The 72,089-nt window shown below is 36.2% G+C and overlaps 1 long non-coding RNA gene across 1 annotated transcript; it reads left to right on the top strand.

The window, feature by feature from the left end:
* The first annotated feature begins 38,006 nt into the window (after positions 1–38,006).
* On the top strand, positions 38,007–63,382 carry LOC121477288. The gene is made up of 7 exons (XR_005984198.1): positions 38,007–38,153; positions 40,283–40,485; positions 48,005–48,139; positions 51,446–51,577; positions 52,764–52,876; positions 57,521–57,762; positions 63,247–63,382. It is a non-coding gene; the product is annotated as an uncharacterized LOC121477288 (long non-coding RNA).
* Positions 63,383–72,089: the final 8,707 nt, after the last annotated feature.

Here is a 72,089-nt window from a genome sequence, read left to right as displayed (position 1 = left end):
ATAAATGGAAACGTCGATTAATGTCCTGGCACATAATCTCTGGATATTTATATCATTTCTTTAGGATACATTTCTAAATGTGAAACAGAGTGTAAAATATGTACAGTTTTTTTAGGCTTTTGAAACAATTTACTCATCTGCCTTCAAGAAAACGAACCAGTTTACATTTCTATAAGTATAAAAGACACTCAGTTCTTCATACCCACCAACACAGGATATTGTCAGTCGTATTTATTTTGCATATGAATTAACAAAAATAATTCTATCAAATTATCATTGTAAATGTAAAGTTTTGATAGGGAGAGTGGAGGAACCAAATTCTAGGAAGTCTTGGAAGTCAGGTTGAGTTTAGCATTGATGTAGAAAAAAAAGTAGAGTCTATATCTGTTGTTAGTTTGGAAATATATAATAAAGTTGATACGTTGGGAAAATCACTTTGATGATTAAGAAATCTGTTGTAATAATTCAGATATGATTAGATAAGTTTCAGCAATGAAACAACAGGAGTTATAGCTGAGTTGAGGAAGGTACTAGAGAATGTGATGAGATTAAACATAAAGAGAAGGTATTTTCAGGGTTTTCTTTTTTAAGGCAGGAATTATAGAAATACTATGACAACAGGCAAGTTAATAAGGAGGTTATTGGACTGCTGAGTAAGATGATGGGGCACGAGGGGGGGGGGGGTGAGGGGACTATCTGTATGGTAGATCCATTGCAGGTTAAACAGGGAGAGAGCTCAAAGAACACCTCATCTCCATGATGTACCTGAGAGATCTTCAAAAAATACACTTGCATTTCTGGTGTTGTAAACCAAAGTGTACCAGAAATGGGCTAATGGGCTGAGTTTTCCAAAAGTTAGAACATAAGTTTGTGCTAATTTGTTGAAAGGTTGGAGAGTAAAAACAATAGCTGAACTGTCTTTATTGAAAGATCTAGACTCAGTAGCTTCCAAATTAAATGTTCCCAGAAACTTACCTGAGTTTCAGATGTTGATGAGTTTGAAGAATGCAGTTCAAGGAAGATACTGTGTGCGCATGCACACACGCGCACATGTGTGTGCATATGTGTGTGAAGAGGAGGAGACAGGTGTGGAACTCTTCCAGGATTTTCATCTGCTATTACAGAGAAACTCCTCTTTGAAGCATTGAGTATATCAGGATTTTATGTAAGATTTTGCTTAAAATGGGCTATGGTGCCCTTAAAAGATTTGAGACTAGTAATCCTAAATGTACTAATGGAAAAAGACTGAGTCTCAGAGAGACTAAATAACTTTGTTTAAACTCATCCATTTGTTCCTTCATTCAGTGACTATTTAGTGAATGCCTGCTTTGGGCCAGGAACTGACAGAGACACTGGAAGTACAGCAGTGAAGCAGACCAAAGAGTCAAGGGACAGAGACAGACAATGATCGTAACCACCACACAAACTAGTACAGAAACGCTAACGAATATGGCTCATGAAGCAACAGGTTCTGGATTGGCAGTGCCTTCACTAAGACATTCTTCCAGTATTGTGTCCCCTGCCTTTCACCGTGGTAGCGGACCTGCCCAGACCCTGAAATGACATCTAAAATTGAATTGAAAATAAAAATAATTCCAAAGAAAGCACAAAGAAGTTAGTAAATTGAATCGGGGCCTTAGGTATTTAACTCCATGTAATATCACTCTATTCCAGATCATTAGAAACAATTATTTTGTATTTCAGTGGTAGTGATCTTAATGTTGAAATTGCACCTTTTGTGTTTTCCAGCAGACATTGACTTTCTGGTCCTCCTGTCATCAGCCTCAAATGCTCTTACCTTATATTGGATACACTGAGTCCCCCTCCACACTTCTACTCTCCCTGTGGTCTTTTTGGTGTCATTAGTATCTCTTGCCTCAGGAACTATTGACAGACTGATAGCAGCAACTTCTGCTGAGGTCCTTTTAACTTTGTCATAGATCAATATATGCCATGCAATTTATTTTATTGTTATGGCTTTACACTTTCTCTTATAAAAGCAGTGTATGTTCATCAAAGGAAATTTGGGAATGGGTAATAAAATAAGAAGAAAAACAGTCGAAACCCATCCATACCACCACAGAGAAGTAACAATTCTTAACATATTGTTGTAGATCTTTTCAAGTATTTTATTCACATAAACACACTTTCATAAAATAGGATTACAGATACCTTTTATTATACAATTTACTTTGTTAAAATATTTAAAAAACATTTAATGCCATCATCTAATTTTCTACTGTATGATTTTTAAGGACTGCACTATGATGATAGCTTATATTTATTTAGAATAACCTTTGTGTTAGTTACCTGTGGAAAGTAATTCATGTGCATCATCTCATTTAAGTTCGCAGCAATCATATAAAGTAGACACTGTTACCATCCTTATTTTACAAAGGAGGAAAAGGAGCACAGTACAGGCTGAGTAATTGACCCAAGATCTGTAGTATGGAAGTAGCAGAAACAGGATTTGACCATAGGGACTGGAACTCTGGGACCCAGGATTTTTTGAGCTGACCATGTAATGCATAGCATACCATTGTTTCTTTATAATTACATTATTCCAATTTGTTGTATAATTAGATTTGTGCTTTTTAACTATCTTGAAGAAAATTATGATGAATATTCTTGCAGGAGAATATTTATATGTTTGCTCCCATACATGATAATTTCCTTAAGATAAATTTCACTGATTAAAATGGTGAGGGCCCAAAGGTTATTTGCACAATTTATGGCATCAAATTGTTATGCAAGTTTAAACTAAAAACTAGAAACAATAGAACACTAAATTCAAATCCTTTTGATTTCTAGCAAATCATATCACCACTGTGTATCTTGTGGGAAATGAGCCTAACTATCCTGTTTTTAACTCAGTGATATGAAATATTTTAGAAGTCCAAAATATTTAGAAGTCTAATACATATGAATTCATATTTGACAAAATCTTTAAGATGCAAGTACCTTGCATATGTCATGGTCATTCAGTAATGACTTGAAGACTGATTAGACCAGACATGAAAATTGTCCTGTGTTTCCTATTTTTGTGATATTTGATTTAACGAACTATTTGCTTGAATCTTTGAATATTACAGAGATCATCTAGAAGCTGAATAAATGACATATTGGGAGATGAAGGTCATATGGTCTTTGTTGACCTATTTACCTTTTGCAGATACTTTAAGGGGTTATATCTACCATCACTTTAATAGAATTTCCAAGTGTGCCTGTTCTCAATATTGGTATGTCTGGAAATGCCTTTATACATGGAGATAATTGATGGCAGATATTAAGCTACAGTAGCACTTTGGAAACAATTTGAGCTTTTTGTATTTTAACATTTTCCAAACCAAAAACTAGAATAAAAGTCCTGGCATCTGTATATATACTTGAAAATTTGACTTCCCTTGAAAAATTCAGTATCCTTAGTTGTAAACTAGAATGCCAACATTCCTCCTGCACCATTAAAAGGAAAACTCTTGTGAAATAATTTCCACGTTTAGGAAGGGCCAGGCAGTGAAGATCCTTTTTCATTGCTTTTCTCACTTGAAATGATCCAATGTTATTTGAATTCTCTCCAAATTATTCCTTTACACCCCTCACCTCCACCACCCACCCAACAAGTTGCCCTTGTTTAAAAAGTTGCTCGCTACACTGGGAATGAGTTTTCCCCAGCAAGCACTGCACTGGGTCATTGGGGTTGGTGCTACACACATATTTAGTTTCAAATAACTGATCCTCAACTGTTACCGCTGCCATGGTCCTTAATCTCCTGCCTTTCTATATCTCTGCACCATCATTGTGGATTGAGTTCAAAATTCTCAAACCTGTTTTTTCTCATAGGTAATGCCAGGTTATTACAGAAGCAATACAACCCAGTAGTATAAAGGACTCTGGGTTCAGATCGATTTGGGTTAGAGTTCCAGCTTCCCCATTTACTGTGATGATGAGCAGTCGTTAAACTCACTGCTGTTCCTCATCTGTGATTTGGACATAATACTCATACATATGTCATAAGGTTGTGAATAAAGATTAAATAAATAATGCATGTAAAGAGCCGAGTAAGTTACCTGACTCGCAAAATATTGCTAGAACCCTAAAGCACAGACAGATGCATTTTCAATTGCAGGGTTCCGAAGCTACTTCTTGACATCATCAGGACTGGAATTCAGAATTATCAATGGCACCATATCCTGCACCCAAACTGCAAATCTTCCATCCAGGGCAACCTTCTTGGACCTCACCTTGCTGCCTAACCACTGAGTGCTTGCTTACTGAGTTTTAGAGATCAATTTCTGTACACTCTCAAAATTTTCCTCACCTTCCCCCACGTTCCAAGAACAAAAATCCCCTTAGCCCTTCTGTTCTGTGTATTCATAATTGTTGTCTAATTCCAATTGTCTCTTTATCTGGGTACATCACCCTTTATAATCCACCTTTGTAAGCATCCCATCACTATAGCTATCGTCAAAGAGGTATAGTATAAGAGTTAAGAAACAGGTTCTGAATCCAACTCCCTGGGTTTGAAGCCCTCTTTTTCCACAAATCCAAGTTCTGTCACTTTTTAGCTCTGGGTCTTTATATACCCTGCCTCAGTTTCCTTATCTATAATACGAATATTTATTTATTTATTTATTTATTTATTTATTTATTTATTTATTTATTTATTTTTTATAAGACGAATATTTAAATTGTACCTACCTGATTGAATTGTTGTGAAGATTAAGTGCATGGATGTGTATGAAGCACTTACAACAGTGCCTGGAACATACTAAGCACTATATAAACACTATTTATAATTTTAATAATTGTTTATCCATAATAAATTATTATTATTTGTTAAATATTTCCAAATGTAGCTCAGAGTCATCTCTTCCAAATTTATCTCCTTGTTCCTTGCTACCATTTAACACTTCTTATCTTACTTGAATGATGTATTGAACATATAAGAGAGAAATGCCTGAAACTATGCTTAGCACAAAGGAAGCACTCAAAAAAAAGAAAAGAAAAGAAAAAGCAGCCAGCCCTTTGTGTTGACTCTCAAACTCTTCAGATATTGACCCAATTTGCCCTTGACCTTGAATTTCTTCTGGGAAGTCTTTCTTGGATTTTGAGACCCTATTCTTTCCTGGTTCTGATTCTTTTTCTAATATGTGATCCTTTCCCTCTATATCTTTTCCCATATGTACATACTTGTTCATCTCCCCCCATGGAGTAAGTCCCTTAAGGGCACTGGGTATATCTTATTTAATTTTGTCCCAGTATCTTACACATAGTAGGAATGTAGTAAATCTTTGCTGACTTTAGTTTTCGTCTTGATTATTTTAAATCCCTACATTAAAGTTTTCTTATTTTTCCAATTCCAATCAGGTTTAGCTATACATAAGCCTGAGTGTACTCTGGCTTTTCATACCACTCACAATTGTTTTACTTCAAATATCTTAAATTCTAAAATATCTCTTTCTGATTTTTAGCTTATTAGTCTTCCATCCATTTTAATTTCTCTTTTTACTATATTCACACTAGTAATGCCTAACATTTACTGAGTGCCTATGATATTCGATACTATATTAGTTGCTTTGCACACATTACTTAGTTTCATATTTACAACAGTCCCATGAAATTGTTGTTATTATGCTTGTTTTACAGATAAGGGACTTAAGGCTCCTAGAAGTCAAGTGATTGTTCCAAGATCACAGAGCTCCTGGCCTTGGCAGCGTCAGGTTACAAATTCCTGTCTTTTTGATCTTTTCTCTATGCCATTTTTTAAAGTTTACCATATTAAATGTCAACATGAATATTCTAGACAATAATTATTATAGCAATTCAGAGGAATAGAATTTTTAAATAATATACTTAACTTAAAAAATGTTTAGTTTCTCATTCCATGGGTATTCTTGTGGCATCTATTAATACTTCACAAAGCAGATAGCCTCCAAGTACCTCAGAGAATGTGGCATTTGACTACCAGACCTCTTGTCAGAGCTGGCTGCAATTGTGCAGGAAATTGGGTCTCCAGCTGGGCTGGACTGCAGTTAGGAAACATGATTGTAGATGGTGAACTGCCACTGCTGGGATGTGAACCAGACATGAATGTTAAGCAATAGCATCCACAATTTGCAACCCAGGAACTGCCAAATTGACAGCTAGACTAAACTATAGCAGCGTAGGAAGATGTGGCTAGTTTCTTCATTCAGTCAATACAAAGTCTTATATTGTACTTTGATGAATACAATCTTACTGTCCCATAAACCGAGATGCTGTCAATTATGAATCTCAGTTAGATTCGTAGTGAGCATTTCATGTCAGAGTGCCCTTGCAAGCCTCATAATGACCCTAACTCTAGGTTGGTTTGGATTAGCCTTTCAAGTGCACATGCAGTTTATTAAGCACGTGAAATTTCCAACGGCAGTCGTACTTCTCTCCATGAACTAAATAGATTTCTTGAATTTTATCTAGGACTTAGATGAAAGGGATCCATAATGCTGTGCTAGAAATAAGTCTTGACTCTCTGAGGGACTTCAACAGTTAGAGTGAGTGTATGAAATGAATAAGATTAGTAATGAGCAAAACTTGAAAAGAAAATCTAAAGGTTTGGGGGGATTTTCTGCCTCTTTTTAAAAATCATGTACCAAATGATTGTTTTATCTCACTTTTACTTTGAGAATTTATTTCTTCCAGGCTTGGGATAGCCGTTTGGTATTTTACCAGATGGAAAATCTGCTTATCTTCCTCACCATCCTCTCAGATGTTACTTTGTCGTTCATTTCTTTGATGCAAGGGATATTTTTTTAAGTTCCTATTACATACCAGGCACTGGATTTGGAAATTAAGGATTCTTTGGTACAGAAACAGTTCCTTGCCCTCAAGAAGCTCATGGTCTAGTAGGGGGTTGCACATAAATAAATAAGGAGTATAGCAACATAGTGGTAAAAATGAGCATAATATTTTGCAGGAAGCCCAGTGAATAACACATAAGCCAGCCTAAACAGGTTCAGAGAGAGCTTTTAAGAGTTGATAACACCTGAGCTAAATTTTGGAAGAAGAGTAGAAATGAGCCCGGAGAAGGAAAGTGTCAAGGTCCCAGACATCTTCTACATTATAGGATTACTGAACAATTAGCCTATTATATTTTAAATATCAACAATTAAGGAAGCTATTGGGATTTTAGAGTGGATATTTTTTATTGCCATATATCCAAGTAATTTTTTTATTAGGGACATATTTCTTGGATCAGAATGTGTTTCCTGGTAAAATGCCACTAAACCCTCATATATGAAGACGTGCATTGTTTAGCAACATGAGTGCTTTGTAAAACATGGGTATATCAATCTACCAAGGAAAATCACTATCTTTCAAGTGTCTTTGAAAGTCAAGGGCAGCCCGGGTGGCTGGCTGAGCGGTTTAGCACCGCCTTCAGCCCAGAGCGTGATCCTGGTGACCCGGGATGGAGTCCCACATCAGGCTCTCTGCATGGAGCCTGCTTCTCCCTCTGCCTGTGTCTCTGCCTCTCTCTTTCTCTCTCTCTCTCTCTCTCTCTCTCTCTCTCTCATAAATAAATAAATAAATGAAATCTCTTAAAAAAAAAAAAAGAAAGAAAGAAAGTCAAGAAGTGAGAATCTAGGTGGAGGTAAGATCAAGGGACTCTACCTAATGAATAACTTTAGCAAATGCCTGGGGGCCAAAAGGGAGGTACATGGAGATTACCAACATATATTTTTGGGAAAATGATTTTTTTAAAGATTTTATTTATTTATTCATGAGAGACACAGAGAGAGGCAGAGACACAGGCAGAGGGAGAAGCAGGCTCCATGCAGGGAGCCCAATGTGGGACTCGATCCCTGAACTGGGAACACGCCCTGAGCCAAAGGCGGACGCTCAACTGCTGAGCCACCTAGGGGTCCCTATTTTGGGGAAAATGATTTTGAGAAAGTGTTACATGGTTATCCGTGGAGGTAGTCATGCTAAAGACAAAACTACCCATACGTTTTCCATGACATCGTTAATCTGCCTTTAACTATCAAAAGACTGGTCACTGGAAAACCTGAGGAAGTATAATACATCATTTCCAATGGAGGAAATAATTCTGGGCTTAAGCTTGAAATTTGTGTCGCTGGTTATAATAAAATGACACATAGCTACCTCGGTGTACATTTGTACAGATTTGAAAAGAGATTGTTCTTGAATTCTTATGTATAAATTGTCTCATATAGTTTGAAGGTAAGTATGTGTTTAATTTTGCCAATAAGTCAAGAATATACCTCTGGCTATTTATTCAATACATCTTTTAGAAAATAGAAACATATGACAAAGTCTCACTAGAGGTAAATATAATCAGCAAAGTTCTGAATTTTAAATCATATTTTTATCTCATATTTGTTAAAACCTAAGTAAGGTTTTAAATTGTATTGGGAGTACATCAAATATTTTTTTCACTTAAGCATCTTCTAAAATTGTGACTAATAATCAAGTTCTTAGAATGATTTTCAGCCAGAGTTTGAGATGTTCAAGATAAATTACTATGTATTATTTTAAACTGCTGCTAAACTAATGTATTGAGTGAAATTCATGCCAACTCATCCATCTAAATTACCTTCTTATTTATGTTCTTCTCCAAGTTACATAGGAAGTGAAAAAGAAACATCAATTTCTTTTGAATTTGAAATGTCTTAACTGTGCATATGCACGCAAAATACTGAGGGATTTAAGATTGCAAAGTCAGTGAAAGATGTTATCCTCGGTGGCTTCAAGGCTACCATTTTGAAGGATTTTTTAGCAAAATGCACATATTTTAATAATCTTTAATAAAGAGGAAAGGATTATTGAACAAAGAATCAGGAGACCCGGGGATTTTGCTTTTGACCCTACCATTTATCCACTCAAAATATTCAGTGTCTTACTATTGAGTTTAAGTTTCAAAATCCTTACCATGGACCACAATGTTTTACGTGTACAGACAAAGAAGTTTCCATATTGTTCACTGTATATGCTAGGTCTTTTGTATCTCAGTGTCTCAAGACATCTGCCCCAAGTTCTCTTTTCCAATCAGCCTCTCCCCCTCAGCTATTTTATCATGTCTTTTACATGATCTTATTTTCTTCACAGCACTCCCAGTAATCTGTGATGAATTTTTTTATTTATTCATAAGCTGACTGTCTCATCTACTGGAATGAATGTTCTGGGAGGGCAAGAACATGGCCTTATTCACTATTATGCATAAAAAGTCTACCACCGTGGACCTATTGAGTGCCATTCAAGGTAACACGTGATGTATTAACAACTGACAGACCAATAGTTGAAACCAAATTCCAATAGTTATATAGTCTTTCCATCAAAATACAGTTTATGAAGCACCTTCTATATAGATTATATACAGATGGTTCTATCAAGTTATATGAGTCAGATCCCTGCCTCCAAGGAATTGTAAAATATTCAAAGAAATAAAATGTGTCGTGTTATTTATCTTTTAAAGTTTAAGATAGGATATTATAAGAACTGAATATAAGGCATCATCCATTATTTCTCATATTTGTTCTATGAAACATTTATCTACAATAAAAAGAATGCCATGGTCAAACAAGCATGACAAATTTAAATACCCTGTTTTGGATGACCATAATCTATTATAGCATATTAAAAGCTCTGAGAAATTCAATGGAAAACAGCTTTGTTTGCTAATGTATTGTTTGTTTAATTGCTGAATAAACATTCACAAGCTTATTTGGTGTTGGAAACTTTTATAAGATCTTTCACCCCCAAAACCACGAATAGTAGGGAACCCAGTTTGAAAATAAAAACTGTCTACTTTAATAATGAAAGGTGTCATTGCGATCACTGGTAAAGATTTCATGGAGAAGGTAGTATATAGGACTGAATCTTAGAAAAAGAAAAAGTCTTGGTCAATCAGGTAGTTAGGACAATGAGTATCTTCTGGGCAAGGAGAGCAAGATATAAGTGAGGTTATAACCACTGCTTTCTTATGAAAGAAAGAGTGTTATTTTTTCACACTGTCCTTTAGAACATTAACATTCATTTGTTTAGCATATATGTTTGGATGGCTTAGGACAGATGAATAAATATCTAGTAGTTGCTATGAATGGAGCTCAACACTTCATTGGAACATACACAAAGACTGGAGTAGTCATATCATTTTACTTGTCTTTATTTTATTATTTTTTTAAAGATTTTATTTATTTATTCATGAGAGACAGAGAGAGAGAGAGAGAGAGAGAGGCAGAGACAGAAGCAGGCTCCATGCAGGGAGCCTGACGTGGGGCTCGGTCCCGGGTCTCCAGGATCACACCCTGGGCTGAAGGCAGCGCTAAACCACTGAGCAACCCGGGCTGCCCACTTGTCTTTAATATAAACCACAACCAATCAACAAAACAGTTCTCCATTTTTGTTATTTTTATTTATCTTTTTTAACTCAATATTTTAGAGGTATAATTTATATTCAATAAAATGTACCAACTTTAATATTACACATTTAAATGTACATGTAACTACTACCACAATAAAGATATGACTATTTCCATCTCCCCAAAAGTTTCCTTTATTCCTTTCCCAATTACCCTATTTTTAAAATTACTCTATCTACAGTCCTAGCAACCAATGATCTGCTTTCTGGCAGCATAGTTTAGGTTTATGTTCTCTAGAGCGTTATAGAAAATGAATAACTCAGTATGTAATTATTTATGTCTGTATTCTTTTAAAGTTTAGTATAATGAATTTGAAATTATCCATGTTTTTGTATATTAGCAGCACAATCATTTTTATTGTGGAATAGTAGTTTCTTACAAACTGAATACCCAAGTGTAGAGTTGTTGCACCATATGGTAAGATCATATTTAACCTTAAAAAAAATTGGCAAATTGTCTTCCAGAGTTATGCACCTTTATATTTCCACACGTGAGGAGTCTAAGTGTTCTATCCTCTTGTTAAAACTTGGAATTATTAGTCAATGGGTTATGTGGGATTCCTGAATCTCTCTTAAATTAGGGTTATTTTTCTATCATTTTATTCTTTGTAGTTTTTGTCTAGTACAGATTAAATCTGGCTTTGTAAAGTGGGTTGAGAAATATCCCCTCCTGTCTACTTTCTTCAAGAGTTTGTAGAGAATTGCTATAATTTCTTATTTAAACATTGAAGACAATTCACCAGTGAAGCCATCTTGACCTAGAATTTTCTTTAGGAAAATTTTTTATTTATCTATAATTTTCAATATTGCCAGGCTATTTAAGCTTTCCATCACTTCTTGAGTCAGTTTTGATATATTGATGTGTGCCATTTGAGGTGTTTGCCCATTTTATATAAACTTAAATATATTTGCAAAAATTAATCATAATATCCTATTATGTCATCCATTTATTCTTTCTTAATCTAAAGGTTTGTCAAGTAGATTGACCTTTAAAAATAAACTTTTCAGGGGCACCTGGGTAGCTTAGCAGTTGAGTGTCTGCCTTTAGCTCAGGTCATGATCTGGGGGTCCTGGGATCGAGTCCTGCATTGGGCCTCCCACAGGGAGCCTGCTTCTCCCTCTGCCTGTGTTTCTGCCTCTCTCTGTGTGTCTCTCATGAATAAATAAATAAAATCTTTTTTTTTAAGTCAACTTTTCATTTTATTGATTGTCTCTATTGTTTATTTCACTAGTTTCACTCTATTATTTTTTCCTTTACTTATTTTAGGTTAAATGGATCTTCTGTGTTTTAGTTCTAAACTCTTAGACCTACTTTCTTTCTCATATAAGTACTTAAAGCTATATATTTCTCTAAGACTGCCTTAGTTTTCCCCTACACATAATAATAATGTTTACATTCACTTAAAAATATTTTTAAACCATTTGAGTCATGGATAATAAAATTGTATTTTATTGTATTATTAAATTTCTATTCATTTAGAATAGAATTCATTTATAGAATTTAGAAATTCTGTAAATTTCTAAATAAATAATTGTATTATTAAATTTCTAAACATTCTAAACATTCTGATACATTTATATTCTAATTTAATTCCATTTTGATTAGAAAATATACTCTGTATATCTGCAATCATCTTTTATTTATTGAAACTTGGTTTGGCTCAGGATATTTTATCTTATTAAATGTTCTATGTATACTCAAAAAATGTATAGTCTGCAGTTATTGGCTGAAATTGTTATAAATGTCGATTTAAGTTATTTGATAGTTGTTAATTCATGCGTACAGGCCTATTACTATTCTATCGCCTATCTTATCAATTATTGGTAGAGAAATATTGAAATCTCCAACTCTATGTGTGGGTGTGTCTACTTCTTTCAGTTATATCAACTTATGCTTATGTATTTTGAGGCTCTGCCATTAGATCCATACACATTTAAAATGGTGTTGTGTTTTCTTGAAAAACTGATCACCGGATTAGTATGAAATGCCCCTTTTCATTCTAATCTACTTTGTCTGAAATCACTTGGTGCAAAATTAATATAGCCACTCAAAGATTTTTGTTAGTATTATCATAGTATATATATTTTACCCCTTTAAAATATATATTTTGGTCTTTATAAAGTGTGTTTATTGTAGATAACATATAGTTGTGTCTTGTTTTTTTCCAACTCTGAAAATCCTTTTTATGATGTTGTTGTTAAAACATTATTTATTTATTTTAGAAAGAGAAAGAGCAGGAGGAGGAGCAGAGGGAAAGGGAGAGAGAGAAACTCAAGCAGACTCTTTGTAGTGCGGAACCTGATGCAGGGCTTGATCTAAATATGCTGAGTTCATGACCTGAGCCAAAATCAAGAGTCAAACACAACTGATTGAGCTACCAGGCACCCCAGTCCTTATCTTGTCATATAGATTTTTAGAGAATTTATATTTACGGTAATTTTCAATATGGGTTTTGATCTATGAGAATGCTATTTGTTTTCTCTTTGTCTCACTTAGTCTTTATTTCTGTTTCCTCTTTTCTGATTTCTCCTTGGTTAATTAAGGATTTTTATATCATTTTATCTCTGATACTGCTTTACTAGTTATACCTCCTTAAAAATAACTGTTATTCTAGAAGTTACAATTTTTATTATTAACTTATCACAGACTCCCTTGGAAATGTTATTTACTGCTTGATGTTTAATGTTAGAACCCTAACACGATATACTTGCATTTCTTTATGTTCCATTTCTTTGTAGAATTGTCATATGTAAAAAATACCAAATACATTGCTACTACGTTTGCTTTAACCTCTACAGATATATATTAGATATATTTTTAAATGGCAAAAAATATCTTTTATTTTTTTCCACACATGTACAATGCCTTGCTTTCTTTATTCCATTGTATAGGTTCACATTTCCATTTGCTGTCATTTACCTTCTACCCGAATGACTTCTTTCAGCATTTCTTGAGTTTTGATCTGTAGTGACGAATACTTTCAGCTTACTCATTTTTTTCTGAAAAATGTCTTTATGTCTTCTCCATTTATGTCATATCCATTTTGGATATGTACTTCTATTTTTTTCTTTGGTTTGTTTTTATTTTCCCTCAGCATTTTAAAAATGTTCCGTTGTCTTCTGTCTTGCATGGTTTGCAACAAGGTATATGGAGTTATTTTTTATCTTTTCTTCTATATGTAAAATACTTTTCTTTGTCCTTGGTTCTGTTAATATTTTCTCTTTATCATTGATTATCATCAATTTGACCATAATGTGTTATGGATATTCTTCTTCTTCTTCTTCTTTTTTTTTTTTTTTTTTGTAGTTATCCTGCTTTGGTTCATTGAGACTCTTGGGTATATGGGTCTTGTCTAGATCTCATTTCACAGATGTTTGCTCACTATTTTTTCAAAGTTTTTTTTTTTCTTTTTGCTATTCTTTATTTTCTTCTGAGATTCCAGTTATATATATATATACATATACATATACATATTTCTGGAAGCCACTGGGATAAAGATCAGCAAGCTTCTTACTATAACTATAAAGATTCTTCCGGCTATTTTCATCAAGTGTGGTATGATAACCCTCAGAGCATTTCTTTAAAGGCAGCATACATACAAAAGCATGGCTTACGAGGCATATATATATATGTATATATATATATATTTAAGATTTTATTTATTCATGAGAGACACAGAAAGAGAGTCTGAGATGCAGGCAGAGGGAGGAGAAGCAGGCTCCATGCAAGGAGCCTGATGTGGGACTCGATCCCAGGAATCTGGGATCAGGCCCTGAGCCAATGGCAGATGCTCAACCGCTGAACCACCCAGATGTCCCAATATATTATTTTCCATATTTTCCTAGTGGTCACTGAAACTGTTCATTTTGTTTTCATATTGCTTTGCTTTCTTTCATTAAACTCTCTCTCTCTGTGTGTGTGTGTGTGTGTGTGTGTGTGTGTGTGTGAGAGAGAGAGAGAGAGAGAGAGAGAGAGAGAGATCTGGTCTCTCCCTCCAGTTGCCCTGTTCCAGTTCCAGGCCTGGGCAACCAGACCCTCCAGCCCTTTGGAGCTCAGCTCATTCCAAACCATCTACATAACCTCCAGAGTGGAGAGAGCCCTACAGCCAAGAATCATTTTGATGTGGCAGCTTTATGTTGGTAACTATCAGTTCCCATTTAGACTTGGTGCCTGATGGGGTCCAAGGCTTCTTCAACAATCAAGGCTCTCAGGTGTTTCTCTTTTTTTCCTAAATAATGTTTACTGAATGCAAGTTATATGAGTAAAGTCAATTCTGTATTCTTGTCTTTTATAAGAAGGGATTGCAATTCAGCCAAAATACTCATTCATTAACAGATTTTGTTTTGTTTTGTTTTTGGGGGGAGTGTTTACTTTTTACCTTTTAGCCCTTTATTCTTCTGAGATAATTTTAGATTCACATACAATTTTAAAAGATAATAGGAAGTGATATCATGTACCCATATCTAGTTTCCTACAATGGTGACATCTTGGAAAACTATAATACAATATCACAATGAGGATATTGTTATTGATATAGTGAAAATACAGAACATTTTCATCACCACAAGGATCCCTCATATTCCTTATTAATAGCCACCCTTTCCTTCCATGCCCGTCTGCTTCTTAACCCCAGGAAATTGCTAATATATTCTCCCTTTCTAGCTTTTTGACATTTTAGGAATGTTACGTAAAAAAAACAAAGACTATGTGACCATTATAGATTGACTTTCTTTACTCAATATAGTTCTATGGAGATTCATCCAAGTTCTTGCACGTAACAATAGTTCATAGTATTCCAAGACATGGATACACCAGTTTCCTTAAGCATTTCCATCTGGATTGTTTTTGTTTTTAGGCGTTATTAATAAAGGTTAATTTTTCTAAAAGTTTTTTAGAGATAGTTTTATGTTTTACACTTAAGTCTGTAATCCAGTTTTACTTAATTTTTCTGTAAGATATTTAAAGATTTTATGTATGTATGTATTTATGAGAGAAAGAACACATGAGCAGATGGTGGGGGGAAAGCAGAAAGAGAAGGAGAGAGAGAGAATTTCAAGCAGACTTCCTGCTGAGGGGGAGCCTGATTCAGGGCTCAGTCTTATGACTCTGAGATCATGACCTGAGTCAAAATCAAGAGTCCTGAGCTTAAATGACTGAGCCACCCAGGTGCCTCAAGATGTAAGATTTAGGTCAAGGTCCATTTGGTTGCCTATGCTTTTGTTGAAGGGCTATTTTTGTTTGTTGAATTACATTTTCATCTTCCTCAAAAATCAAGTGGGCATATTTGTGTGGATCTGTTTCTGGGTTTTTCATTCTATTCCACCCATTTATGCATGTGTCTTTCAACCACTACCAAATAGCCTCAATTACTCTTGAGATCAAATACAGACGTTGATTTCACCTCATTCTTCTTTTTTGTGATTGTTTTAGCTATTGTACTTCCTTTGCTTTCCATATTTTTTGGAAAAAATTGTCTATATATACAGAAGATTTTGCTGGAATTTTGATAAGAATTGCATTAATCTTGTATATCAATTTTGGGAAAGTGGCATTTTTATTTCGTGAGTCTTCCAATTCATAAGGCAGTACATCTCACCATATGTTTTTTATTCCTTTCATCAGTGTTCTGTATATTTCAACATACAAGTCCTGTAGATGTTTGTTAGATTGACACATAATGTTTTATTTTTTGGGTGATTATAGATGTTACTGATGTTTTCTTTTCACTGCCCATGTGTTTATTAATAATATATATAACTTATTTTTGTATACTTATCCTATGTCCTGCAAACTTGCTGAACTCAACTTTTTAGTTCTAAGAGTTTGTACATTCCGTAGGATTTTTAGAGAATGATGCTATATGCAAATAGAAAAAGTTTTGATTTTTCCTCTCTGATCTATAATCATTTTATTTCCTTTCCTTTCCTGATTGCACTGGTTAGAACTGTTGCATAGAGTGATGAGAACAAACATCCTTGCCTTGCTTTCAAACCTAAAGCAAAAGAAATTTTTTTTTGTCATTAAGTACAATGTTAGTTTTAGGTTTCTTGTATATGCTCTTTATCAAGTTGAGGAGATTCCCACTAATCCTATTTCTTTAATCATGAATATGTGTTGAATTATGTCAAATGTTTTTTTTCTGTATTGATTGATATGATCATGTGAATTTTCTTCTTTCTTCTATAAATATGGAGAATTACATTATTTGATTTTTTTGTAATGTTGAACCAGCCTTGCATGCTACAATAAGCCCTACCTGGTCATGTTGCACAATTGTTTTATATACATTGCACGATTCAATTTGCTACTATTCTGTAAAAGATTTTTGCATCTTTATTGATGAGTGATATTGGTCTATACTATTTCCTTCCTTCCTTCCTTCCTTCCTTCCTTCCTTCCTTCCTTCCTTCCTTCTTTCCTTCCTTCCTTCCTTCCTTCCTTCCTTCCTTCCTTCCTTCCTTCCTTCCTTCTTCCCTTCCTTCTTTTTTATTGATACTGTCTTTGCCTGGCTTTGGTATCAGGATAATATTATCTTCATAAAATGAATTTGAAAGTCTCCCTTTTTCTATTTTCTGAAAGAAATTTTTGAATCAGTGTTAATCCTTCCTTAAACATTTACAATTACTCAGTGAAATCATTTGAGCATGGAGATTTCTCTTTGGGGAATGTTTAAATTATAAATTCTTATTTTTTCATTGTTATAGGGCTATACAAGTTTTCTATTCATAGAAATATCTTGTGGTTGTTTATATTTCTTTTTTGGTTGTTTATATTTTATTTGAGAAATTCATTTATTTTATCTAAGTTACCAATATATGTTTTGCAGAGTTGTTTGTAGTTGTTCCTTACTCTACTTTTGATGTTATCAGGATATATAGTAACATCCTGTTTCATTTCTGATACTGGTAATTTTTTTCTCTTTTTCTTATTTTCTTTATCAGTCTTTTTGTTGCCAATTTTATTGATCTATGCTATGAACCAGCTCTTTGCTTCAATAATAATTTCTATTTTGTTTCTGTTTTCAATTTCATTGCTTTCTGCTCTTATCATTATTTTATTATTCTACTTGTGTTGGGTCTATTTTACTCTTCTTATTCTAAACTCTTGGAGTCAGATCTTAGATTATCTTTTAGATAATCTCCGATTATCTTTTTAGATATGTTTTGTACTATAAATCTGTCTCAGCATTGTTTAAACTTTGACCCAAATTTTTAAAAATATTTTATTTATTTATTTGAAAGAGAGTGCATGTGAGAGAGACCATGAAGGAGGTGATGGGGGGAGGAGATGGGGAGAGAGAGAAACAGACTCCTCACTGAGCAGGAAGCCCACCTTGAGACTCAATCCCAAGACCCTGAGATCATGACCTGAGCCAAAGGCAGATGTCTAATTGACTGAACCACCCAGGTGCCCCTATTTTGTTGTATTCATAGGTTTTGAGTGGCTCTCTTTACATAGCTTTTTACTGGTTAACTAGTTCCTCCCAGGTATTACATTCTGTATAACTAACTTACCTACTGGTGGCATCATTTTACCAGTTCAAGTGAAGTGTAGAACACTTAAATTACTTTCATCTTACTTTTTTCCACTTACATATAATTGTTTAAATATTTTTTCTATGTTCATTTAGAACCACATTAGACAAATGATACTTTCTGCTTTAGCCATAAAGTGTTAGTTAGAAGACTCAAGAAGGGAAGGAAAGTTTATTGGATTTTTTCCCCTTATTTTTGCTCTTTCTTTCTGTCTTTCATTCTGATGTTTTACAATTGGTTTTTAATCATTTCTATTTCAGATACTTCCTTTAGACATTATTCTAGAGTAGTAAATTCTCTTAGTTTTTCTTTGTATGAGAATGTCTCAGTTTCCCCTTCATTTCTAAAGAGTAATTTTGCTGCATATAGGATTCTGGGTTGTTTTCTTTCATTAGCTGAAAAATGTCACTTCCTCCCATTCTCTGTGATTTCTGATGAAATATCTATTACACTTTCTTCTACAAGTAAAGTGTCATTTCTCTCTCATTGCCTTAAAGATTTTACTTTTGTCTTAACTTTTCAGAAATTTGACTAAAATATATCTTGGTGTGGATTTCTTTGGATTTAATTTGCTTGGGTTTTACTCGGCTTCTTGGATCTTTTGTCAAATTTGGGAAATTTTCAGTTTTATTTCTTTGAACACATTTTCAGTCTCACTGTATTTTTTCTATCCTCTAAGACATTGACATTGACACAATATTATACCTTTGTTATATTTCTGTATATCTCTAAAGCTCCATTCTTTTCTTATTTCTCTCTTTTTAAAATTTTTGTTTTGTTTTAATTTTCTTCTAGTCTATTTTTTCTGTTGTTCAGCTGGGTAATTTCTATTGTTCTCTCTTCCAATTTATGGATTCTTTCTCCTCCCCATTCCATTTTTTAGTCTATCTGTTGAGATCTTTCTTTCTTTCTTTTCTTTCTTTCTTTCTTTCTTTCTTTCTTTCTTTCTTTCTTCCTTTTTTGAAGATTTTATTTATTTATTGAGAGGGAGAGGAAGCACTACCATGGGGCTGGGGCAGAGGGAGAGGAAGAAGCAGACTCCCTGCTGAGCAGGGAGCCAGACATCGGGCTTGATCACAGGATTCTGAGAACATGACCTGAGATGAAGGCAGATGCTTAAACAAATGAGCCACTCAGGCACCCCTCTATTGAGATTTTCAGTTATTGTGTTCTTTAGTTCTCAAATTTCCATTTGGTTCTTTTATATATTTTCTATTTCTTTGCTGAGACTCTATTATTTCATTTGCTTGTTTGTAATTGTTCATTAAAGCAATTTTATGATGGCTGGTTTAAAATCTTAGATAATTCTAACATCTCTAGAATCTTGGTGTTGGCATTTATTGATCCAGTTTTTCAATCCATTTGAGATCTTCCTAGTTGCTGGTATAATGAGTAATTTTCTACTGAAACCTGGACATTTTGTATATTGTGTTATTAGACTCTGGATCTTATGTAAACATTATATTTTAGATGCTTTCCTTTGACACTACTTTGGAAAGGGAAAGGGGGTGGGGGGAAATACCTTTTACTACTCAGTGCAAGAAGAAGTCCCAATTTATTACCACCTGGCTTCCAATGACTCAAAAGTGAGAGGTGCATGCCTCCTTACTTTGTGCAGGATGGGAGTTCTAGCTCTCCATTGGTACAGATTGGCAGAGGTATAGGTGTGCCTTTTTACTCTTCCCACATGGTGTTCATGAACATCATAGTGGGGTTGCCTCATTATCATTGGTTGGTAGTGGAAGTCATGACTCTCTGATAAGCCTCCGCTGACATCACCTCAGTGGGAAGATGAAAAAACAGCTCATTACAGCCTATTGAGGGGGAAAGCCTAGGCTCCTCCTTCATTCTTTGGTGTCATAGGTAGGGGTTAGGGTTACATTTTTTTCTATGATGTCTGACCATAACAAGACAGTAATTTTCTGAAAGTTTTCTGTCTTGTTAGGCTGTCTTTTTCTAATCATTTGACTAGAGAATCTCCTTCTAAAATCTGAATTATTTGATATCACTTAATATTGCTCTACTGGTCATCAGACTTTCTTTACTTAAATTGCTTAGTCCTTTTTTTCTCTCTCTGTTCTTCATTTTGGATAATTTATACTGCTAGGTTTTTAGTTCAATAATTTTCTAATTATGTAATCTGCTGATAATACTATTTAGTGAACTTTCCATTTCAGATCTTATATCCTTCTTCTCTAGAAGTTCCATTTGGTAGTTTTTTAGATCTTTTATTTTTATCTTCACTAAATGCACATTAGTCTTTAAACCATCAGGCATATTAGATTTATTTATGGTGCTATTTTAATGTCCTTATCTATTGATTTCATTATCTCTATTATTTTTAAGTCTGTTTTGAAATAAATTTTCTCTTCAATATGGGTCACATTTGATTACATTTTCACATGCTTATTAACTTTTTATGGGATGTTGGACATTATTTATTTTATATTGTTGAATGCTAGCTTCGGTCTCCTTTAGAAAGTATTGTGCTTTCTTTCTGGGTGCCAAGTTAAGTTACTTGATCCTGTCAAGTGCTGTTTTGAATCTTTGTTAGGGTAAATCTAGAATACACTTTACTCTGGGGTTAAATTAGTCCTACTACTGAGTCATAGCCCTTTAGGGATATTTAATGAAATCCCCATATGTTCAACAATACTTTCACAGTCCAGCTGCTAAGAAGTGATTCCTGGCCCTGTGTGCTTTGGGAATTGTTTGGCTTAGAGCTTCCCTAATTCTTCTTTGTTCTTACCTGGCCTCAGGGAGACTTACCCTATGTATATATGCAATAATATTTAATCAGAGATTCAAGAGGATTGGCATACAGATTTCTGGAGTGATTCTCTCTGTCTCCCCTCTCTTTCCATAACACTCTCCTCTCCACCTCCCCCTGCCCCTTCTAGCACTCCACATATTCTAATTTCCTTGATAATCATGAGCTCTGATTTGTCTCTTTAATTTAGCAGGATCACTGAGCTCTCTTTTGATTTCTCCTTGTGTACTGTAACCCAGAAATGGTCTCCAGCAGAACTCAAAACAGTAATTTAGCTTACTTTTGTTTCTCTTCACTCGGGATTCCCATTTTTGTGCTGTTTGTTGTCCATTATCTGCAAACAGTTGTTTCATTTTTTTTTTTACTCTAGTTTTCTAGTTGCTTTGGTAGAAGGTAAGCCCAATCATTGTTACTCTTTCAAGATCATGAGCCAAATTTGAACAGGTGCCATTTAAGTGCTACATATAAAGGATACTGCCTTTTAACTACACAGAAGAAGCATTAGACATTTGACTGAGAATATTACTTGTGTCCCACATGCTACTTTTAAATGTCCTTCTATGTCCTGCAGCTGAGAATAAAATCTGTTTTACCAAATGCTGCATTATAGAAGGTTTATTTTTTAGTTCTTCCTTGCCTAATTCAAATGGGTTAAGACAACAGTTATAATCAGTCCCCAAAACAAAAGGGACTTTTGACAGTAGTGCGACTTGCTGTAGGGAGGTTATATCTAGCCATCTTCTTGAGGAGTAAACCCTCATATTTGGAAACTTGGGCATCAAGATGGCATTAGAGAATAGATAATTAAAGTACATTTAGAATATAGGTTCTCAGAGACAGTGGTCAATGAGAAGAACATCAACGATCATTGTAATTTTGCATCTGGTGTTAGGGACCCTTCACTTTCCAAAGTCCAGAGGAGGAGTTATATATCCCATTGTCCTGAGAATTGGTAGTAGGGGATATAGATTAAATAAATAAAGTTTCTGATATAAACATAGCTGGGTAAATCTCTTGACCTGGGACAAAACATACAGATGCAATAAAGAAAACAAAACCAAAAATGTCCATCAAATTTTCTTTTGTGTGAAGTTAAGGGGCATATTGAATCTGCAGACTCAAATGTAAGAGTTTCTTAGAAAGCTCATACTGGGAAGAAGTAACATAAGGAGAAAAGGAACATGGAAGGGTAAAAAAGAAGGAAGGTAAAGATTAGGATAGAAATTAGTGAAGTAGAGGATAGAGAAACAAGAAAGAAAATTAATAAGACCAACAGTTGTTTTTTTCTTAAACAATCAATACAGTTGACAAACTATTAGATTGGCAAAGGAAAAAAGAGAGATAACTCAAATGACTAGGATCAAAAGTGAGAGTGAACATCACTACAAACTTTAGGAAATTTTTTGAAAAAGAGGGAAAAGAAAAGGTAATACGAGGAACAACTTATCACAACAAATTAGATAACTTAGATGAAATGAAAAAATTCCAAGAATGACAATTATTATTGGAATTGGATTCTGAAAAAATGGAAAATCCAGTTAGATATATAATAAGTAAAGAGATAAAATTAGTAATTTTGCAACTTCCCAAAAAAGAAAAAGCTCAGGCCCGATGGTTTCAATGGTGAATTATACCAAAAAGAATTTATTTAAACTTAAAAGAATTATTCTATTTTTCAAACAAATTCTTTAAAAATAGAAAAGAGAAGAGAACACTTCCCAATTCATTCAATGAAATCAGAATCACCCTGATACCAGACAGCAGTATCACAGGAAAGAAAACCATAGACAAATATATTTTATGAATGTAGATGTAAAAATCCTAAACAAAATATTAGGGAGCCAAATCCAACAACATATAGAAGGATTATACACTATAGTCATTTAAGATTTATCTCAGGAAAACAAGGTTGGTTCAACTTCTGAAAATCAATTAATGCTATATACCATATCAACAGAATAATGTACAAAAATCACATGGTCGTCTCAATAGGTGTAGGAAGAAAACCAACAACACCTGACAAAATCAAGCATCCGTTCATGATACAAGAACTCAAGAAACTAGAAATGTTTGAGGACAACTTCCTCAACCTGATAAAGGGAACCTATGAAAAACCCACAGCTAACATTACTGGTAATAGTGAATACTGAAGGCTTTCCCCCTAAGATCAGGGACAAGACAAGGATGTGTGTTCATGCCACTTCTCTTCAACATTATACTGTAGGCTTTACAGTGGTTCATTACAGCCTGGAAGATCTGAACTAAACTCCATCTCCACAACAGCTATGGCTAAGACTCTTCCATGTTGCTTCAGCCTGCCTTCTGCCTGTTGCTTCTGCCTTCTGTGGTTGTTTATCTAAAGGGAAAAGTGACCCAGGGGAGGTTTTACCTCTGAGAATGATTCTGATGCCCAAAGAAGTGGAAAGGGTTGAGAGAGAAGGGGAAAATGCAAAGGTGTATGATAGAGTTCAAGCTGAGTCTGTTAAACTTTGGGTACCAGAGGGCTGAGGGCATGCTTTTGAGAAGAGTGAATTAAGCCAATTCTTTTTTGGCTCTGCTCCATGTTTATATTCGTTTATATTTTGGAGTTCATATCACAAAATGGGAAACTTTTTGTTGGAAATAGTTCCATCTGAAAGTGGGAAAAGCCTTTTCAGCCTTTCCTTACCATCTTTATATGAGAATCCCCATGGCCCCAGTGCCCTCTTTACCTCCCCCCCCTTCCACTTTGTATATCTTTCTGAAGTTAATGAATTATAAACTACCACTGCTTAATTACTTTCAGAGATGGACCCCTGCACAGGTGGGAATGGATATGCCCACATCTGTCAGAGTGAGAATGGTGTGGCCAGGTGTGTCTGTCGCCCAGGGTATCAGCTGTCTGAAGACAAAAAGGCCTGTGGAGGTAGGAGGTTGAAGCTGATGGCTTAATTGTGTAATTGTTTGAAATTTTGTGGTAATTCAGTTTTGAATAGTCAGAACAGCTAGGAGAAAGGCGTTTTCATTTATGCTTTAAAAAGAACATTTATATTCTCTTTTGATCATTCTGAAAGGTATGTTTGTGAAACTATAAAAACTCAGGGAAATTTTTAGTTACAAAAAATAGTCTGGTATAATTTCAGAATTAATGCCTTTTGTTTTTTGTTTCTCATTATGAAGTGAATTCCAGAATTAATATTTAAAATCTTCCATAACTACACAGGGAGTTTTTTATTATAGGCTGCAGAATGTGGAGGATAACCTTTGAAACGCAAGTGTGTGCAAATGAGTGTTCTCAGAAGTTAGAAATAATTAAAACCAAAAAGAAAGAAACTATAAATACAAGGTTACATATTTCTGTTTCCTAGAAATAGCAAAACAGACATACTTCAATTTGAAGATGAAAGTGACAAATTACTGCATAACCAGAACTAATAAATGAAATCATTCCTGTGGGACAGTCTTTGTTTTATTAACTTCAGAGAAATCACAGAATCCTTCATTTTTATCATGACATTTTCATGAAACGAGAAACAGTTTATTTGGATTAATTATGAAAATACCAAAATATTTCCTGGCTTATGGGATGGATAAACACTTTGAGAAATTGAAAAAGGATTAGATATAAAAATTCCCGTTTATTTTTTTTCTTTACACCAAAACTAAGATATAATTTTCTGTTGATTGTGTTAATGTGCTTTTCTGACAGAGAACATTTCTGCTTTGGTCCTCTGTTTGCACAGCATTTGCCTAACTTTTCTGGCACAGAATAGGATCTTATTAAATATTTGTGGAGAATTGACAAAGATAGATAGATAGATAGATAGATTAGATTAGATAGATAGATAGATAGATAGGTGATAGATAAGTGATAGATGTGGAGGTGACATGCAGGACAGTACAGGAGGAAGCAGTAGTTAGGAAAATGTTGAGACCTATCAACGTGAAGAGAAGGAGCAGGGACTATTGAGCTATGGAATGATGTTATACTGAATGGAACTGACTCTTGGTGTCAGAAGAAAGAGGGGGCATCCTTGTGCAAATTGCACTGCCCCATGGCATTCAGGTAGAACACACCATGGATTGCTACACAGGGGGGCCCCCAACCTGCCTTGTCCACATGTCCTGTCTACCTTAAATCAGGGAGATATCATTTTTGGTTAAGAATATAAGATACATCCTGGATGGCTCAATTGGTGAAATGTCCAACTCTTGATTTTGGCTCTGGTGATCTCATGGGTCATGGGATCAAGCCAACAAGTGGCTCCTTGGCCAAGGGGAGTCTACTTGAAGCTTCTCTCCCTCTGTCCCTCCCCCCATGTATGTACACATGTGCACACACTCTCTCTCAAATAAATAAATAAATCTTTTTTTTTAAAAAAGAATGTGCTATAGATTCCTAAAGACAAATTACAATGACTTCTACCTGTATTATTAGTGGAGAGATAAAGTATAATTTTTAGTTATTTTCTTTATTTGCTCCCAATTAATAAATACTGGTAGGTTCCCATGGATAGAAGTCTTTGAGAGCATTAGACCAATTTGGATTAATTATGAAAATGACTGACTCCTTCCCCTACCCCTTTACTTGAGTTAATATCATTAGCAGTTGGTTTATTCGCAAATATGGTGCCAATGTGGTATTTTACTGTTATGTTTGATGTCTAGGGTTGAGAAGAAGGGAATGCTTTAGCTCATTTTTATAGTTTACAGATAAATCTCAACTTGAGCTCTGAAGACATAGCTGCTATATAACTCTTTCTGCAAATATGAATAAACATGCTGAAGGGCTGGCTCACCGCAGCCATCACTGTTCAAATACAATGGAATCTTTCATCTGTGCCTGCCATCCTGGCTTTGAACTGGGAGCTGATGGAAAACAGTGTTGCAATAAATGGCAGCAAAAGCAGCCCAGTAAACGTGTAGCATTTTACAAATATTAAACAAGAGTACTAAACAAAAGAACCATACTGAATAACTTGCCAAAGCAGAAGCTCCTAAAATTGTTTTCCACTGGGGTGGAGTGAGAGTGGGATTTTATTTTATTTTTTCAATATTTTATTTAAATTCAATTTGCCAACATATAGCATAATGCTCAACGCTCATCCCACCAAGTGCCCTCCTTAATGCCCATCCACCCAATGAAGAGTGGGATGTTAGAAGTCTAACACCCTCATTGTAGTTTGAGGAAACAAGAGACCAGAGTCAATAGACAATGGCTGGCATAATGACCCACAGTGCAGAGAGCAAGGACTGTCTCAGGGCTTGTGACTTGGGGCTCTTTTGGACGTAAAGCTCTGCTTTGTAAAGAGTCTTCCTACTTTCATCACCTCTGCTATGCAATATTTATTGAACACTAATAACTCCAATGTAACACTCAATGAGTTTTGAGGTTACCATACCTGACACATCAGATACTCTAATGTGTATGTTTCATGTCACCTTCCCCTCCCTTTCCCATTTCTGCTCATTTGCATCATGCCTCTTTAAGCAGTTGCTTCTCACTGTATTCTCCTTCACTGACTCATTCCCCTACCCCTTTACTTCTTCTATTCCCTGAAAACAAAAGATGATTCATCTCATCTAAGCTCAGCCTTTCCTCACATAGGCTCAGTTAGGCAATTTAATATATCTTATTATGAATATATTAAAATGTTAAATATGCTAAAACTTTAGCTGTTATTAATAACTGTTACAGCTATTTTTTTTTTGCAGGTCTTCTCCACTGATCCACTACTTAACCTGTAGATAAATAATACATTTCCTGCTTTACTAAGCTTAAAAATGCCTAATATAAATTCCATTTTCTCAACTTCAGTATTTCCCAAATACATGCATCCTCTTCTTCTTCCCTTTGTTTTCAAATGACAGAATTTTTTTTTTCTTATTTCTTTGGCTGATTTCTCCATCTCCTCTTCTTATGTAGTCATGATATAATCAACAATACATTTTCTTTCATCTTTAGACCCTACCTTTCTCCCAGTGACTTCTTCTCTTCTTTCCCTACTTCATATTTATGCCTTAGCAGATAAATTTTGTTGTGCTCACAGCAGAACTCTGTTAACTAGTTTTACTTTAAATTCAGGATCACAGATCTCAAATGATTATACAGCATGACTGGACCAATCTACACTATCAGAATATGTCTATTTCCATCCTCATCAAAAATGAATACTGACATCTTCTCTTTCTCTTCCAAATTTTTATATTATCCCCTTTTTGCCTTTATTCTTAGCTTGTTTCTTACGTCATCAAGCAAGTGGATGCAAACTATCAGTCAAGTTAACAATTGACCAAAAATACCCCATAGAATCTTATGAAAAACATTTCACTCATGTTCATATAAAGGAAGTAGTCCTAGGACTACCAAAGGCCATCTTCTCTACTATACTTCAGATTCCATTCTCTCTTATTCTGTCAATATTTTTGCTATTGCAGTTACCTAACAGATCATTCTCAGCATGTCAACTTGGTACAGTATCTCTTATCTTTAAAGTACCCTTCTATGACCCCACTCCCTCCTAAGCTTCAATCTGAACCACTTCACATTAAAATTTTTCATCTCTTAGCCAATGTTCCCTCCTCATCTTGCACTCTCTTATCATCTCTGACTAATCAGATCTCCATCTCTACCCAACCATGATCACCCATAACTTCCATGCTTATTGATATCTCTGGTTTTATCCTACTTGACCTCTCATCAGCATTCCACACAATGGACTAATCCTTGTTTTTTCTTGAAATGCTTTCTTTCTCATTCATGTTTTCACATTTTTGTGGTTTTCCTCTCAATCTCTGCCCCTTCTTTCAATGTCCAATTTACATTTCGTTTCTCTTCTTCCTTTAACTTCATGTGAATATATCAGAGTATGTACTCAACATCTCCACTTGCTTGACTGGTAGACATTACAAACTTAGCAGGCCCAAAACAGAACTGCTGATTTCCAGTTTCAGTTCCAAAGATGCTCTTCCCAGTTCTCCACATCTTAGGAAACTATCAATTCAGTATTGGACAAAAACTCAATAACACAAAATTAGTTAAGTGCCAGCACTAGGACTTGAACTGGGGTCCTTAGGTTCCAAATATACAGTCCTTTTAACTTTCTCCTGTACTTGAATATGTCGTATATCTACTTAACAATTTAATCAAGGAAGAAGAATAATGATCATGATAAATAAACAATTGTGTGTTCTTCTGTAAGCTTTCTCATGAAGAGACATTCTTAGGGTCACTAAATTCTTCATTCTCCTCCATTGCACAAAATGCTGTTTCTTTAATGCTTGGGTGGCTAGTGTAGCCTTGAAGTCTGATGGTATGTTTTTATCGCTTAAAGACAAGGCAATTTTACTATGGTGATATTTGTCTTTTAAAGAGCAAACTAAATAAGACAGGAGAGAAGAATTAACTACTAATTAGGATACAACTTCTGAAGTGAATCTTTCTTTCAGTGCCCTGAGGAGTCCTTTCAAGCAGAGAGAAATGTGGATGGGTTTTTCTTTCTTATTAATATTTTGATTTTTAATGTAGCCAGAGGTTTAAGAGAGGAGTATATTTTACAAGTGTCTGAAATAAAATCTCTTGCAATCTGACGGTGCGTTTTCAGTTATCATGACAGAGGGGGCTATTATTGCTAATGACTTATGAGGTACAAGCTTTCTGTAGAATTTATTTAGGAAGGAAATTTGCCCTAGAGTAGAATACATTTAGTAGAAGTGTATTTTTACATTTATTTCCCTTATGTGAATATTTGGCTAAGTTCTTTGTGCAGCTCTCACTAGACCTCAATATTTACTAACTGACACACTAAACTTTCTTGGTGAAAACTGGTGTTTTGAGTTTTTTCAAAACCTGTAGGTGGAGTAAGTGTTTTCAGAACATGATAATTTTTAAGAATGAGTTATGTGTCTTTCAGATAAAAGTATACTTTAGGAAAATATTATTTTACCTTTTCCCTAGGAAAACAATATTTTGTATTTATATAATTTCTCCTCAGAGGCTCTCCAAACACTGTATAGCATAAAAATTAAATTTTCCTAGAGTGCTATACATGAACCATTAGCATTTTGTGATTAGAAATTGGAAGAGTCCAGATCCAGCATGGTTAAGACTTCCTCCAAATTACCAAGCAATATATAGTCGAACTTAAATTCTATATATATTTAATGTATATTTAATATGTTGAGTAAGTAATGATTATTGCTACCTGTGAGAAACTACAAAGATCATTTTTTAAAGTTTTTTTAGAGTATATATTTTTTTAAAGTAAGATGGTTGAGAATTATTTATACCTGTATCAAGAACACAAAATCTCAGCTTACTTCTAGTGGGCAGTTATAGATCTAAGTATGCACTTGTTTTAGTCCCATGCATTTTTTTAATAAGATCACAGCAATGCAATTTATATTTAAATTAAATTACCACCAGCTGTCTTAGAACTTCATTGTCCACAGGAAATAACAAGAATAGGAGCCAAAATTTAAAATCCATCTCCCTAAAGAGTATATGCTAGTGTATTGTAAAAAATATATCAGTGTTCTTCATTATTTCAATCTTTGCTTTAGCTTTTTTTTTTTTTTTTTTGCTTTAGCTTTCTAATTCCTCAGTGCTAAAGTAGCTGTTTCTAAACCCAAAGGGGTTCTTATTTTCAGTAACAAATTGATTAGCATAATCCTTCCTTTTGTTTATTCAATCACTTAAAACCTATTTTTGAACATCTGTTGTGAGCTGAGTAATGCAAGATGATGGTGGCATAGAGGGATGAACACAGGGTTGTGCCCTGCATGCTCTGGGAGCACATAAGGCGGCTGCCTACCTTCAATTAGAGGCTGGGGATCAGAGAAAATCTATGCTATAACTGTACAGGAACTATAGCAGAGATCTAGGCAGTTTGAATGATAATATAGGCCTTTAAAGGATGCCACAATCCCAAGTACCCTTGTTCTGTTCTTTCCTGTCTCTCTTCTTCCGGAACTAAGAATGGAAAGAAATGAACCAGTGTAGATACTCTTCATTAAGAAGAAGTGTGCCCAGACAATACAAATGAAGAAGAACCGTGGCCAATGGTGAAAATAGCAGAGTACCCAAATTCCATATTTTAAAAATAATTTGTTTATTTATGAGAGAGAGAGAGAGAGAGAGAGAGACCAGAGGGAAGAACAGAGGGAGAGGGACAAGCAGACTCCCTGCTAAGCGCAGAGCCCAATGCTGGCGCTCAATCTCATGAGCCTGAGATTGTGACCTAAGTCGAAATCAAGAGTTGGACATTTAACCAACTGAACCACCCAGGCACTCCCCAAATTCTATATTTTAACAGTGATTCAAATCATTATTTATTTCTCATTTCCTCATTAGGAAATGATGGATTATAATGCCTGTGTACTCAGGACAATTAATATCCATATGCTGAGACCGATGTTCCCCCAAAATACTTCCAACTAGTAGCATGTACTGGGATCAGCAAATTGTTTTTCAAAGTAATAGTATGTTTATGTAATAAGTGACACTCATATACATCAAAACTGATTAGCACAGCAACATGATACTAGTCACATATGATCAGCTCATTCATTGCTTTTGTGTTCATGCTTTTGTTCTAAAGCTATTTTTAAAAGTATTTTCATGTACTTATAGCCTCTAAAAAGGACAGATAATAACATACCATTAGCTTGAGAACAGATGTGTCAATTGGCAAACGACCTATTTGCGTTCTGATCATTTGATTCAATATGCATATTTTTTACATCCTGAAAATACTATGAATTCCCAGAGGTAACTGTCTTTTAAGAAGAATGTTAATAATCACTGGTGGATTCATTACTTTTCTGCATCACTTTACCAATTTAACATTATTCATAGGTTTATTAGTATTTTGATATGGTATAGACATTTACAATGCCTAATTGCCGGCAGACTTTTACTTTTATATGTGTAGAGTGTTGATAAATTTCCAATGAAATTTGTCATCCTTCTAACAGAGAGTGTACCCATTATTGACATATATTCAGGTTTCTCTGTTGTTATGCTAATAACTCTCTTTCACTTGTTTTGGAAAGGATTTGAATTGGAAATTGTCAATTGCTGTGAAGAGAACAATTGTAGTTGTTCCCATTACTGTGAACGTGTACTTGGGGCAGGGGGTGGCCATTGTTCCTGCAACCAGAGACATCAGCTTGATTCAGATGAAAAAACATGCATAGGTAATGTATGGTAAATGTCATCTTCAGAATTTGACCAGGATTCATTTAGCCCTTTCCTCTCTAATACATACTTATAGCTGTAAATATGAGCCATGTCTCTCAAACTGCAAGGAGAATTAAATTGAATAGTATCTCTGGCTACTGGGCAAATGCAAAAGAAAGATTACTTGGCAGAAGACATCATTATGTTTAGATGGTTACTTTGAAATTAAAGGAGATTTAAAACATTTTAACAAAATATGTGGACTTAATAGTTTTATGTCAAGAAAATATTGCATAGCCTACCTAACCATTTAATGTCATTTGAAATTCAAACAGCACATGTACCTTACTTTACCTCAAGCAGAAACTAAACCATGTGCATTGATGTTTAACTTGGTAATGATTTGGGTGAGTGTTCAACTTTGGTATGGCAAATAACTACATTCCAAAAGAAAACTTTAAAAGATATTATTCTTTGGAAATCCCAGCTCAAACCCATTCTTAATGGATAACATTTTCAACATATTATTAGAACTTTTATCAAATGGGAATCTAAGAATGAACTCCACCCTGACACTGCTCTGTATGAAGTGTTTAATCTAGAATATCCCTACAAACAGGGATAGTGAGCATCAAACTGTTTTACTATGTACTTTGGTTCTGCGAATCTATAAGCCTCTAAAGCAATTTGTCATTATTCAGAAATTCTGATACCATTCTTTTGTGATACTTTATGTCACCTTTCTTAAAAATCATAATATGATTACTGAAAAAATCTTTGACTGGGGCACCTGGGTGGCTCAGTGTTAGTCTGCCTTTGGCTTAGGTCGTGATCCCGGGATCTTGGGATCAAGTTCCTCATCATGCTCCCTATGGGAGCCTGCTTCTCCCTCTGCCTACGTCTCTGCCTCTCTCTCTCTCTCTCTCTCTCTCTCTCTCTGTGTCTCTCATGAATAAATAAATACAATCTTAAAAAAAAAACAATTTTGACTACTTAATACTAGTCAATAGGATTAGAGACAAATTGAAGTATAATAAAAGAAGAGGTGAATTTCAGAGGTCTAAGTATTTGGGATTTTTTATTTTGGCACTACAATGTGACAGAGTGAACTTAGAGATTTTGAAGTATTCTGGTTTCATAAATTATTTAACCAAAACAATCTCATTACATGTTATTTCTTTTTTTTTATTTATTTTTATTTTTTTTAAGGATTCTTTTTTTTTTTTTTTTTAATTTTTCTTTATTTATGATAGTCACACAGAGAGAGAGGGAGAGAGGCAGAGACACAGGCAGAGGGAGAAGCAGGCTCCATGCACCGGGAGCCTGATGTGGGATTCGATCCTGGGTCTCCGGGATCGCGCCCTGGGCCAAAGGCAGGCGCCAAACCGCTGCGCCACCCAGGGATCCCTACATGTTATTTCTTGATCCAACATTGCTTTGTGCATTTTTCCCAGTTACAGTGATTATATTAATGAAACCGGTTGTTTCTCTTGCCAATTTTTATGTAATGAAAAATAAGTTTATATGTTTCTATCTTGTTAATGTTTTTATCTCTGAAAAATGTAAAGGGCTTCCTTCTTTCTTCCCTCCTTCCCTGCCTTCCTTTCTTCCTACCTATCTTCCCATTTTGATTATTGGATAAGAGAAACTGGAATTTTGCTAAACCTCTGCAACTTACAATCTGGTGTCTTTCCTTATTCTTTGAAAAGTACAATTCAGCAAAGCTATTATTTATGGCTAGACAAAAAATAAATAAATAAATAACATCTGCCAGGGTCAAAATGTGGAAAAGTGCATATTTATGATATTTTAGCAGTCAACATGATGTTAAATTGTTTATGGCTCAAATTTATTTCATTTCCAACAATAAATAATACTCATTCCTTAAGTCCAAATATTCACTAAAGGCAATGATTTGTTCAGAGTGTACATCTGCATACTTCGCTTACTTGCCTGAGAGCAGATTAAAGCCATGTATGCTTTGTAAAAACATTCATGCATAAAGGAAACTAAATAATTTTTTTAGCTTATTCTAAGATTAGCTTTTTAAAATATATTTGAATATACAAATAGATGTGAAAATCAGTCATCCAATCTGCAAATGTTTAGTCTTACCCAAGTGCAAATTTTATTAGGGTTAAAACCTAGAGATGTGTTAATATAATTTGAAAGACAACTGTCTAAAATGTGAGTATCTGATCAACAATAAAGTCCCTACATTTTAACAATTTTTAAATATTAGAAAATATTTTTAAGATTTATTTATTTATTTCAGAGAAAGCAAATAAGCAGGGGCAGGGGCAGAGGGAGAGGGAGAGAATCTCAAGCAGACTCCCCCCTGAGCACTCATTGTTGCGCCTGATGGAAGGCTTGATTCCACAATCCTGATATCAGGATCTGAGCCAAAATCATGACCTGGCCACTTCACCAACTGAGTCACCAGGCGCCCCTAGAAAATATTTTTTATTTATAACTTTTGGAGCTTTGTTCAGTGGTTACATATGGGGAACAGATACAGAAGCTCAAGTAATTTTGCTATTTACTTTTGATGCTTCTCTGAAATTAGAGTTAAAATGTCAAATTGTTTTGCCTAGTTACAATTAATGTTCCGTTTTTTATTAAGGCTAAATTTTTATGTGCAGGTGAATTTCTCTGTAACATTGCAATATTTGGCATATTGGCCTATGTAGGAAAAAAATAGAGTGAGGAAAGTTAAAAGGGAAAAATAAGCAAGCAAATCTCACCAAATAAGATCAGAAAAAAAAAAATCAAGGAATTTGGGAAACATATGATGCAAAAATTGGGGAGACAGGGCATTTTAAGAAAGGGTTATAAGGTAGAAAGGATAGGGTTTCAGGTGAGTTCCAGATTGAGGAAGTTATGGATTAGACAAGCTAGAACTAGCCCCAGAGGAATGATAATAGAAGAAGAATCCAAATGGATCATAAAATGATAAACTAAGGAACTAATTTTCTAATTATGTGATGCAGCTCTGCTTCTAGCTAATTGAGAACAGGGAATCCTGAGACCTGTATGTTTAAAGGTTCTGGTGGTATCTGAGAAGACCTTAAAAAAAAATCTTAAAATTAAAAAAAAACAAAAAACCTAAAGGATAGTGTTTTAGATGAAATGAAACTGAGTTATTTAAAAAAAGTTTTGGTCTCCTATATTCATGCTCTTTAATCCAAAGGACAAAGAAGGGTTTAATATTAAAAAGGCAAAAATATCATGTAGAATTTTGTGAGCAGCACTACTTATGACATTTGGCAGGCAGAAGAGTGTTTTGTGTCCAAATGACCCTCATTTAGATATTTTATGGTGACCCTTCACCTTGGCTGATTGATTGCATTTTTTCTCTCTTTTTTCTTATCTGCATTTCTTACATTAGTACCCTTTCTAAGGTTAATTGAGACACTGACCTTTTATATCTGTGGCTGCTCGTGTAGTTACAGAACAGTGAAATTTAGTAAAGTCAGCACTGCAGGCCACCCAACTTAACAGCTCAACAAACAGAGGGGGTCAAACTGAACCAAGGGCAAATAGCCAAAAACCCTGACCACACAATCCCCAGGTGTCTAGCCTAAGGAAATAGTGGGTGAAGAGTCTGATGCTACTCCTCAGCCAATTATGCTAGAAATGATCACCTCAAAACTCAGGCCAGATATCATGTAGCGGAAAGGTTCCAATTTGACATCTTCCAGTGCATGTTTATTTTCCTCCAGGCCATTCTGTCTTAGGAAGCAACATTCAAAATTATAGAATTCTAGATAGTTTGTCGAAGGAGACTTAAAGACTATCACTTAGAAAACTGTTTATATGATAGTCCTGCCAGGGTAATGGTGTCACCGGTGGTGATCGAAGCCCCTAGACTCCCCTCACCCATTCAGTCAAAGCATCATCGAAAAATTCAAGCAAATGCCCTGAAATATTGCCATTTAAAATGTAACATTTACAGTAACTTTCTACCCTCTCTGAATTGTGGTTACCACATCTCTTGCCAGTCACGTGGAATCCTTTTGCTTGGGGAATGCTCTTTCATCTGAAGTTCTAGAAGAGTAAACACCTTATGGAAGCTAAGACTACCTCCGCTTTGCAGCTATGAAACGCTCACTAAATGGAATTTTTTTGGCTCTTCTCAAGCTGTTTTTGTTGTTGTCATTGTTCTTCAGGCTCTCTGTTGACTCAGTCAGATTGCTGTTTAAACTGGGAAAATAGCAGATAACTCCTTTCCTGTGCTTATAAATGCATTTGGAGATTATTTACATACTTTAAAAATAAATAACAAGCATAAGAAGAAGCAGGCAAGAAACATAAACCCAAATGCGGGCCTCATTCTTTTTGTGTTATAGTTTCTCTAGTTTCTCTGATGTATGTACAGCGTAGCCCTAGAAACAGAAAATGATTTGTAGAACAGTTGTGACTTAGAAGTGAGGCTTTTCGATACTTCCCTAGGTTGGTTCAATTCCTGTCCCTTAAATAACAGAAATGTCCTTTTCCCCTTCAGACCTTGATGAATGTGAGAGTGGAGAACACTGCTGTGCCCAACTCTGCGTCGTCGTCGACTGTTTAGGAAGCTATGAAGGTAACAGGAAGGCTCTATCAGTCCTGATGGTGGTGGATGTGATAGTAAATTCCTGAGATCTAACACGAAACCATTATGTGATGGGGGAATCAAGGCAGAAGGAACCTCTGAGGCCAAGTGTTAGGGGAAGAAAGGGAACATTTTGACACTCTAGGAACTTGGATTTGTACGTGGTTCTACCATTTACTACTATATGAACTGGGACGACCCTAACTGCCCTGAACCTCAGGTCCTCATCAGTAAAGTGAAGACAGTAATAGGATCAGTGGATAAATTAGGTAAAGTAATAAATGTAAAGGGCCTAGTACTGTGATTGACATCAAGAAATCACTCCGCTGAAAGTAGTTATTATTATTATAATATTCATTGGCTCATAATCCCTTTACCTAATTTAATACATATACAGGCAAGTGAGAGATTTGAGTAGGCCGTAGCACACTGCCATAGGAATCACTCATGGCAAGCTTGACTGGAATTAGACATGGTTCCTGAAAGTCATTTTAATTAGGGAGTTGTAGCAAAAGGATTCCCAGTTCATGCGCCACAGTCCAAATCTGTACCGAACCCTTTACATACCTGACATTAATCTAGCTAATCCAAGCTTTAAGATGAGTCATTTTACAATCTTCTAACTTATTTTTTTAAGATTATTTATTTATTTATTCATGAGAGACACACAGAGAGAGGCAGAGACATAGGCAGAGGGAGAATGAGGCTCCCTGTTCAGAGCCCAATGTGGGACTCGAACTCAAGACCCTGGGACCACGACCTGAGCCAAAGGCAGATGCTCAACCAATGAGCCCCCCAGACATCCCATAATCTTCTAACTTATTTGTTAAAATTGATTCACTTACCTTTCAGATGCTTTCTAAATATGTATATATATTTAAATATCATAGGAAATTTAGGTGAGTAGGATTAATTCACCCTTTTTTATACTATTACGAATGGCTCATATAAGTCATTGCTGTAATTTATTTCTTAAAGTTTATCTTAAATATACCTTTAAATTTTCATTTAGGATCAATATTATCATTATCTTGAACCATGGGTTTTTTTAAAATAAAAGCAAAGATTAGAGAATTGATGTCTATTTCAATAATGGTAAAATCATGTACGAAGGCTTTAATGCCTCAGAGAGAATAGTGTTTCTTTGCTTAAAGAAATAAATTACTGCACTCTGTTGAAGATGATAGATATGTTTCTTCATACAGATAAGCCAAGCTTCCCAGCCTTGCAATGTATAATAGCAAAGAATGCAAAACTATATCTATATATTCTAAACACAGTAGAGTATATTACCATTTGCCACATTCCATCCAATTAGCAGGGCCAAAAAAAAATTGAATTTCATGTACCATCTGCTTTTAAGTAGAGTGAGCCAAGAGATGATTGTATGGCGTGAATGTACATACTTGGGTACACACATCCAAATGGAAAAGGTATCCAAAATCTGAAGCAAAACTTAGATACTCAGCTTTATAAATGAACTTTTAGTATCATAAACACACTGACCAGGGTCTGGGCTCAGATGTGGACATATACGCCATCAGTTAAGCCAAATGAGACCAAGGCTGGGGCTCTTTCATTTCTAAAATTCTCCACAAGCCTTGTACGGAATTACACATGGAGTAATGCTTCACCATAGATACTGAATAATTAGAGAGTGATGAACATTCTACAAAGTGGTGCACTCAGACCATTGAATTTCTTTTAAGTTGTAAATTCTTCATCAAAATCGTGTGATCAAGATTTCAGGAAGAACTTGTCTATGTAGATGAACTACAGTAAACTTGGAAATGAGTGGAGGAAAAGTAACTGGCAGGGTATACTTGAGGAAGAATTCAGGGACTCTGCCTTCTATATGGCAAACCCTTGGTATATAGCCTGATAGAGGTGACAAGGGGAGAAGAATTATGCCCATGAGGTCATAATGTCTATTTTATCTCTCCACACCTAAAAGCAGACATTATTTAAATTGTCCTAGACACAGAGGAGAGTCTGTCTGGATGTCAGTATAGTCTATGACCAGCTGTGTATTAATTCTGTGGGGACATAAGACTGTCCCCACAGAAGGCTGCAGAAGAAGAAGGCTGCAGAATTGGAAGTGATGGGAAAACTTGCATCTGTAAGTCCCTGTGAAGAATGTTATTGTATTTCTTCTAAACTACTTCAACCCTTATTTTGTTCTTGGAGAGCAACAGAGACCACATGTCCCTTACCTCAACCTGCCCTCCCCCATTCTGTCTTCACAGACTGAGCTCTTCCTTTTCCTTTGGTTCAGTCTGCTGCTGTGGCTTCAACTTCATGCTTGCTGCTTCTCACCTGCATTTACAAAAGACTTTTTGAAAGGGTCTTCTCAAAGAGTTGCACCTTCCAGTCGCCCCCTGCCTCGGCTGTCTGGTTCAAACTCTCTCATTTCTCTCATCAACCACTGCTCAGTTTTTCCTTCTTTTAACTATCGTGTTGAATCCAGGCCTTTTTCTGCTTGGCCTTAGCCTTAGATGATGGCAAGCTGGAGGAAGAGCGGGAGAATTAGAAGTTGTAAGGTGTCCAGGTCTTCGATTCAAGAGCCCACCTCAACTGCTTCATGATGCCGCTATCTCTGTGCCTCCCGCGCACGAAGATGAAGAAGATGATGATGATGAGGAAACACATATTTGAGGAGAACTGACTGCTTTGAGCAAAATTAGTGAGTAAGAGAATTTTATTTCATTATACCCACCTCTTTATTTTTAGGCAATGCACATAAATTCTCTTAAAGGTAATTTCATTATCAATATTTAATGCCATCGGATGTTTTGATATGTTAGCAAGAAAAGTGGGACCAAAATTAGTTCTTCACTGCTTCCTATCAAATTCACCGTCCTTTATTTTTCTTCCTTTTGCACAATAAAGGTTTCCATGTAGGTATGGGTAGGGGTGGGGGTGCAAGTTGGAGGGGGGACTGTGGAAGTGCATATGGTGAAATAGAGCTGGAAGCTCTCCTTAGATTAGCATAACAGGGAGAAGGATTGGATTAGGACCTTGTGGTTCTTCTATTAAAACTCCACTAGAAGTCATTATTATATAGTTGAAATTTACCTCAAATAGCCTTAAAATCTAGATTCTTTCTACATTTTAAAATGCCAAGAAGCAATTGTTCATTATGCTAAAGTGGACCAAGAAAAATATCTTTAAAAATGTGAGCAGTTTCTCTTAAACATCCACGCAACAGAACTGAAGCATCAAATCACTTCTGATCAAAATAAATTAGCATACCCTCTTTCAAAAGTAACAGTTTGCAGCCAGTCTGCTGCCTCTTTTTTTCTTTTCTTTGTAAAACAGAGCTGCTCTTTTTGTTCTCCCTCTATTCATGGCATTTTAACACTATCGAAGCTGGATGATTGCTCTAGGAAGAGTTGGTTAAAATGGCAGAAATATTTTAATGCTATGGTCAGTCAGTCCATAAGAATAATACCAAAAAATGTGTCTGTATAAAAATGGAAATGTTTTATTGTTTCTTAATTAAACTCCTGATTCTTTGGCCACTCAAAGTCAGAAGAGAAACAGAATAGAGACCTGGCTAAACAGGACAGGCTTTCCATTAGGAAGTCTGAAAGATCTGACCTAGAAACAGGAACAAAACTTAAAATGGAATGTTCCTTAAAACAACTGAAATCAAGTCTCTCCATTCTTATTCAAATTAAAGTAATTTCCCTGAGGAATAGAATGGAAAATCACATTATGGTACATTTATGCAATAGAAGACTACACAGCCATTAAGAAATAAACTAGCATGCAAACAATATGGGTAAGTTCCACGAACATTCTACTGAATGAAAGAAATTTGATACCAAAGACTGCATGCTTTTTAAAATTTTTTTAAATTTTTTAAATTTTTATTTATTTATGATAGTCATAAATAGTCACAGAGAGAGAGAGAGAGAGAGAGGCAGAGACACAGGCAGAGGGAGAAGCAGGCTCCATGCACCGGGAGCCCGATGTGGGATTTGATCCTGAAGATTGCATGCTTTATATAAAGTTCATTTATATGAAGTTCATAAGTAAGAAAAATATAATCTGTGGTGACAGAAATCTGGATAGCACTCAATTTGTGAAGCTAATGATCAAGAAATCATCAAATCACCTTTGAGTTTTTGCGATGCCGGTAACAACCTGTATCTTGACCTGGATGGCATTTACAAGGGGTTATTTACATCGTGGAGAAAAAAGTATGAAGTGTACACTTGAGTTTTATGCACTTGTCTGCATGCATATTAAATGTCAATATTAAATGTTTTCTCTTTGAAGAGAAAAACAACAGCTTTGCATTTAAAAAAGCCCAGAAGAGGGGCACAGGGGCACCTGGGTGGCTCAGTTGTTAAGCATCTGCCTTCAGCTCAGGTCATAATCTGGTGCCATGTAGGGCTACCTGGTCAGCCAAGAGGCTGCTTCTCCATCTCCCTCTGCCCCTCCCTGCTGTTCATGCTCTCTCTCTCTCACTCTCTCTCTCTCTTTCAAATAAATAAGTTAAATAAATAAATAAATAAATAAACAAACAAGCAAGCCAGCCAGCCTGAAAGGAAGAGCACCAAAGTGCCAGAAGCATTGATTTTTTTTGTGTTCAGGAATCAACGGTAATTTCTCTTTACCTTTTTACTCTCTTTTACTCTTTTACTCTCCTAAATAGTGGTTAGGGTCTATAGTCCAAGCTCTGTTTTAAAATATATTATTGCTATTGCTTTGCTATTCTCTTTGTCTGTAAGTGCTTAGGAAATATGCCCAAGGATCTTTTTTCTTTTCTTTTTTTTTTTTGTTTTTTGTTTTTTGTTTTTTGAGGAATGAAGCGTCTCATTTCCATTTCCAGTGATATAAATGGTATGAACCAACTAAGATGGTATCATCATTCAGTGGGTGAAGATCACACCTTCAGACACAATAGCAGTGTGAGCTGTGAGGACCATAGGAAAGGAGGCAGATGCCTGGAAGGAAGGAGTGAGTGCTCTTGCCCAGATGACTGGGGAGATAATCTTTGCAGCACAGTAAGTCATACTCTGGAGAATTGGTAAAAGGCTAATGAGCTCTCCTTTACTACTAGTAAAGTACTGTGATGAGTTCTCTTATATTTGTGCTCTCCCTAAAACGTTTTAACAAGGTAAACAATTGATATGATGAGAAGCTAATTTATTTGCTGTGCATAAAGAATGCTTATGAAATGCTGAGGTTTTAAACTGAACATGTGATTAAAAGGGGAGATTTAAAAAAAAAAAAAAAAGGGGAGATTTAAAAAAAAAAAAAAAAGGGGAGATTTTGTGTTACCTGGGCAACTTGATGTGCTGTATCTTGTATATCTTCAGAACATAAAAATTAATAAAGGATCCTAATATTCTAGGCCTATAAAAATCCCTCCATTTAAATAAATCATTAGGCCCTGGCAAGCTATTCCCAATGAAGAAAAAAAGGGTTTGTGTTATAAAGTGCAATTAATGGAAGTACTTGACTGCTTCATTTTGTCTGTGTTTTTTTTTTTTTTTCTTTTCCTTTTCTTTACAAAAATGTGTTAATGTAAGCCAATGACACTTTTAAGTTTCTTATGTCTCTCAGGAGAAAAATATCAAAGATTTGAAAAGTGATACCTTGAATACATCTTTTCCTTTGCATTTTAAATGGAGGTACTTGTAGGAGAGAAAATTGCCAAGTACTGAAATCAAAATATATGGACTGGTTCCTCTTTGTGTTTAAAATTTCCCTTATAAATTTTTTTAACAAGAGGGTTTTCTTTCCTTCGTTTTTGTGATTAGCTGGAAAGATGATATGAGCAGATTTTCTTTTGAACCCCTCGCATATGGGAAGAAAGATGACAAGATAGATGCAAAACTTGAGTCAGAACACAGTGAAGTAGTTTACCCAAAATTACTAGTTAGAGTATCGAGGATCTTCCTTAAGCATCCCTCTGATCATGTTCCTATGCTGCTCAAAATACTTTAAGGGTGACCCATTTCCTGATACATAAGCACACACTTCTAATATAGTTCTGGCAAGCATCTACAATCAGGCCCTCATAAATCATTTTCTTTTTTCCTAATCATAGCTTTTTGCTCAACTTATTTCCAGCAAACTAAACCACTCACTATTTAATGCTTTGCACTTTCAGCTTTGTGTCTTTTGCTGAACTGCTGTCTTTGTCTATTGCTGCTTGTTGCATGAAGCTTTTTTTTTTCTTTTATCTTTTTTTCGCATGAAGCTTTATTTGATGACCCTAGTCTAGCCACAACTATTTTTGGTGGACTGCAAGTCACTGTCTCTCTCTCTACATTGAATTAGAGTTAGCTATCTCCTATTCTATCTCCTCTACTAGACTCAGAGTTCATTTATCAGATCCTATCCATGTTTCTCCAAAGGGAAGGCACCCAGTACGTGAATGGACAAATGAATAAAAGTTGGCATTGAGACACCCAGCTATATTGACCTGCAACTTGATGCACTCAGCTCTATGCAATTAGGATCAAATAAATGTGGTTTGATGACTATTAGGAAGTAAATACTTCCCTTAAATCCATTTCATTGGTAAATATGTATCTTCTAAACCCTTGATTTCTAACGTGGCAGCATGGGAAATGAAACTAAAAATCTATCTCAAATGCATCAGAATAAAACCTCTCTGATACACAATTAATATAGAAATATTGAAGATGAATTTGTTGAAATAAAGATAGGATGATTTCTTCCTTAGCTTTGGAAAATCTTGCTGTAAGAATTCAAAAAAACTTACTACATATAAATCAACAAGGTAGGTTTCAACCATGTTCCCAGTTTCTCTTTCCTATCCCCTTTTGTTTTTCTCTTTCCTTTCTTTCTCCATTGCATAGTATATTCAGGCTCAAAAGAAAAGAAAAAAGTCAATAAGAAGTCAAGTTTCCCTGTTAGTATCTGGAATGGTGTGGGTAGGTAGATAGAGAAGGTGATAAAGTACAATTTTATAATATTTAGCCAATTATGATAAAATATCAATTAAAATGGTTACTTAAATCATCTCAACAGCTGTATTTGCTTAAGTTGCATTTTCCCCAATTTATTTTTTTAATGGAATACTATACACTTCCTAAAACCCCAACAAATCAAAGAAAACAGTTGTTTGCTTGACTTCATCAATCTTTGACAATGCAAAATACCTTGGGACCTTCAAGCCAGTCTTAGCTGCATTCATTCCCAGTTAAAAATACATGGCATTTTTTCCCTACATTTTCTTCCCATTTTTCAAAATAGAAGGTGCCATTTTTTTCTCATTAAGGTTAATGACAGTTACACAACAAAGATGTCTAGGTAGCTGTGAAAATGTGAGTGTTAGAGTTTAAGGAACAAGGTAATTTTGCAGGTGAATCTTGATTGTTCATTTCATAAGGACCTCGGTTCTTCAGTGACCATCATTTTAACTAGCTGCATTTGTAATTCCCCCCAGGAATGATTATGCCATCCAAGCTAGAAGTATGCCTGTGACTCTTTATGGGTCTGCAACCCACAGAGATTTTTAATTACCTATAGTGTTCTGATAGAAAGACAAAAATTTCTTTCTCCAATTGTATCGCAAGTATATTACACTGCCTGTTCACCTTCTCCACTTTCTTCATAGCTTTTTCTCCAGAGACGCATGGGAAAGTATCTAGCAGCATCTGTTATTGTCAGAATGGAGGCACCCATGATCCTCTGGACAGTGCCAGTACTTCCCCCTCCAAGAGTTCCTGGGAAAACCTACTGTTTATAGAAGGCAGCTGGTGCTAGTCACATGACATAGCTCCTTAACTTCTTGAAGCTTCTAATAAGAAATAAAATAAGTGAAAATTACATCTAAGGGCACCTGGGTGGCTCAGTCAGTTGAGTGTCAACTCTTGGTCAATTCTTGGTTCTGGCTCAGGTCATGATCTTATGGGTCATGAGATTGAGTCCCTTGTCTGGCTCCCCACTCAGTGGAGAGTCTGCTTGAGGATTCTCTCCCTCTACGCCTCCCTCCACTCTCATTCTCTCCCTCAAATAAACGAATAAATAAAATCTTCAAATGAAAATTACATCTGTATTTTTCAAGATAGCCTTTTCTGAAGAAGAAAAAATGTGGTGTCTATGGATACAAACGTACAGTTACTTTGACTGATACCACATATATCTAAGCAGGATAAATCTTGATACAGAGAAAGGCTTTTTCTTCTGCTAAGCAAAAAGTTGAGTTTGTGTATATAGGTTTGGACATAGGAGTTAGAATTTATTTGCTCTGCATAATAAAAGGAAGAAAAAAATAGGGCTCTTTGGGCAAACTAGGGAGGAAAAGAAAGATCTGAGAAGCAAAAGAGAGGATATAGAGAGAAAAAGACAGGAGAAATGAGGGATAAAAATCTCACAAAATGCCTATGAGTGCTGTGTGTGGATTTTACATAGAAACCAGTGAAGAGGCCATATTTTCAGCATGAGCAGATAAAGCACAAAAAAGAAACTGCTTGTACAAGCCCAAGAGCTGAATGCAGTCAATGCGGAGAAGAGTCTTTGGAGACTGCTAGAAATCCTGGGGAGTTTATTAGATTCTCACAGATCACAGAACTGGAGATATGGAAATCAAGTTTACTTCCCTTTCTGAGAGATGTAGAAAGACTCCTGTTAGCATTCCAGTTATTTATGCCCCTGAACAATGTTTATTCACTTATTCAAAAGATATATATGAAGTAGTAAGGCAGGGTGTATGCTAGGTATTATGATACAGTAGCAAAAAAAAAAAGTTGGAAAATAAAGAAGATTCTGGTCTTTCCATGTGGAATTTACAGTCATATTCAGAGCAGACATAGGTTACAGATGTTGGTAGGTATTAAGACTTAAATATTAATGTATTAATATGTGCTTGGAGGTCAGACTGGGAGGAAAAAACAGACTGCATGAGCCAGAGAGCAACTTCTGGAGAAGTAACATTTAAGCTGAAGTTAAGCTGAAGATGGAAAAATGAGGAGATGTGACATGGGATGAGTGAAGGAAGAGGGCCCACACCGAGAGGGCCTCCTGTTACCAGACTCTCAAGTGAGAAAGAGTGAGGTTTGCCAGAGGAACGTGCAGAAGGTCAGCTGGTGGAGCAAACAACCGGGGAGACGTTAATACAACAGAAGTCAGCTGGTACAGGGGCCCATAGGTCTTGTTAAGATCGGAGTTTCTGATCTGACAGCACAATGGCAAGTCATTGTAGAATTTTAAACAGAGGGTAAGGAACCATATCTGTGCTTTTTTAAAAAAAGTCTCCCTAGCTTCAGTCCAATTACATTGGACACATCTTACCTGTTACAGTCTCCTTATTTCATATAGCAACAGCTCTTGCACGTTTTTGCATGTGGATTAATATTTGCTTTGTGAGTCCTTCTGACCCTCCAGGAGCCCCCAAAAGGATTCTTTGGGAAGAAATGCAAAAGGAAGTGTAACTACACCGACAATGGCCATCGCCACAGGGTCTGTGGTGCTTGTATGTGTGGGCCAGGGCGCAGTGGGAGGTTTTGTCACCTGAGTAAGTCATGGGCAATAATTTGCCCTCTACATGAAGCAAGAAGGCTAAAAAAGTACCAAAAATATGTTAGAGGAAGAGGGTAAAAAACCTAGCATTTTATATAGTCCTATCATATATATGATGGTTTACATTCTAGTCTTTGTTTAGCCTCCTGACATTATAGAATCTAGATTTTGATGAATGAAAGAAAACTATTTCTGAATCACTTTTTTTTTTTCTTGTTATTTACCTCAAGAGGATTTCACGGGCACCTTCAAATGGACATTTGACACTTTAGGAGAATTGAATATCAAAGGCCCAGAGCTACTTTCTTTTATTTCTGTGTTCTAATGCAAAGCAATATCATTCCCCAGGATTTCTAAAACGGCTATTCATTTTGCATTTTGACCATCAATCACATTTTGCAAAAGTTGCAAGAAAATGCAATCACCAATAAATACTTCAGCCCATCAGAAACTTTTAGGATTTCTCCTAGTGAATCAGTGCCAGATGCCCACCACCCCATCTTGAAGCTGTGTACCTACAGAAATCTCTGCCCCGTTCCTCTGCCTGTTTCACATGCCCTCCTCTGGAAATCCTTCCTCAGTGAACCTCAGTAATACCATGACCTGCTTTTTAATAACAGAGACCTTTTGGAATCTTATCTCGTATTTTTAACTGAATGTCCATCGATCTTATCTGCTTTATAAAAGGCATGCCCCTTGAAAACAGAGAGTAAACTGTGAATACTCTAATAAGAGAGTCAGGGAAGGCATCGTAGAAAACTGAACCTGGGTCATGAAGAAAGGTTAGGATTGCATAAGCAAAACAGAAAGGGAGGGGGAAAGGCGTGGGTAAATGTGAACAATGCAGGTATAGATGGTGTGTTCCAGAATGTCATATACCTCCTAGAATACGCCAGGAGAAGAAAACTCACCAAGAAACGAAAATAGCATTCTATTATTATTCATCTAGGGTAACAAGACACGCCCCATTTTTAATAATAAGTTTTGAATATCTTATAAGTAATATCAGATGTTTTGGCAAAACCATTTAAATCATAGTTCATCTGGTCAAAAACCCAAAGAGTAGATGATGGCAAAGGTGATGGTGGTTACCACCTTGAATGTGACCACCTTTAAAAAAAATACACATTCCAGTTCTTCAGGATTCTTATTGCTCAGACTCAAGGCTTCATTTATTAACGCCTCTTACCTGGCACTCGGAAGCTAGAATTTGCAACCCCATATTCTCTAGACTTGTAATAAATTACCAAAAACTGAGTGCCTTCAACAGCAGCAATGTATTGCCTCACAGTTCTGGAGCTAGTAAGTCTGGCATCGAGGTGTTGGCTGGCATGATCCCTCTGAAGTGGCTAGGGAAGGATCAGTTCCGGGCCTCTCCAAGCTTCCCAGAGTTCCTTGGCTTGTGGTCATTTAAGTCTCATCTTCGCAGGGTGTTTTCCCGATGTGAGTCTCTCCATGCCCAAATTTCACCTATTTATGAAGATGCCAGTCATATCAGATTAGAGACCCAATCTCACTCCATCCTGACCTCATTTTAACTAATCACACTGGCAGTGACCCTCTTTCCAAGTAAGGTCACATTCTGAGGTGCTGAGTGAAAGGACTCCAACATATGAATCCGAGAGGGCACATTTCAGCACATAATGAACCCTGAGTAGACATTGAACTGCCAAAAGATGTTACTTCTTCCAGATGTCCTTTTTTCCCTCTGCTTATTTTCACAGTTATATCTTCTTAATATACCCAGTTGTCACATTTAAGCATTCTATTATGTCTGGGCTGTTCCTTAAACCACTATTCTATGTGCTGAACCCAGAAGAGTAAAGCACAGAAGCCAATCCAGGGAAGTTAGTGCTGTGCGATGAACAAGGGGAGGCCTATCAAGGAAGACCAAAGCTCTGAGAGAGAAAGAGAGACAGAGAGAGACCTGGGGCTTCGTTTGTCTGGGAAAGGACTCAGAGGCCACAGGAAGTTTGAGAGAAGATCACATAATTTATCATCCAAATGGGAACATATTCACATGAAAAGAGGTCCTGTTAATAAATTTGTTCTGCTTCAAGGGAACAGTCCCTGGTCACTGGGGCAAGGATCCCCCTACACGGTGGCATTGTAACCACTACTTTAAATTATCTCTGCTACTAATAGCAGATATTAGCAGATGCTAATAATTCTCCATCCAGTAGAAAGTCAAGTGGCTTATTTTGTTTTCTCCGAGTAGCTTTTAACAACAAAGGCTCTACAGACATAGAATGCAATTACCTTGAGCTTGGAGGTTACTTGAAGGATCTTGATAAGTCCCTTGGACATTTGTAATGAGGGAGGAAAGAACATGTCAGTGGTTTGGGAAAGGGAATCAAATTACTGGATATAACTCCGCAAAGACAGAACTGAGGGTATGTTTTCCTAAATGCAAAGGTGGAACTTCTTCAAATTAGAATTCCTGTGCTGACTACCCCCACCCCCCCTAAGACTCAACAGCATGGGGAAAGTATTGAAGGGAAGGCAAGCACCATTTGCCAAAAATGTAGCCAAGAAAATGTTGCTGTCATGTTGAAAGTTGTGTGTAATCTACATGATGTAAAATTAGTTCGGATTACCATATAATGAAAGGGAAAGAAAACAATGGTGAGCCTTTACATCAGTGCTTGTCCATCATCTCCTTGCTGCAACACGATGAGTATAGGGCCTGGCAGGTCTTAACAGTCCCTGGAGAATATTAACTATAGGCACCAATGGAGCACGTTGAGAAGCAATTTCTCTCCCAGAAGCACCAAAGCCTTTTAAGTAGTTCAGGCTTCACTGTTCACATCCAGTTGCCAAAAAGCAAATGAATTGCCTGATTTGAAAGACATTTCTTTTTCTTTTTCTTTCTCTTTCTTTTTTTTTTTTTTTTTTTTTTGGCAGTCAGGATGATCCCCTTGTTTTCCCCATAATCAGGCCCTGCAGAACTACATGCCTGTACACTGACAATGTAAAAGAAACAAAGCATGGTTTTCAGGTGACCCGTTTGCCTCAATCTGCTTGCAGACTGTCCCAAGGGGGTCTATGGAGCTGGCTGCTCTTCAGAATGTCAGTGTGTGGAGGAGAACACCCTGGAATGCAGTGCCAAAAATGGCACTTGCACCTGCAAATCTGGTTACCAAGGCAACGGATGCCAGAAAGGTACAATCTGATGATAAATTTTCTTTCTTCTCTAATAACAATGCTCAGCCTTTGTTCGGCACCATATGATCATTAATTAGTTAACCCACCAGTGTCCTCAGGAGACGGGTAAGCTTTATTAATCCCCTATTTGCAGGCGAGGAAACTGAGACACGCGGAAATGAAGTTATTTAACCTTGTCTTCTCAGCTTCTGCTGTTAGCCATCCCCTGGCCAGCTTGAGCAAAAGAAGAAAGATCAAATTGCAAGAGAGTCTGATCTTAAGAAAATTAAAGCCGGCCAGTCACTTCTTTGAGCTGAAGTAATCAACCAAGAGTACTGGTAGCTTCCAGAGTTAGAGAACTGTTTTCTTTATACCTGAAGACAAAGCGTTCAAACAAATACAAATCAAAGATTCTAACCATGAAGTTTTGGAAAATTTAAACAGAGTTATCAGTGTCATCCTTTTTCAATATCTTTTTAAAGATTGTATTCATTTACTTATTTGAGAGAGAGAGAGAGTACAGGCAGGAGGGGTACCAGAGGGAGAGGGAGAAGCAGGCCCCTCGCTGAGTGGGGCTCCGTCCCTGGACCCAGGGATCGTGACCTGAGCCAAAGGCAGATACTTAACTGACTGAGCCACCCAGGTGGCTTCTTTTCAAGGTGCCCTTCTTTTTTCAAATTTGTAAGTATTGTAGAAAAATTGTTAACAAATCCATAAATATAAAAGTTTATATAGAGCAGAATTCCGATTATAAATAATATATAGATATGTAAGTGTGTGCATGCATATGAATTTGGGAAAAGTGTATTCTTAGATGTTAGTAGTACCTGTCTCTGGTTTGTGAACTCATGGAATGCTCCTCCCTAGGTATCTATCTACATGGCTCTCTCATTTTTTCACAAAGTTTTATGTTATGTTTTCACTGAATCTTGTCAGTCCTGCCTTACTTAAACTTGCAAATTGCAAAACTCCTTGAACTTTAAAATTTTTTTTCCAAGGTCATCTTCTAACATACTATTCTTTTTATTATTATAACATTTTCCAGTTATTATTATGTCTGATATTATTGCCTTTTCTTCCTGAGCAGCAGTATGTCCATCTAGATTCTGTGGAGAAAGGACTATTTCTGTTGCTGGATTGTGACTTTCTAGGCAAAGAAGAAAAGAATTTAGGGAAACAGAAGCCTGACATAACACAAATGAATGAAACACATTTGTGTTTAACATCATATAAGAGTAGGTCCCATGCCAATCTCTAAACCTCCCCCTGTCTTAACTGATATTTAGACCTACCTAGAGTCAGCCCCTTCTTCAATAATTCTCTAAAGAAGTCATGCCCTAGAAATCAACGCATGAGGATACAATGCCATACATACACACCTGGGTAGATTTAATTTATTCTGATAACATTTTCTTTAAGCAGCTGCTGAATATACTATATTGGAAAATGCTTCTGAGATTCCCACTGTGAAGGAAAATGAGTTGAAAGTATATGTAAATTAGCAAAATAGAGAGGTCACCATAATCTCTGGAAAACATATTATTTTTCAATCAGATAACTTTGTCCAATTCTGATATTTTTGTCTAACCACAAAATGAAATTATGAATCAGACTGGAGCGGGTGAATGGGATCGCCATGATTGGCAGTTGAAATCAAGGCAAAAAGAGCTCTCGAAGAGTTGTGCATGATGAAAATCAGGCCTGTTGTTTTTCTTTATCTTTTTTAAAAGAGTGAAGTAGCCCAAGTGCTCCTAGAGCCAGACATATCTTTAAAAATCTTAACTCTAGACCTGTGTCTAGATTGCCGATGAATAGTTAATTAAAGACTGCAAATTGTTTCAATGACACTAATGAACAGTCCTCTCCACAATCAGCACCAGGCTTTATTTAGCCTATCAGCAATGACTTCTAAGAGTAGAAGAGCTAGTTTCTATGTGAATCTGTGAAATAGCAAAAAAAAGAGAAAGCGAGAAAAAGACAGCCAGTGTCTTTGCCTTATTTTGATTAGTGTGTAGCCTGTGGTATTTTGGACCTTAACTGTAGGCAGATCTCTAAATGTGGAGGTCTCTGGTCCAGAGAGCCCACTGAGTCCATCAAAAGAGGCCTAGTCAACCCTTATGGCATCATGAGGACGACAGATTTTTGTTACTATAGTTCCACTTTGGATGCACTTCAAATTGTGAACTCTGGTGGTCTCTAAAATCAAGTTAATTGACTTGAGAGATCCTAAGCACCTAGTATTGTAGCACAAATTGTGTGTGGTGGCTGAGTTTCAGTTTCAAAGGCCAGAAGATCTGGGTTCAAGTCCTAATTTTGCTACCTAAGAGCTGGATGATCCAAAGTAAGTCACTTTACCTCTCAGAGCTTCAGTTTCTTATGTAAAAAGGAGATGAAGTTGCTTCTATCACATGGCCGTACTTATGGAAATGGGAGCTAATTTATGTAAAGTGCTTGGCACAGAGTCATGATCAATTGATAATCACCAGGAATGGTATGAACATCCCAGAAAATGTCATAATTCTGTTATTCAGAGATTCTTCCCAGGGGGAGAAGATACTTCACAGCCCAACTTGGACTGATGCAACTTTCCACAATTGTCATATATTTAGGAAAGTTCCCAGGTTTTCCTTGTATTAAAAGGATACTTTCCACCAGGTTTCTAACTCCAGCAGCTTCAATGGTAGTCCAAACACGGGAAGCTCTAACTGAGCCTGCAACGGGGCCCCGCTGCATCTGCCATCCTTTCCAGCTCAAAGGGCATTCAACAAAGCAGCACATGTTCCTCTTCACTCACGTTATGCATTGCACACTTTTATAAAGTACACAAATTATAAACCTCTGGGGTGATTATTCTGGCTTACAAAAGAAGCAAAGCCTGGGACAGGATTCAGGCAATCATTTGGGGACAACTTCCCGAGAACTACACCTCCCAAGTTTCCTTTACAAATTACATCTCATTTTTAGGTTTTGTTCTGTGCAACTGCCTCCAAAGATATATATCAAAATTGCTTCCATTGTTACTGTCTGAAAAAAACACATTTTCAGCAAAAAGCCACCTCTGTCTCTGTGTTTCCAAAGTGACAAGATTTGGCATCATGTTGATTTCTTCAGGGAATATTTTTGGAAGTGCCATAAATCCATGGAGGCTACACGAATGTGGCTTTCCTTGCAGCTCAGTCATACACAGATACACTCGCATAACACACGCACGCACGCACACTTTTCCAACCCTCTTATGTGACAGAAGAAATCAGGGAGCATCTTGCGATTCATTATAAGTCTTAACTCCTTTCTTTGTCTTTATTTTTATTTCTATTTCGCAAGCCTGCTCTGCTGGCCTCTGGGGACTGGAGTGCCAGCTCTCCTGTGGACCCTGTGAGAATGAAAGTCAGTGCAACAAAAGAACTGGAAACTTCAATTGTCCTCCTGGTTACACAGGAAAAGCCTGTACCACACGTAAGTCATTAACTTAGACAGGATACCAAAAAAGTCAGTAAAGCTGTTAGCTTTACAAATGCTCCTTTTTTTTTTCTCTAACTGCTCTGTGAGATAATATGTTAGGGTGTATTTTAATTATCTATTGTGGTATAACAAACCACCCCAGTGCTTTGTGGCTTACAACAATGATTTATTATTTATTTTGATTCTGTGGGTTGATAAGATGGTTCTCATGCTTTCAGCTAGCGAGTAGATCATCTGGGAACTTGGCTTGACTGGCCTTCTCAACCTACCTTTCCTACACACAGCATTTCCACAAGGTCAGCTTGAACTTTCTCGCGGCATGGCAGTCTCAAGACGACAATCCTAGAAGCAACACCCTAAAAGTTCAAAAGCAGAAGCTATAACATGTCCAAAAGCTGAGCTTCAGAAGCCACATGTCACTGCTTCTGCCAAATTCTATAGGTTAAAGCATGTCATAAGGCCAGCCAGACCCAAGGGGAGGAGAAAAATTCTACCTTATGATGAGTGAGGTAGCAAAATCTCATTGCAAGAGACCTGCAATGTGGAAGATGTGGTTGGAGCCATCCTTGGAGCAAACCTACCATAGTGCACTGTTTCAAGTTACACTGGAAGGCACTTTCCGGGTCTACTAGGCTGTATTTCTCATTCTTGTCAAAATGGGAGCAGATTATAGACTCTTAAAAAGTGATTAAACTGAACCTGCTTCGAAGAGCTGGTGGAAATATTGGCCTTTCTGTTTGTGGTCCTTACGTGGCCCCTGTTAACCCTGCCTGGGTGACCTTCTCCAATTTAGTACATTGGAACAATTTCAGAACTGGAAGGGAGTCGTGGACTGGATGATCCAGCCAGTTTTTTTTTTTTAATATTATTATTACAAATGTATCTTAGGTTAGCAAGAGTCTGTTGCTTGTGATTGCCTATGATTTTACAAGGTGTAAACAATGATCTGAATTGGTTTTCAGGGCTTAGGACTTTCCATAAACCAACAAGCAAATAAAACCAGAAACTTACATGTAAACATAAAATGTAACACCAGGATAGTATTTAGCACTGAGCTAATCATCTCATCATTTTGGGGAAATGCATTACTACCCCTACAGATAACCTTCAAGCAAGAGCAATAGGCTAAGGTCTTTGCCTGATGATTTTTCTGGATATAACTAGATAATTTTTATTTTAGGACTGTCATTCTGGTACTGTTGACAAGCATCTCAAGCAGCATAAAAGTGTGCAGGAGCAGCAGTTGGCTATCCCTAACTTACATTTTTGCTTAAAAAAAAAAAGACCTTAAAGGTAAGAATTTACATATTCAAAAGGTAGTTACTAGCTATTTCCACAGCGAAGTGACATTTTCTCTTGTCTAACTCAACTTTAATGGAATAATTATTAAGCAGTTAGTGATAAAGTTTACACTGTTCCAATTGTCAGATGATATAAATAGACTATTTAAAAACAAAGGAAGAGACAGATAAACTACTCATTCTTTAAAATATTAATTTTGATGGTTATGTTATGACTCTTCTATTGTAGGATTTCAAACCCCATAAGAATATAGCATGATAGTTCAGAGACATTTTTGGTGATTAGTAATAGTATTGAAATGTATTGGCAACCTGACAAATGAGATGATGTGTTGAATTGAATAGACAAAAATATTCACCAATTCCTCGTCCAGTTCAATGTTAGTGTTATATGTTATTATCTGATTTTATACACACAGACACAAACAAAAATTATATAATTACCATAATAAGATATTTAGAAAAATGAGTGGAACCAAAGGATAGGACTTATTAAAAATGCTTCACGCATGCTCCACAAAGAAATGTGTGTGGCATTTAAAAAGGGGTTTGTGTTTGAAAAAATGCATACAACATTTTCTTCTAAATATCTTGTTATGGTGCTTACAGAATTTTAAAATCTAGTTACTTTGCATAATGAACTGTAAAAATACTTAGAAGCTATACAAGGTAGTGTGTTTTCAAGGCAGGAGAGACCAAAAAGCTATTTCTAAAGATTTTGGCTTTATATAAATTACAATTTTTGGTAGTTATAAATACAAATGCTTGGGGACAATAATTCTTTTTTTTTTTAAGGGTCTATTTCACTGTGCTAGAAAACTATCTGCATTATGGTAGGTTGTAGTTTTCCCTATTTCCTAAGCAGTGTTTGGGGTGTGAGGGGGTGGTAGCTTGGCTTGACAGATCCTCTTATACCCTTGATAAGAATGTACCGTTTCAGCGAAGGTTAGCCTTATATACCAGGGCTTTTATCAATAATCTGAGAAGAGGTCCCAGTTTCTTGTTTATCCCAGTACCAAATGGGAACAACCTAAATATTCACCAGAAGGAGATAAACTTTTTTAACTGAGTGGCCTATTCTGAGGCCATTAAGATTCATGTTTTAGAAGAATGTGTAATGTCAGGAGAATTGACACTAAATTGACATTACATGATGTACATACAGAACGACCCAAATTTGTAAGAACGCATACCCATGTATGTCTATGGGCAATTATAGCAGAGAGAATAGCAGTGACCATCTCTAGATGGGGGGCTGTGGGTGACTTTTTCCTCCTCTGTCTTACCCCTATTTACTCTTCACCAGGTTCCCCCTTAACAACTGGGGGAAAACACCAACCATTGACTAAGTACCTGAGTAAGATGGTTGTCTGTTCTCTAAGAGTTGTCTGGTGGCCTTCACTGTGTCCACGACAGTAAAGATATATTTTTCCTTCCATTAATTAAACTTGTGGCTCTTTTAATTTGAGGCTGTTTTCTCCTATTTCATGTGACATAGATATTGAGCATAGCTTGACAGCAGCACTAAAACTCTTTTTCTTAAAAAAAGATAAGAACAATTAATGTTTCCTCACAACTCTCATTTCCCTTTCTTCAGCAATCCTATTTTCTATCCTTCTGTCATTTTGTTATGACTTCTCTGAATTCTACTATGTTCTTCATGAGCGTTTACACCATTGGCCCCTTCACTGATGAAGCAGAGAACATTAGAAATAATAGGGGAAAAGACACTAGAAGGAAGATACGAACTCCAGCGTAAACACTTTAAATGTCATACGATCAAATATCATGAAATGATTAATCATCATGAAATGATAATTAAACACCATTAAACATTATGAAAACCATATTGAATACAGGTGGGAACCTTCTGGAGTGGTAATCTGGTAAATGTTTAACAACTGGTTCTCTGAAATACAAAGCCCCTGGCTTGTAGTGTTGGCTGTTTTCTACAGCGTAAGACTCCCACAGTGGTGATCTCAAGCAACCAGTGTGATGTCAACTGGCTTGCAAAATTCCTGAAAATTTAACAGTTGGTTTCCCCAAGCTGGTAGTAACAACTCCAGCATACCACTGGCTGGCAGACAATTTTATTTTAAACACACTGAATGATTTCTTAACCTGTATTTACCCTTTTGATATTAAGAAATGATTACTTCTCAGATGCCCATTTTACTTTGCTGTTTCTAAACAGATAACTAGTTTGACCTTTTTGGTTGGATTAAATTAACTGACAAATAGATCCAGTCAGAAAAACAAACAAACAAAAAAATTCACTATTTAGCCAAGCCTATTTTATTTTTAAAGCAAAAATTAATTGTTTGGCTAAACTGATTAAAGATTTTAAGAACAAACAAAAGCTATCGCAATGCTTTATGTGTAGACACAGCCTCCTCAGTTTTTTTTCTCTCAAATTTATGTATTTGGAGTATTGACTCACATCTAGAGGAACCATGTGTTCCCTTACAGAACCTCTAAGCTATTTTCCAACTTCCTCTAACACACCTACCACAAATCAGGGCTGGCATTTCCTTTATGATGCAGTATTGTGAACATGAAGACAGTTATCTAAGGGAAAAAAAAGAGTATATATAAAACAAAAGAAACAAAAAACTATTAGAACAATTAAAAGTCTTAAGCCTCCCCAGACATGAAGAGGTGAGATGCAATGATATGCTTCTAACCTCTCTGAAGCAATCTTAAATCTGATTTTTAAAGTTGCTGTAAAATAAATTGTATTTAAATAATACATCTCCCATCCTTTCCAGCAGTGAGATGCATATCCCTTACCAATCTTGTTCTCAGCAGGCAGTCCAGCCTGATGAAGTATCAGCAAAATGTCAGCTCCCACAGAGAAGTGCGACAAAGAGTCTACACTGAAGCAGTGACAGGCCTTTCAAAAAGCTATTGTGCAAATTCAGTTTTAAGATAGGGACGCGGTTGAGGACTGATGGGTATGTCATTACCCGTGCGTCCATCTCCCCATTGTCTGTGGGACTGGAAGGGAGTTGCCATGCAGTCATACAAAGGCATGAAATCAAGGAGTGGCAAATCTGGTCTTTAGATTTATCTTCCCCTGTTTTCAAAGAGTTAATATTCAAATTGGCTGTCATTTTTAGCACATATCTGCTGAAGGGCACCCAAGAGCTGCGCTTTCCCCTCTTCTTATCAGTTTCTACAATATCTCAATTAGATCTTCATAATTAATCCTGTTATTATGTTATAAACCTCAGTGACCTGCTGATGCCTTCCATGATGGAATGGAAATCCCTTCAAGAGCTTTGGGCCTAAATGACCATCATCAACCTGTCCCTAGCACCATTTTGGCAATTCCTACACATAATCCTGCATACTTATTCCCCCAAGCATCACATACTTTTAAAATGTAGTTCTGTTATTCATTACTCTTCCCACTAATGAATTTTTTTCTCCCTCATTTTTATTGCCTGTTAAAATTTTTCAGGGATTTTCATTTTCTGGTATGTGTAAATAAAAACAAACAAACAGAAATACTAAATCCCTTCCTTCCATACCATCACCCATCATATGGTATGATAATTGTTTGCACACAATTAAAATATCATTTTTTTAAAATTCCTTAGCTCTTGATATTTAAGAAATACTGATTAAAGATTTGCTAGATTGAATTAAAGAACATTCTTGATAACTTAGAAAAGAAGTTTGGAATTAAAGTTTCATACCCATCAAGTGAAAAAAGGAAAGATAGAAAGAAAGAAAGAGAAAGAAAGAAAGAAAGAAAGAAAGAAAGACAGAAAGAAAAACACAAAGTTAATGGTACTGAAAAAATATCCAGTAGCCTACACTAACCTGGATTGAATTGTTAGGCCTTTTACAATCAAAGTGACAAAAGGAGAGAAGGGAAGCTTTAGCTACATGCCCAGCACCATAGCTTCATTGGTCTTTATTCCATTTGTGAAAGTACTTTGCAGAAGAAGCGTTTTTGAAAGATTAGAAGACTAACAACCCCAGACAATGAAGTTTTTATAATTCTTTAGCTTCCTCTCAAGATGTTAGAATTATTTTTTTCTGTACGTACTTTTAATGTATGCAATCTTTTCTTTTAAATATAGCAGAGCCACCTTAAGAGAGTGAATAAATAACTCTGGCTCTTAGTTTCCTTATATGAAAGGAAGGAGTTTAACTAAATAATGATATGTAATACAAAATATTTATATAATAATATATAAGTCAATGTGTGGTAAATAACAGCACTATATGGTAAATATAGGCGTATGCAATATAGTGAAAATATATTACTCAAAGTTCATGCTAATTGAGAGTGCCCACTCTATGTTCGCTGTGCTACATGTTTTTCATCAATTCACTCATTTAATCCTCAGAACAACCAAATGGATTAGTACTATTACTATCCCTTTTTTTTTATGAAGGAGGAAGCTGAATCTAGAAGAATTAGGGAACTTGTCTGAGACCAAGTAATTAGTAATCGAGGACTAGATTATCAGTGAAGTCCATACCAACAATACATATTGACAAAATGAGACACTAGCTATTGATCTTAAACATTGTATCCAATATTTAATTTCCAAGCCAACTAAATTTCTAGATAGTCAAGAAGTTTGACTAGAGTGTTCTCTTTTTGGCCCCATACCTGTAGGTTCAAAAAGACTGAGTGCCATAGCTAAAAGCATCGTTGAAATGTCAAATGCCATGCCAGTTTACGCTCAATTTAACGATGGAGAGAGAATGCTTTTGTGTGTCTGCATGCAGCTTGTCCGACCTATTTCTACAGCCCAAGCCGCCTGCTGCACCACATCAGTAATGATAGTTCTCCGTGGGACCTTGATACTCGCCAGGGTACCTGCCTGTCCAACTGGACCCAGCCTGATGACAGATGCTGTAAGTCAGAAGCTGCCTATAATAAGTCCTGTTCATCATCTAACATAAATAATGACCCGAGGAATTGCCTTTGCTTTCTGCAGATGCTAAGCGGTCTCCGTCCTTTTTGTTTTCATAGGACTGTCCAATCTAACTGTTTAAAATTCTCCTTGTGTGTTGGTAAATATAGCTGGCTAGCTGCCTACGGTAATCCATGATTACATTTGTGGCTTGCTTCTCAAGCCTGGAGTTGAATATCTGGCAACATACAAAATAAATTCTTATTTCTACAAAGTGAGTCCTCCAGAAGTTGTACCTTCCAACACACACTTCTAATACACATAGCTTTCATTCACACACACACACACACACACACACACACACAGCCTTTGTGCATTGTTAGTTGAGCTCATGGTCCACTGTATTCTGGAATTTTCATCTACTTATGGTTGAATATTTATTTTTACTTATCTGACATGTATTCATTCCACTACTGTAATTGTTTAATATTTAAATATAAGGAGCAGTCGGACATGTGGAATGAGTTCTTTTCTAATTTGTTTTTTGATACCAGTGTGTCTGGATATCGTTGTTTCTTTTTGAAGCAAAAATCTTACAAAGATCTGCATAAGGTCTGTTGACATCCTGAGAATTTTGCAAATGCTCTGAAAATGAGAAAGGTCTCAGGCCGTAATACGCATTATGTTTTAATTGTGTTATTGTTTGTTATACTTTCTATATACATGCCTCGTTTGCTAAGTGCTGTATAGGATACTAGACAAAAATAAGATGTCTTCCTGCCCTCATGGAATTCATTTACAATTTAGTGGATGAGAGAGTTGTATAAACTACTAATTTTAATTATATATTCAAGAGAGGATGAGATAATAGATGTGTGAGAAGAAGTGATTAATCTCACTAAGGGAAATCCTTGAGCCTTTATGAAAGAGGGAAGATATTGGCCAAATCCTAAAGGGTGAGTAAAAATCTGAATAATTGGCTGATACGAAGTTTATGCCAGGCAGAGCAATGTGTGGAATGGAGTATGACTGGATTTAGTTTGGTTGTGATGGGAGATAAAGGTAAAGGGGATAGAATAGGGTTAGAGGATGAAAAGCCCCAGATGACACATTAGGGGATTCAGTCTTTCTTTTGAAAATAAATAGGAAGTGTCTAAAAGTTTTTGAGGATTAGCTGAATGTGATCTCAGCCATGACGTGTAGAACATCATTGCAGTCGTGCTCTGCTCAGCCTCTCTGTGATTTCATTTCTCTTTGCTCTTGCTCTTAGATGAGGTCCCAGAAAGATCCCAAGACTTTTCGAGTCACTCTCAGTTTTTACTGCGTAACCCAATTAAATGTATAGTTCTCTTATCAAAACTTCAATTCCCAATCCAATTTAAACTTGTTCCCTTGCTAGCTCAGACCTGACTCAAGCTTAGAAATGGGCATGAGAGAAAGGGTAGAGCTTTTCACTCTGTCCTGACCCTGTTCTCATCTTCCACCCTTTTCTTGGTGGATCACTCTTCAAGATGCCCTCTATGGTGTGGGCAGCTGGTCTGTGGGAAAGGTGCTCCTGCAATTTGCCTTTGGTGGCAATGCTGCTCTCTGGTCTCTTATCTTCAGATATGAGTCTGATACCAGTTCATGAGCCCCCGCCCACCCCTTTCCAGAAGGCACATCTCAAGCTCCTGGAGTGTTCTCTCTCAGATCTCTACACTGGGCGTAAGGTAAAGAGAAAGCATTCCATGGAGAGCGGACAAGGAAAGCAACGATTCTTTGACAACTCCAAACATGCTGTACCATGCAGGGAAGACCACCTGACCTCCTATGCTTCTCCACTTCGGCTCTTGTTGCTTTAGATATGTATTTACTTACCTTAGTTTCCTCATCCTTAGAATTGAATTAATAAAAGACTTATCATATTCTTAAGAGTATTTAATAGGCTAATACATATTACACCTTTGGAAGGGCATTTGGCACATGGCTATATTCAGTGAGTTACAGGCTAATAAAGAAAATCTCTACCAGTCTTTAAAGATTAATCCATAGCACTTGTTATATGCCCTCAATGTAACCTAAAGGCTAAGAATCATAAAACTACACTAACACTCCCTTAGTGAAACCTGAATAAATTGCCTACTCCACATTGATTTGAAGTCTGTTCTGCAAATTGGGACAATTAAAAAAATTCTATTTTGTATTCTGCTATCTAGTCAATTTTTCAATCCTCACTATAACCTTGTGAGATAGGTACTTTTTTTATCCCCATCTCTGGATGGGGAAAGAAAGGCACAGAGAGGTAAAGTAATTTGCCCAAGGCCACATAGTAAGTGAGGATAAAAGCCTAAGTAGTTTGACTCCAGTGACTGATCTTAACCACTACGTGATGCTAGCTTTCAAAAATACATATACACATGTATTTGTATGTATAAGATATGTATTTGTATATACAAATACATAAAATATATTTATTTTATATTTATATGTATTTTATATATGTATTTATATATACATATATGTAAAATATATTTACAATATATACACTAATAAACAAAAATAACATAGTTATTAAATAATACAAATTTTTAAATATATATTATATATCACATGTTTCAGTAAACAGATGCGGAAAATGAAAGATGACCGAGTTTGACAATGATTCAGTATATACAGTTTGAGATGTGCTGAGCAGGATATGCATAAATAATCATTTGTTGGAAAATCAGATCCTAAGAACTCAAAGGAAAGATCAGAAGCAGGAGTACAGGTGTGAGAACCATCAACGTGGAGACTGATTGGAAGAGAGAACTAAGAGAAAGACACTAAAGACAAAAGCTATGGAAACTATGAGCAGAACTCAATAAATACCCTACATTCAGAGGCATATACAGAAGGGGAAGCCAGTGAATGAGATCAAGATTTGCTTAGAGCAGATGTTACAACTGGCAGCCCTAGAGCTAAATTTGACTTGCAGATGTGTTTTGAGTGGCAAGCAAATTCCTTTTACCATATGATTCAATATTTTTAAAAATCAGATGTGGGAACACTGGGACCATATTCCTGTGTGGGCACAAATAGCTACATTTAGTTAGCGTCTACCTCTCTGGGTGGGGCAGGCACTTTCCAGTTGGTCGTGGTCCCTACCACTCCCTGGTGTTCACCTGCTGAGACTCCGTCTATTTACTCCTATATATTTCCTGCCTGGGCTTCAGGGACCTGTGTTTGTTACTCCTGCTTTAGAAAGGTGGAAAAAGGTGATAAGGAAATAGGAGAACTTAAAGACAATTTCAGAAAAAGGATGACTTCCAAGAAGAAAAGATAGTCACTCTCATATACTGCCTAAAAAGGGCAGATGGGGAGGAAGGAAAGAAAAACAAAGGATTTGTGACTTAAGATTTGGTAATTAAAACACAGACACACATGATAGCACCTGTAGACTATTCACACAGAAGGCTTGACAATGGGGGGAACAAAATGGTTCAACCTGCTTTTTCTCCCCTCCTCTGTCAACAGAATGCTTAAAATTTTCTTTGTCTCTCCAAGATGCATTATCCCTGTTGATGAATCGTATTCATTCTCAATCCCTCTCACTCTAGAAAGTCAGATCCAATGCAATCATGATAGAAAGGATTCAGGATCCATGAGAGTTATTAATGTTGAAATGACACAAATACCTGGAAATTTGCTTTCACATAAGACTTGCAAAGCATGTATTTAAATCATTGTGCTGATAACTTTGAGAAGTAACTTTTTTAGCTCATTGAAATTTTCTATTGTCAAGTTTTAATTTATCTTTTTCTTCCTCCTCTCTCTCTCACACATATGTCCACATATGCCATATTTATATCATGTATTCTAAGTTACAGTTCTCTTTATATTTTAACATCTCCAATGTTAAGGACAGTTTGCAAATGACAGCACAACAATACTTAACTGTATTTGTAGTTGTCCAATGGTCTAGTTCCTAGGACCACACTAAAGGAGTGTCTGTGACTATCTCTTGGGCCCCAAAGGAGATAGAATATGAAAGGAAAGTCAAATGAAATATATGTATTAATCAATTTTCCAACAGTCTGAAGTGGCTCAATTTTAAATACCTGATTGATCATAATAGTTATTTCCAAATTGGAATAAATAACTGCCTGCTGGCTTTAGAGACAATGGTGAATCTCAGTCTGAGATATCTGTATTTGCTTTTTTTCTATAGTAAAAATGACAGGCCCAAGAAACTGGGGGAAAAGAATCCTGCTATTTTAAGATACAGTCGATCTTACTAACTGTGTTCTTGTGCCATCATTAATCAATTGTCTGAATATAGAGAAGGAAGAGAAGGAAGCCTGCACACCACTTAATGTGCCTCACTTTAGCACAACAGCCAAGAGCTCAGACTTCCTGGATGTCTACCTTAGTGAGAGTCCACATAATTAATGTGTTTTGGAAGCTGAATCTGAAACTTTTCAAATCTTAAGGAAGAAGTTCTGTAATACCATTGAAATTGCCTATGTATTCCCACAAGGGTAATGTGTGTTAGCTATTACCAGGGAATTGTAGTTCATTATATTCTAGAATCTGGAGTATTTTTATTGTAGATTTCACTGTATGTTGCTAAATTTTAATTCAAATTTGAGAGAATATGAAACAATAGTGCCAACTACCCTACCCCATATAGGGTAGACTTAGGAGTTTGCATTTCTATGAGGAAGGTCTATAATTTTAACCATGTTTTTCAAGTAGTCTGATTTACACCTCTAGTAGTCATATCGTGATTGAAAACTGTTTGTTTGATTTTTTATGTTTTACAAAACATTTTTCATATCTGTTATCTTGTTCAAACTTGGAAAATTCTCCAAAAAGAAACAATAATGTCCACTTCAATATCACAGCGCTGTTGAAATGGTAAAGAAGCCAACTCCAATTGTATTTAGTCTCTTAAATTTTTATTGCCATCAATCTTGAATTATGTGTTCTTCATGGTATTTAATGGAGCAGTCCTAATATTGTGCTCTCTTGGATTTTATGCACTTTTTTCACTCTTCTGTTTTAAATGTTTTAAATGAAAAGTAGGACAATTCGGTTGAAAACATATAAAAAGACTATGCATCAGATGATGAATAGTTTAAGAGTGCCATGCAAATGTTTGTAAAAGTCATCCTTTATAAAGTGGCACATTCCCACACACTTAGTATTCAAGTACGTTATCCACCTGACAAGATAGTAAAATATCCCACTCATCTGTTCGGGGCTAATTTTTCAAATTTTAATAATTTTATTAATCCCTAGCAAGGCCTTATAAAACTTTGCAAAGAATGTTAATAACTCATTAAAGATTAATTACATGTCAGCTTTGAGGTCAAAGAGTTTGAGTGGTTTTTAGTCATCTGAATTAAAATGTATCTGCTATGAAAAGAACACATAGTGTAAGACCACTGCCATCTTCACTAATCTTAAGTTCTTATTTATGAAAACACATATACATAAACGTGAACTCAAATGTCTCTCACAGTGTTTGAATGAGAAGAGGATGGCACTATACATGCTGGTAAAGAAGTTTGGTACAGACGGATGTCCTCAAAGAAGGCAAGTTACCTCCTGAATCTTGGGTAACAGAATTGACGAACTGGAGGACCAGTGAGGGGCATGTGAGTTATGAAGTCTTCCCTATCCAAAATCTATATGTTGTTTTCATGGAGCATGACTATAAAATTAAGCTCAGTAAGAGCTTAGAAATAAGAAGATAGATTTTTAAAAAATCAGTTACGTAAATGAAGAATAGAGGGATTTTGAGAACTGTGAGGTCATAGAAAAGAAAGAAGAGAAATGGAAGAAAGGTCTAGAGGAGTCTCTTTGGTTCTTAAATGATTCAGATTTTGATGTTCATAGAACCAGCAATATATGAATGATGATAAATACAAAAGGAAACAAAAAGAGCATTAAACTGTTTTAATTCAAAACCGTTTATTTAAATCAGTAATGTATTTCTAATGGGACCTCCGGTGAATTAGACTTCATTTTCCTTATGTTTCAAATTGGAATAACAATAATATCTCTGTTGAGAGATTGTTGTGAGGTTACTATATAAAAACAGCTATACAGGTTTTCATGTGATAGATCCTCAATAATCGGTAACTTTTATTACAGCAATTAATTTTTGTAAATATTCAGACGTCGCTTTTCAAGAACTTTAAGGTTTTTTTTAAAAAAGATAATCTGGTGAATTGTGCTTTGTTATTTAGGATGAATGTGCGAATTTCTATAGTTATTTCACTACCAATTTGGGGAAAATGATAGTTTCTGTGTCTTTCAAAGGATAAAATACTCTGATCGTAGGTGGTGTAACTCAATCCTCAGAGGTTTACTGGTTTCCTTTCTAAAAAAAATGCTTTGGGGGAAATTATATTTCTTCTTGGAATTCTGTAACTTAAATGAAGGACTCTGGCAGTCAGCATCGCCAGTTCTCCCTTGGTCCTGGCATACAGAACACAAATTGGTTTCCAAGACAAAGCATTCAATAATCTGTATGCAAAGTAGTATTTTAACATAGCTCTGAATGTCATATCCAAATGTAAAGCCGCCTGTTGCCTCAAGTGTGAAATTCACTCTCATTTAAATTTTGTGTTTCTTTGCAACTACGGTTGCTGGTATTTGCGGACAGGGCCATGGAAACACATGTGACTGTGGTTAAAAGTAGTAAGAAGTGCGACTTCCCCCACTGTTGCCTCTGTCTCCATGAAGAGGATTTCATGTTGGAAGCCACCCGGAGGCCAAAACAGTAGTTCTGCAGGGTTCAAGGGAATAGATATTTTTGTCTTGGTATTATTTTACAGTCTCTTCCAAGTTGTAGAATATGTTATGATCACCAATATGTTGTGATCACCAGTGTTTTTAGAGAGACCATGTTTAAAAGTATATAGGTTCTTTTATCGTCTGAATTCAAATAATGTAATGGAGTAGATACTAGGTTGTTTTCAGGTTTGCTGAAAATCTGCTCAGCAGTTAGATTTTGGTTTTTAGGAAGAAAGAATTTTAGGATGCTTGTCTTTGCTCATGTACAAAAGATAATTCTGGGTCCAATGTCCCAGTTGATGCCTGTTCATGATGATTTAAAGATACTAGCCATTTTTCTAAATGTGTCTCATCTTGAGCGTTTAAGGTTGATTTCAGTTCAAAGTGCCAGATGAGGATAGAAAGGTTAGTAGAGAGTTTGGCTATTCAAGATGTACCTCACTTTTCATCTGGATCCCATCACCCCATGTTTGGATCACTTTTAATACTCCCACCACTTTCCTGTAATGGTGCTGATGCTTTGAACTATCTTTCTTTCTTTCTTTCTTTCTTTCTTTCTTTCTTTCTTTCTTTCTTTCTTTCTTTTTCTTTCTTTCTTTCTTTCTTTCTTTTTCTTTTTTTTTTAAGATTTTAATTATTTGTTCATGAGAGACACAGAGAGAGAGACACACACAGGCAGAGGGAGAAGCAGGCTCCATGAGGGAGCCCGACATGGGACTCGATCCCGGGTCTCCAGGATCACGCCTTGGGCTGAAGCGGCGCTACACCGCTGAGCTACCTGGGCCACCTTAAACTACCTTTCTAATGCAGAGGGTGAATGACAAGGAACTAGTGTCGCTGTGATTAGGGTCAGATCTCCTTTTTAGGAAGTGCATCATACCAAAAATCTGGAGTTTTAAAGCCATTAAATGTAGTAATTGTATGAAGTACTGAGAACTGCACCTCACCTGACATAGCGAAAATGATAATAATGGCTGTAATCTACAACTGGAAGGAATGTGAAAAAAAATCTTTTATTTAGAGCAGTAACTTATTCACCATAATGTCAGCCAAGATTGTGTAGCTATTGCTGTGTTGCACATTGTCTTCAAATTTAACGACACAAAACAGTAACTATTATCTCTCATGAGTCCATGGGTAGACGGGGCAGTTGTTCTGGTCTGGGCCAGACTTAGCTGGGCTCTCCAGTGTCTGTGGTCAGTTGGCGGGTCACCTATGGCTGGCTGGTTCAAGATGGCCTAGGACTAAGCTCCGAGCTGGTGCACCATCACCTTTGCAGTCCACTGGCCAAAGCAAATCACAAGGCCAGCCGAACTGCAAGGGGTAGAGCAATGAACTCCACTAGTTGAAGGGAGATGCTGAACGTCACATTGCAAAGGGCAGGGGTACAAGGCTGGGCGAAGAATTGGAGACATTTTTGCAATTAATCAATAGCAACTGCTTTCTCAGATTCCGAGTTGCGATATTAATAGCCCCTCATGTACTGGATTGTACCAACTCCTTTACTCATGGTATATGCCAAATTTGAGATGTCATACTTTGTTTTGTTTTGTTTTTTTTTAAAGATTTTGTTTATTTATTCATGAGAGACACAGAGAGGGAGAGAGGCAGAGACACAGGCAGAGGGAGAAGGAGGCTCCATGCAGGGAGCCTGATGTGGGACTCGATCCCGGAACTCCAGGATCACACCCTGGGCTGAAGGCAGGCACTAAACCACTGAGCCACCGAGGGGTCCCCGAGATGTCAGACTTTGAATTATCTATAGCCCTCAGTGAAGTTAGCATTTGCGAATCATAACTAAGTTGTTCCATATTGCCGTTTTGCACTAGTTACTACATTTCTACATCAGTTGGATATTGACATAATTTCTCTATTTAAGGGAGACTTGATTTTTAAAATAGCCTGTTCTGAAAGGGTTTCTTCATTTTTTTTCTTTCTTATATATGTGTGTATATATGTGTGTATGTATGGATATACATGTATATATGTGTGCATATAACTGCATGCGTGTAAATAAGGATGTACATGTGCATATGCGTGTAGATGTATGTCTGTATATATACATACCTATTCCCTAGTCCCCTTCTGCCACCATGCTTGCTAGCTTCCTTGTCATTCTTTGGCACTCTGAGGCACTACCTCGATTACCCATTATTCTAAAGGTTACTGAACAGAGAAGGAGGAGATGTTACCGGCCTCACCGGGGCCAAACAGTTACTCTATAGAAGGCGAAGATGTTAATCAGCAAGTTGATACATCCCTTCATGTGGTAGTTCTAATAGAAAAATCCATAGCCTTAGCAATAGGGACCTCAACGTCTGGCCCATAATTTTGCACCCGAGGTAGCTACATTTATAACCCTCCATCGGTTGTACTGTTGTCATCCGCATTAAGAATTTAATGAGCAGCAACAAGCCTAGCTAATGGACAGAACGCAGGTAGCCACATCCCCTGCCCAGCAAGCTGTTGCATGATTACAGAGTTGCTGGCATACGACAAGGACCTGGGACCTCCCCCATTTTCACTGACTTCGTAAATCTAGACACAGATCTCACTTTGGGGCTCATATTATTAAGAGGAGACTACAGAGGAAAAATAAACCCCATTTGGTAAAGTAAATGGTATGCCTGCTTCTGTAGCTTCCCATGGTTTATTACTGCTGTATGTTATTTCCAGCAGTACTTATAACAGTGATCATAAGGGACCTTTAAAGACGTGCTGATGCCTCTTGGGCAGTTTCAGAATAATACAGTTTATAAATAATTCTACCTACATATCTTATGTCTTCAGGATTCCTTTTGCCTTACTTTGTTTGTTATGAGTATATTTGCATGAAAACAGGTTACTTGGATATTTGTCCTTTGAGAGCTATTGCTTATTCGTCCCCCTAAGTCAGAGTCACATGCTTTCCGTGCCAGAGTCATTTCCACAGCCAAGTAAAGATTTTCAAACTGTAATGAGGGACATGACATAGGACAGATAAACTTCTAAGAAAGCACTGTGATCTTACTGAAGTTTGTGGGGTCTCCAACTTGTGTCTGTTAATTAAAGATTCAGAATTGGCCACTTGGAGTGCAACTTAAGTGTGTACGTTTTGAGCAGGGGTGATGTTCACATTATAGTGACATTTAATTGTACAACAGATGCGTATATTTTATAGATATCACCTCTCTCATGCAACAGAAGTTATAGATTAGAATCAGTAGACTATATGTGATTCTTTTAAATTCATATCATTTTTACTCTCCAAAGGCATTTAAAAATATGAGTTCTTATAGTCAAGCGTTAATTTTTGTCTTCCCCCATTTTGAAGAATTTTTTTCTTTTATAGCCACCAAATACCATGTGTATTTGCAGTTAAACTGGTTTCTGTTTGGAATTCTGAAATGCAAGTATGTACCGAGGTTTGCAAAAAAAAAAAAAAAAAAACAAGTGTACAATTTTATTTCAGTATTTTGCAAAGTGTTGCACTGGAATATTTGTTAAAAATACAAATTCATGGCCCTTTGTTGATCCCGCTGAATCAGACTCTCTGGGAGTAGAGGCAGTGCATTTCCATTTTAAGTCAATCCCCTAGGTATTTCCTCTGCATATTAAAGTTTGAGAAACACTGCTAAGCTTATCTCAAAATTAAATTTGATTATTAGAAAACTATATACCAGGACCGTATTAATTTAATTCCCTAGAGAATCATCTTCATGGTACGGTGATTCACTATTTTGTGCTTAGTTTTTATCAAGAATCAGTATCAGAAATGACAACATGTAAAGTGATTCTGTACTTTTAAGAAACTGTGATCAAAAAATAGTTCATTATATTGTTCAGAGACCCTCACACTGAAATCATGATACATTTCCTCTTAATCTAACTAAACTGTTTAATTACAACATACATTTAGAAAAGTGTTCAGAATGAGAAATTTTCAAAATGAACACATCCATGTCAACGATACTCAGACCAAGAAGTAGAGCATTATTGATATTCTTAGAAGCCCCTTCATGCCTCATAGAAGAGTAACCACTATCTTGGCTTCTATCACCATAGATTTGTTTTGTCAGCTTTTGATCTTTATGCAAATGAAATTATAATATATGTACTTTTTAGCATCTGGTTTCTTTTACTAAATATATTTGCAAGATCCATCTATAATGTTGCACATAGTTGTAGTTTGTTCATTCGCATTGCTGTTTAGTATTTCATTTTATGATTATTCTACAATGTTCCATTCTCTTATTGATAGATGTATTAGTTACCTATTGGTGCATAACAAATTACCTCAAATTCGTAACAGTTTTGCACCTTAAAACAACAAACATTATCTCCCATGGTTTCTGAGGTTCAGAAACCTGGGAGCAACTTCACTGGCATCTCTGGCTCAGGGACTCTCATGAGATGGTGTTTAAACTGCCAGCCAGGCTCAGTCTCTGAAGATTTGACTGAAGCAAACTGCTTCCAAGTTCACTTATGTGTCTGTTGGCAGAAGGCTTCAGTTCCTCACCACACCTCTCTTCATAGTATTTCTCTTGATATGGCAGCTGGCTTCCCCAAAACAGTCAGGAGAAAGAGAAGGGGGGAGGTGAAAGGAGCGGAGTAATGAGGGGGAAGAAGGAGAGGAAGTGAGAAGGAGAGGAGGAGGCAGTGAGAGGAGGGGATGGGAGGGGTGGAGAGAGCCTGAGAAACTCCAGTCTTTGATGAGGAATCCCAGAAGCCACATGCCACCACTTCTGCCATAGTCTATTGGCCACACAGCCCTGTTATAGCGTGAGAAGAGCCTACAAGAGGGTGGGACTATCAGGGATCCCACAGGCTGGCTACCCCAGCGGCCACTGGAGGAGTCATCAACTTGTGGCTAATGTGAATAGTGCCTCTCTGAGCATTCCTTCATATATTTTGTAAGGATACTGTGCACTTCTCGTAAGTATGCACCTAGTGGTGGAATTCCGGCATCTTATATGGACCTTTATCTTGAGTAAGGTGGTACCAAAGAGTTTTACAAAGTGCTTATAATAATCTGTACTTTTGTAATATTCGAGTCGCTCCATCCTTGAAAATGCCTGATACTGTGCATTCCATTTTAGTCATTCCAGGGCTGTGTATAATGGTACCTCATTATGGTTTTAATTGGCACTCCTCTGATCATTAAATATATTTATTCCTTTTTCATATATTTATCATCATTCAGATTTTCTCTTTTGTGAATCTTTATTCTAGTACTATGCCCAATTTTGAAGTGGGTTGCCTGCTTTTTATTTTTGGCCCATAGAAGTTCTTTCCATATTCTGGATATGGTCCTTGGTAGGCTTATATGTATTATAAATATCTTCTCCCACATTGTGGCATACAGTTGCACTCCTTTAACAATGTTTTTCAGTGAACAGAGGTTCTTAATTTTATATGGTTTAATTTGTCATTCTTTATTTTTCTGAACTCTGCTTACTCAAGCTCATGTATAAATTTGCTTATGTTTTTTCCTAAAAGCTTTATTATGTTATCTTTCACATTTAAATCTAGGATCTGTATATATATATATTATACATATCCTATATATATGTTTATATATATATATATATATATATATATATATATATATATAATATAGATGATAATATATCTTGCCCAAGGAGGTTCATAACAGGAATTCAAAAGTAAAGATACAATTGAAAATCAGTGTAGCAGATGGACTATAGTATTCGGGAAAAATAGAACAGAATTATATGATCTTGTTATTATATGCAGAAAGTTACATCATTAATTTGACATTCATTATAATAAAACACACATATACTCTTAGCAAATGCAGAAAGGAATTACCTATTTTCAAAAATCTGGTTTTAAAAATATGAAAATATGAATACAGCAAACATCATACTTTGTGGTAAAATGCGAAAACTACCCTCTTGAGATTGACAAAACATGATAAGGACACTGCTATCACTTCTTTACAATATAGCAGTTTAAGTCCTATCTAGCGTAATAATTCAAGAAGAAGACTTCCAGAAAGCAAAGATACAAAACTGCCATTGTTCCTAGATAACTTGATTGTGTGTCTAGAAAACAAAAGAATTTACCTACCTGTTAGAACAAATAGGTAACTTTAGCAAGGTCACTGGATACTACATCAATGACCAGAATAATTGCATTTGTATATACCAGAAACAAATATCAATTTTTTTTTATAATTTTTTTTTTGATTTTTATTTATTTATGATAGTCACAGAGAGAGAGAGAGAGGCAGAGACACAGGCAGAGGGAGAAGCAGGCTCCATGCACCGGGAGCCCGACGTGGGATTCGATCCCGGGTCTCCAGGATCGCGCCCTGGGCCAAAGGCAGGCGCCAAACCGCTGCGCCACCCAGGGATCCCCAAATATCAATTTTTAAAACAATTTTTAAAAAGATACCATGTGGATTAGAGAATATCAAATATCAAAAATAAGTTATACATTAAGATGTATAATGTTTCTAACTTAAAACTATAAAATATTATTGGGGATCCCTGGGTGGCTTGGTGGTTTGGCGCCTGCCTTTGGCCCGGGGCGTGATCCTGGAGTCCTGGGATCAAGTCCCACATCAGGATCCCTGCATAGGGCCTGCTTCTCCCTCTGCCTGTGTCTCTGCCTCTCTATCTCTGTGTCTCTCATGAGTAAATAAATAAAATCTTAAAAAAAAAAACCCTATAAAATATTATTGAAAGCAATTTAAAAAGCTAAGTAATGAAGGCATATACCATGGCCATGGATTGGCAGATTTATAATACCAACTCAATCAAAATCAAAATCTCTGCTTTTTTTTTTTTTTTAATTGACAAGCTGACTATAAAATACATTTGGAAAAGTAAAGATCTAAGAAGGGCCAAGACAATCTTGAAGAATAAGAATAGAGCTGGAGAACTTTAATTACTACATAAAAGTTATTTATAAGATAATATATAGTATTGGTTCAATATGGATGAGTAGCCCAATGGAATATAATAAAAAGTTCAGAAAAGTGACCCTTTCATACAGAGTCAATTGATAAATGACAACAATCACCCTACAGTACAGTGAACATGCAATGATCATGACATTGGATCTCCTGAATAATCATAGAGGGGAAAAAAGGGATCTCTACTCCTACCTCACACCACATACACAAGTCAAAACGTTTTAAGTTTAATAGTACAAAAATTAGTGTCTTTTCAAAAAAACTTAGTATTCTTTTTTATCAGTTAGGAAACTATATTCGTTCATTTGTTTTTGCTTTAGCTATCTGGAAACTCATGAATAAAGCATGTCTATTTACAGTTATTTTCTTTAACCCAAGGTTTTGGGCACAAATTTCATGTCCCTTTTATGGCATACTTCTTATTCTTTATTTTTTTAAAAGATTTTATTTATTTATTCATGAGAGACACAGAGAGACAGAGAGAGACAGAGAGACAGAGACACAGGCAGAGGGAGAAGCAGGCTCCATGCAGGGAGCCTGATGTGGGACTCGATCCTAGGACTCCAGGATCATACCCTGGGCCGAAGGCAGGTGCTAAACCACTGGGCCACCCAGGGATCCCCACTTCTTATTCTTTCATT

The sequence above is a fragment of the Vulpes lagopus genome, chromosome 17, assembly GCF_018345385.1.
Source record: "Vulpes lagopus strain Blue_001 chromosome 17, ASM1834538v1, whole genome shotgun sequence".
NCBI lineage: Eukaryota > Metazoa > Chordata > Mammalia > Carnivora > Canidae > Vulpes > Vulpes lagopus.
The sequence above is the reverse complement of the archived record's forward strand: the minus strand, read 5'-3'. Positions and strand labels throughout refer to the sequence as shown.